This window comes from Scyliorhinus torazame, chromosome 14 (genome assembly GCF_047496885.1).
Source record: "Scyliorhinus torazame isolate Kashiwa2021f chromosome 14, sScyTor2.1, whole genome shotgun sequence".
Taxonomy (NCBI): domain Eukaryota; kingdom Metazoa; phylum Chordata; class Chondrichthyes; order Carcharhiniformes; family Scyliorhinidae; genus Scyliorhinus; species Scyliorhinus torazame.
The window spans coordinates 24,247,014-24,318,491 of NC_092720.1; the positions used below are offsets into that span (position 1 = coordinate 24,247,014).

Below are 71,478 nucleotides of genomic sequence, written 5' to 3' on the forward strand. Positions count from 1 at the left end.
ATTTAACCATCTGCCGTAGTGGGATTCGAACCCAGGTCCCCAGAGCATTATTTCTGGATAAAAGCTTTGATAAAGGGTCATCTGGACTCGAAACGTTGGCTCTTTTCTCTCCTGACAGATGCTGCCAGACCTGCTGAGATTTTCTCGCATTTTCTCTTTTGGATCCTGGGTTTCTGGTTTACCATTCCAGTGACAATATCACTTCCCCACCGCCTCCCCGAATGAATGCTCCGTGCATAAAGGTACAAAACCTTAAAGTCCTTTTAAAGTTCCTTTGCATCACAGGCAAAGCCCCCTGACAGTGCAGCACTCCCTCAGTGCTGCTCTGGAGTTTTCACCTCGCTTTGTGAATTCAGGTCCGCCTGCAATGGGACTTGAGCCCACAACCTTGTCACTCAGGGCGGCACGGTAGCATAGTGGTTAGCACAGTTACCTCACAGCTCCAGGGTCCCAGGTTCGATTCCCGCATGGGTCACTGTCTGTGCGGAGTCTGCACGTTCTCCCCGTTGTAGCCATCTGGGATGGCCACTTACAACAAGAAACATGGACGTTCGCAAAGCCTAAAGGGAAATGTGGACAATGTAAGATTCAGGCAGGCACAGAGCCTGAATGTATATTCATGAGCAGAGAATCCAGACAGCATCGAAACCCCCAACCGATTAGCATTTTAATGGCCCATCTCCGTAAGACAAAAGATTGATACTCAGGTAACCGATACAAGTCCAGATATTTCGGCGCCACTCCCTTTACTCAGGAAGCATAAACAGCAAGGTCAATGACCACTTAGGACACGCCCAGCCATCAAGGCACCCGCCCCTTTATTGGCTCAGATCGAAGGCAGTGATCAAGAACTGCCCAAATAATTGGGTCCAAATCTAAGGACCGCCCAAAAGAGCGCGAAACTCCTCAAGGATAAAGAGAGACACTGCCATGTGTTCGATCTCTTTTGGACCTGGACTCCAGCAACGTCCACCTCCAACTGCTGCACCACCAGAAGCAAGTTCAAGTTCAACGCTCGCGACCAGACGGATGAGCCCAGCTGAGCAGCAGTTACTTCCCCAGACCCAGTAGATCCAGATTTGAACAAAGGCCACTGTTATTCTGACCTAAGCCGGGTGCCTGAAGTTAAGTACAGGTTGTCATAGTTGTTAGGTGTAGTTTAACTAGTAGTGTTTATGTTGAATGTGTAAGTTAATCTTGTGTGTAAAGAGACTTCCGGTTGCGGCTATGCGGAGCTAAGTCGCACATTCGGCGACTCCCGCAAAAACTGACTTTTGGGCTCTTTTCAGGGCCCACAAGGGCACCTTTTCGACGTGTCCCGCTGTGGGAAGGAGTTAATAATAGCTCCCCGCCAGTGTATAGCTTTAACTAGGAGCGGGGCGACACAAAAGGTGGTGGTGGACCAGAAGAAGGGAGGGAAGAAGGACAAAATGGCGGCGGGCGGAGACCAGGCAGCGTGGAGGCAGTGTGCGGAGGAACAACAGGAGAGTATCCAGCGCTGCATCAGAGAGATTTAAAGGGACCTGCTAGAGCCGATGAAGGCTTCTATTGATAAGCTGCTGGAGACACAGACGGCCCAGGGGGTGGCGATCCGAGAGGCTCGACAAAAGATCTCTGACAATGAGGACGAGATCTTAGGCCTGGCGATAAAGGTGGAGGCGCACTAGGCGCTCCACAAGAAATGGCAGGAGCGGTTCGAGGAGATGGAGAATCGGTCGAGGCGGAGGAATCTGCGGATTCTGGGCCTCCCGGAGGGGCCAGACGTGGGGGCCTATGTGGTCACCATGTTGAACTCGCTGATGGGAGCGGGGTCCTTCCAGGGGCCCCTGGAGCTGGAAGGGGCCCATAGAGTGTTGGCGAGGACGCCCAAGGCTAACGTGCCTCCGCGGGCGGTGCTGGTGCGGTTACGTCGGTTCGTCGATCAGGAGTGTGTGCTCAGGTGGGCCAAGAAGGAGAGGAGCAGCAGGTGGGAGAACGCGGAGGTTCGGATATATCAGGACTGGAGTGCGGAGGTGGCGAAGAGGAGGGCCGGGTACAATCGAGCGAAGGTGGTGCTGCACAGGAAGGGGGTTAAGTTTGGCATGTTGCAGCCGGCGCGACTGTGGGTTACCTACAAGGACCGGCACCATTATTTTGAGTCTCCGGAGGAGGCGTGGGCCTTTGTTCAGGCCGAGAAGCTGGACACAGACTGAGGGTCGGGATAGGCGATTGGGGACTGCGGTGGATATGTTATGCCTATTTTTGGTTCCGGGGGGGTGGGGGGGGGGGGGGTGTCTTTGCATTGTTTTGGGTTTCATTTTCTCTGTGTTTTTCTCTTTCGGGTTGGGCACTGTTTTGGTTGGTAGCGGGGCCTGGTAGGTGGAGAGCGCGGGCTTTTTTCCCGCGCCAAAGACTGGGGTGGGCGGGGCCAGGGCGGGGAAGCGAGGATTGTTTCCCGCGCTTAGAACGGAGGGGTGAGGGGGAGGGCCTGTGGATGGGGAGCGGGAGAGAAGGGTGTGCCACACAATGGGAGGAGCCGAAGGGGAGGCGGGAGTGGCCGGGGTCAGCAGGAGTCAGCTGACTTGCGGAAGTGCAATGGGGGGAGTAAACCAGCTAGGATGGGTCCGAGCCGGGGTGGGGGGTTGGGGGGTGGGGTGGGGGGGGGGTGGTGGGGGGAAATCGAGTTGCTGCTGCTAAGGTCAAGGAGGAGCTGGAGCGAGTGGGGGGGGGGGGGTCGAGACAGGGGTATGCCGCTGTGGGGAACGGGCCAGGTGTGCGGTGCGGGCGCGTGGGTGGCCAATGAGGGGCTATGGCTAGTCGGTGGGGGAGGGGGGCGGGTAGCCCCCTGATCCGGCTGATAACCTGGAATGTAAGGGGACTAAATGGGCTGGTTAAGCGGGCCCGCGTGTTCGCGCACCTGAAGGGGCTCAAGGTGAATGTGGTTATGCTCCAGGAGATACATCTGAAGGTGGCAGACCAGGTAAGACTGAGGAAAGGGTGGGTAGGTCAGGTGTTTCACTCAGGGCTAGATGCCAAAATCGAGGGGTGGCGATCTTGGTGGGAAAGAAGGTGTCATTCGAGGCGTCGAGCATTGTGGCAGATATTGGCGGTAGGTACATAATGGTGAGTGGTAAGTTGCAGGGAGAGAGGGTGGTACTGGTCAATGTGTATGCTCCGAACTGGGACAATGCTGGTTTTATGCGGCGTATGTTGGGTCGGATCCCAGACTTGGAAGTGGGGGGCCTGATAATGGGGGGAGACTTTAACATGGTGCTGGACCCGGCACTGGATCGCTCCAGGTCTAGGACGGGTAGGAAGCCGGCGGCGGCTAGAGGGGATTTATGGACCAAATGGGAGGGGTGGACACTTGGAGGTTTGCAAGGCCGGGGGCTAGGGAATTTTCATTCTTCTGACATGTCCATAAGACTTATTCTTGAATCGACTTTTTCATTTTGAGTAGGGCGCTGATAGCAAGAGTAGAGGATACCGAGTATTCAGCAATAGCCATTTCGGACCACGCCCCGCTTGGGTGGACTTGGAGATGGGGGAGGAGAGGGACCAGCGCCCGCTGTGGCGCTTGGAGGTGGGGCTGTTGGCGGACGAGGAGGTGAGCGAGCGGGTCCGAGGAAGTATAGAGAGGTACTTGGAGACCAACGACAACGGGGAGGTCCGAGTGGGGATGGTATGGGAGGCACTGAAGGCGGTGGTGAGGGGAGAGCTGATCTCCATTAGGGCCCACAAGGAGCGGAGGGAGCGGGGGGAGAGTGAGAGGCTGGTGGGGGAGATGGTAAGGGTAGACAGGAGGTATGCGGAAGAGCCTGAGGAAGGATTGTTGAGGAAGAGGCGCAGCCTCCAAGCCGAATTCAACCTGGTGACCACCAGGAAGGCGGAGGTGCAGTGGAGGAAGGCCCAGGGGGCGGTCTACGAGTATGGGGAAAAGGCAAGCCGGATGCTGGCGCATCAGCTTCGGAAGCGGGACGCAGCTAGGGAGATCGGGGGAGTTAAGGACAGGGGAGGGCGCGTGCTGCGGAGTGGGGTTGGCATCAATGGGGTCTTCAGGGACTTCTACGAGGAATTGTACCGATCCGAGCCCCCACGGGAGGGAGGGATGGGCCGTTTCCTGGACCAATTGAGGTTTCCAAAGGTGGAAGAGGGACTGGTGGCGGGACTGGGGGCCCCGATTGGGCTGGAGGAGTTGATTAAAGGGATAGGAAGCATGCAGGCGGGGAAGGCACCGGGGCTGGACGGTTTCCCGGTCGAGTTCTATGAAAAATATATGGACCTGTTGGGCCCGTTGTTAGTTAGGACCTTTAATGAGGCAAGGGAGGGGGGGCTTTACCCCCGATGATGTTCCGGGCACTGATCTCCTTGATCCTGAAGCGGGACAAGGATCCCCTGCTGTGTGGGTCTTACAGACCGATTTCCTTGCTAAATGTAGATGCCAAGGTGCTGACGAAGGTCTTAGCCACGAGGATTGAGGATTGTGTGCCGCAGGTCATCCATGAAGACCAGACGGGGTTTGTGAAGGGGAGACAGTTGAACGCGAATGTGCGGAGGATTTTGAACGTTATCATGATGCCGGCGAGGGAGGGGAGGCGGAGATAGTGGTGGCGATGGACGCTGAGAAAGCCTTCGATAGGGTAGAGTGGGGGTACCTGTCGGAGGTGCTGAAGAGATTCGGGTTTGGGGAGGGATTTGTCAGGTGGGTTAGGCTGTTGTATGAGGTCCCGATGGCCAGTGTGGCCACAAATAGGAGGAGGTCCGAGTACTTTCGGTTGCACCGAGGGACGAGACAGGGGTGTCCCCTGTCCCCCCTGCACTTCGCACTGGCGATTGAACCCCTGGCTATGGCACTGAGAGAGTCGAGGAACTGGAGGGGTTTGGTGCGGGGTGGGGAGGAGCATAGGGTGTCGCTTTATGCGGATGACCTGCTGCTGTATGTGGCGGACCCGGTGGGAGGAATGCCAGAGGTAATGAGGATTCTTAGGGAATTTGGGGACTTTTCGGGGTACAAGCTCAATATGGGGAAGAGCGAGCTGTTCGTAGTTCAGCTAGGGGACCAGGAGAGGGGGATTGGCGAGCTCCCACTAAAAAGGGCGGAGAGGAGCTTCAGATATTTGGGGGTCCAGGTGGCCAGGAGCTGGGGGGCCCTGCATAGGCTTAACTTTACTAGGCTGGTGGAGCAAATGGAGGAGGAGTTCAAGAGGTGGGACACGTTGCCGCTGTCCTTGGTGGGTAGGGTGCAGTCAATCAAAATGACGGTGCTCCCAAGGTTTTTGTTCCTGTTCCAGTGCCTCCCCGTGTTTATCCCGAAGTCTTTTTTCAGGCGGGTTAACAGGAGTATAACGGGGTTTGTGTGGCCGCGAGGGACTCCGAGGGTGAGAAGGGTGTTCCTGGAGCAGAGTAGAGATAGGGGGGGCTGGCGCTGCCCAACCTCTGTGGGTACTACTGGGCCGCCAATGCGACGATGGCGCGCAAGTGGGTGATGGAGGGGGAGGGGGCTGCATGGAAGAGGCTGGAGACGGCGTCCTCTGTGGGTACGAATCTGGGGGCGCTGGCAATGGTGCCGCTGCCGCTCCCTCCAAGGAGGTATACCACGAGCCCGGTGGTGGTGGCGGCCTTCAAAATTTGGGGGCAGTGGAGGCGGCATAGGGGGGAAGTTGGGGCCTTGGCGTGGACCCCATTACGGGGGAACCACCGGTTCGCCCCAGGAAGAACAGGTGGAGGGTTTGCGGGGTGGCACAGGGCAGGGATACGAAAGTTGGGGGACCTGTTTGTGGACGGGAAGTTTGCGAGCTTGGGTGAGCTGGAGGAGAAGTACGGGCTCCCCCCGGGGAACACCCTCAGGTACTTACAGGTAAGGGCGTTTGCCAGACGGCAGGTGGTGGAATTCCCGCGGCTACTGCCACACACAGTACAGGACAGGGTGCTCTCGGGGGGGTGGGTGGAAGTGGGGAAGATCTCGGAAACTTACCAGGTGATGCAGGAGGAGGAGGAGGCCTTGGTGGTGGAGTTGAAAGGTAAGTGGGAGGAGGAGTTGGGAGAGGAGATCGAAGAGGGGACGTGGGCAGATGCCCTAGGGAGGGTGAACTCTTCCTCTTCATGCGCGAGGCTCAGCCTCATACAGTTTAAGGTGCTGCACAGGGCACACATGACCGGGACAAGGATGAGCAGGTTCTTTGGGGGTGAGGACAGGTGTGTTAGGTGCTCAGGGAGCCCAGCAAATCACACCCATATGTTCTGGGCATGCCCAGCGCTGGAGGAATTTTGGAAGGGCATAGCGAGGACGGTGTCGAGGGTCATATGATCCAGGGTCAGACCGGGCTGGGGGCTCGCAATATTTGGGGTGGCAGAGGAGCCGGGAGTGCAGGAGGCCAAAGAGGCCGGAATTCTGGCATTTGCGTCCCTGGTAGCCCGGCGAAGGATTCTCCTTCAGTGGAAAGATGCGAGGCCCCCAAGCGTGGAATCCTGGATCATCGATATGGCAGGGTTCATTAAATTGGAGAGGGTGAAATTCGCCTTGAGAGGGTCGGTACAAGGGTTCTTTAGGCGGTGGCAACCGTTCTTAGACTTCCTGGCAGAACGATAGACATTGGTCAATGGCAGCAGGAGCTCGGGTGGGGGGGTTACTTTATTTTTGTTTATGTTATTTACACTGGAGGGTTTGAGGGGGTATCCACACCTGTTGTGTTAAGACCATAAAACCATAAGACATAGGAGCGGAAGTAAGGCCATTCGGCCCATCGAGTCCACTCCACCATTCAATCATGGCTGATTTCAACTCCATTTACCCGCTCTCTCTCCATAGCCCTTAATTCCTCGAGAAATCAAGAATTTATCAACTTCTGTCTTAAAGACACTCAACGTCCCGGCCTCCACTGCCCTCTGTGGCAATGAATTCCACAGACCCACCACTCTCTGGCTGAAGAAATTTCTCCTCATCTCTGTTCTAAAGTGACTCCCTTTTATTCTAAGGCTGTGCCCCCGGGTCCTAGTCTCCCCTGCTAATGGAAACAACTTCCCTACATCTACCCTATCTAAGCCATTCATTATCTTGTAAGTTTCTATTAGATCTCCCCTCAACCTCCTAAACTCCAATGAATATAATCCCAGGATCCTCAGACGTTCATCATATGTTAGGCCTACCATTCCTGGGATCATCCGTGTGAATCTCCGCTGGACCCGCTCCAGTGCCAGTATGTCCTTCCTGAGGTGTGGGGCCCAAAATTGCTCACAGTATTCTAAATGGGACCTAACTAATGCTTTATAAAGCTTCAGAAGTACATCCCTGCTTTTATATTCCAAGCCTCTTGAGATGAATGACAACATTGCATTTGCTTTCTTAATTACGGACTCAACCTGCAAGTTTACCTTTAGAGAATCCTGGACTAGGACTCCCAAGTCCCTTTGCACTTCAGCATTATGAATTTTGTCACCGTTTAGAAAATAGTCCACGCCTCTATTCTTTTTTCCAAAGTGCAAGACCTCGCACTTGCCCACGTTGAATTTCATCAGCCATTTCTTGGACCACTTGGGTGTTAATGTTAATTTATTATTTATGTAGAGGGGGGAGGGGTTTGGGGGGTTGCTTTTTTAGATTGTTTTGTACTTAACCCTGTTGAGTTCTTTTTTCTTTCTCATTTTGTTATTGATATTTTATGGAAACCTTTAATAAAAATTATTTTTTTAAAGAAAATTTGAAAATCTTGTGTGTAAATAAAGTACCATTGATCTTGAACTAACTAACTGGTTGTTTGGCTCTTTGATCGATATCCGGTTGAACCTTGTGGTGGTATCATTTGATACCTAGGGATTCTGAAAGCAATATAGTATCGGTATCTAAAGAAAGAAGGGCAACCTTATTGACTGCCATATTTATAGCAGGTAAAAAAGGCAACACCATGTCTGTGTGAGTTTCCTCCGGGTGCTCTGGTTTCCTCCCACAGTCCAAAGATGTGCAGGTTAGGTGGATTGGCCCTTTGTGCCCAAAAAAAAGGTTAGGCGGGGTTACTGGGTTACGGGGATAGGGATGTGTGGGCTCTTTCCAAGGGGTGGAGCAGACTCGATGGGCCGAATGGCCTCCTTCTGCACTGTAAATTCTATGATTCTAGGTGAGAGTGCTGCCCATTGAGCCATGTGGAGTGTGTGTGTGTGTGAAGGGGTGTGTGGAGTAGACCTTAACAATGGTGCCAAGAATAAAGGTTGAAGTAGTTAACGTGGAGACACTATAACGGGGAGAGGCGTGGTTACAGGTTAGAAACATCGCCCATGAGAAACGGGGAGGAATAGGGTGCTCAGAGGTGAGACCTTCCCGGAAAATTAAATCCGAAACGAACTTCAGCAACCCTCGGAAGTTGCCCAAATATTGTGAGGGAGAGTTAGTGTAAAGGTTACAGTTCACCGGGCCAGATCAGGAAGAGAGGTTTGGCACCTATTATTGAAAGACAGACATTTGGTTGGATGTTCATTTGTGGAAAAGCAGGAATTCCCTCCCCATTCCCGGCAGCATGGACTCAGAGCTGCTTCTGGAAGGGGAGGAACCTGTGCTCTCTGGAAAACTCGGCGCTGCACCAGATATGTCTAATCCAATTTAAAAGCCTGAAGCAAAACCTGAACCGAGTCCTTCCTCTGGACATGAGCAAGGGCTTGGAGACAGCAGGTGGATGCTGCTGTGAATTGCCCAGTGCTGGAATATCCCCTCAGGTACTGGGTCCCAAGGAGGTGTAAGTGGAGTCGATCCCTCGGATTCCTGTTTTTTGTTGCGTTTTGTTCGTGTGCTATTTTACAATCAGTGTCACTGCTCTTTGGGTCTGCTCAAAGGAATAGAAAGCATGTTTGAGGCGTTTCAAGATATCCTTGCTGTCAATTCGGTAATTGTCAAAAAGCCAACCACATGTAATTGACACGCAGTGGATATGTGCATTTCTGACCTGGGGCTACATTCCACATCGATCTGCAATGACCCACCCCTGGTAAACAGGTCCAGCATCTACCTGGGAAGCCACAGAGGGCTCCAACTGTCTGCATAGAAACTGTGGGGATACTAATCCCCCCCAAATCCCACCCACAGCGGGCCAGAGTCTCTGACGACCCCCTCTCTTCACTGTAAAACCAACCTTTTTTTTCATTTTGGAGGTGTTTAATTCTGAAGAAAATGCCTCGTCGATGAACTGTGTATGAAGAAACGGCTGCGTTGTTGAACAAAAGCTGTTGGAGCAATGGGCTGTGTTGGAGGGGAGGGGGGTGCTGTTTTGGAGGGGGTGGGGGTAGATTAATTGCAAATTCCCATCCAGTGTTGACAAAGCTATTAATTAATTGGTCGTAAACTCGACACTGGGGAGAACTGCTCCAGCGGGCACTTCTGCTGTGGAAAGTCTGCCGTGTGAGCTGACAGGGTGAGGAATTTGCGCGTGTGTGTGAGAGAAAGGGGTGACCTTGTGTGTGTGTGTGTGAGAGAGAGAGAGGAACTTGTGTGTGAGAAAGGAACGTGTGTGTGTAAGAGAGAGAGAGGAACTTGTGTGCGTGTGTGTGAGAGAGAGAACCTCGTGTGTGTGAGAGAGGAACTTGTGTGTGTGAGAGAGAGAACCTCGTGTGTGTGAGAGAGGAACTTGTGTGTGTGAGAGAGAGAACCTCGTGTGTGTGTGAGAGAGAGAGGAACTTGTGTGTGTGAGAGAGAGAACCTCGTGTGTATGAGAGAAACTTGTGTGTGTGAGAGAGGAACTTTGTGTGAGAGAGGAACTTTGTGTGAGAGAGGAACTTGTGTGTGTGTGTGAGAGGAACCTGTGTGTGTGTGTGAGAGGAACTTTGTGTGAGAGAGGAACTTGTGTGTGTGTGTGAGAGGAACCTGTGTGTGTGTGAGAGAGAGGAACTTGTGTGTGTGTGTGTGAGAGAGAGAGAGAGGAACTTGTGTGTGTGAGAGAGAGAGGAACTTGTGTGTGTGAGAGAGGAACTTGTGTGTGTGAGAGAGGAACTTGTGTGTGTGTGAGAGAGAGAACCTCGTGTGTATGAGAGGAACTTGTGTGTGTGAGAGAGAGAACCTCGTGTGTATGAGAGGAACGTGTGTGTGTGAGAGAGGAACTTGCGTGTGTGTGTGTGTGTGAGAGAGAGAGGAACTTGTGTGTGTGAGAGAGGAACTTGTGTGTGTGAGAGAGAGAACCTCGTGTGTATGAGAGGAACTTGTGTGTGAGAGAGAGGAACTTGCGTGTGTGTGTGTGTGTGAGAGAGAGAGGAACTTGTGTGTGTGAGAGAGGAACTTGTGTGTGTGAGAGAGGAACTTGTGTGTGTGAGAGAGAGAACCTCGTGTGTATGAGAGGAACTTGTGTGTGTGAGAGAGGAACTTGTGTGTGTGAGAGGAACTTGTGTGTGTGAGAGAGAGAACCTCGTGTGTATGAGAGGAACTTGTGTGTGTGTGAGAGAGGAACTTGTGTGTGTGTATGAGAGGAACCTGTGTGTGTGTGTGAGAGGAACTTTGTGTGAGAGAGGAACTTGTGTGTGTGTGTGAGAGGAACCTGTGTGTGTGTGTGAGAGAGGAACCTGTGTGTGTGTGTGAGAGAGGAACTTGTGTGTGTGTGTGTGTGTGAGAGGAACTTGTGTATGTGAGAGGAACTTGTGTGTGTGAGAGAGGAACTTGTGTGTGTGTGAGAGAGAGAACCTCGTGCGTATGAGAGGAACTTGTGTGTGTGTGAGAGGAACTTGTGTATGTGAGAGGAACTTGTGTGTGTGAGAGAGGAACTTGTGTGTGTGAGAGAGGAACTTGTGTGTGTGTGAGAGAGAGGAACTTGTGTGTATGAGAGGAACTTGTGTGTGTGTGAGAGAGGAACTTGTGTGTGTGAGAGGAACTTGTGTGTGTGAGAGAGAGAACCTCGTGTGTATGAGAGGAACTTGTGTGTGTGAGAGAGAGAACCTCGTGTGTATGAGAGGAACCTGTGTGTGTGTGTGTGTGTGAGAGAGGAACCTGTGTGTGTGTGTGAGAGAGGAACTTGTGTGTGTGTGTGTGTGTGTGTGAGAGAGAGAGGAACTTGTGTGTGTGAGAGAGGAACTTGTGTGTGTGAGAGAGGAACTTGTGTGTGTGTGAGAGAGAGAACCTCGTGTGTATGAGAGGAACTTGTGTGTGTGAGAGAGGAACTTGTGTGTGTGAGAGAGGAACTTCTGTATGTGTGTATGTGAGAGGAACTTCTGTATGTGTGTATGTGAGAGGAACTTGTGTATGTGAGAGGAACTTGTGTGTGTGAGAGAGGAACTTGTGTGTATGAGAGGAACTTGTGTGTGTGGGAGAGGAACTTGTGTGTGAGAGTGAGGAACGTGTGTGTGTGTGAGAGGAACTTGTGTGTGTGAGAGGAACTTGTGTGTGTGAGAAAGGAACTTGTGTGTGAGAGAGAGGAACTTGTGTGTATGAGAGGAACTTGTGTGTGAGAGAGAGGAACTTGTGTGTGTGTGAGAGGAACTTGTGTGTGTGTGTGAGAGGAACTTTGTGTGAGAGAGGAACTTGTGTGTGTGTGTGAGAGGAACTTGTGTGTGTGAGAGAGGAACTTGTGTGTGTGTGTGTGAGAGAGGAACTTGTGTGCGTGAGAGAGGAACTTGTGTATGTGTGTATGTGAGAGGAACTTGTGTGTGTGAGAGAGGAACTTGTGTGTATGAGAGGAACTTGTGTGTGTGAGAGAGGAACTTGTGTGTGTGTGAGAGGAACCTGTGTGTGTGTGTGAGAGGAACTTGTGTGTGTGTGAGAGGAACCTGTGTGTGTGTGTGAGAGGAACTTTGTGTGAGAGAGGAACTTGTGTGTGTGTGTGAGAGGAACCTGTGTGTGTGTGTGAGAGGAACTTTGTGTGAGAGAGGAACTTGTGTGTGTGTGTGAGAGGAACCTGTGTGTGTGTGTGAGAGAGGAACTTGTGTGTGTGTGTGTGCGTGAGAGAGAGAGGAACTTGTGTGTGTGAGAGAGGAACTTGTGTGTGTGAGAGAGGAACTTCTGTATGTGTGTATGTGAGAGGAACTTGTGTATGTGAGAGGAACTTGTGTGTGTGAGAGAGGAACTTGTGTGTGAGAGTGAGGAACGTGTGTGTGTGTGAGAGGAACTTGTGTGTGTGAGAGGAACTTGTGTGTGTGAGAAAGGAACTTGTGTGTGAGAGAGGAACTTGTGTGTGTGGGAGAGGAACTTGTGTGTGTGTGAGAGGAACCTGTGTGTGTGTGTGAGAGGAACTTGTGTGTGTGTGAGAGGAACCTGTGTGTGTGTGTGAGAGGAACTTTGTGTGAGAGAGGAACTTGTGTGTGTGTGTGAGAGGAACCTGTGTGTGTGTGTGAGAGGAACTTTGTGTGAGAGAGGAACTTGTGTGTGTGTGTGAGAGGAACCGGTGTGTGTGTGTGAGAGAGGAACTTGTGTGTGTGTGTGTGCGTGAGAGAGAGAGGAACTTGTGTGTGTGAGAGAGGAACTTGTGTGTGTGAGAGAGGAACTTCTGTATGTGTGTATGTGAGAGGAACTTGTGTATGTGAGAGGAACTTGTGTGTGTGAGAGAGGAACTTGTGTGTGAGAGTGAGGAACGTGTGTGTGTGTGAGAGGAACTTGTGTGTGTGAGAGGAACTTGTGTGTGTGAGAAAGGAACTTGTGTGTGAGAGAGGAACTTGTGTGTGTGGGAGAGGAACTTGTGTGTGAGAGTGAGGAACGTGTGTGTGTGTGAGAGGAACTTCTGTGTGTGAGAGGAACTTGTGTGTGTGAGAGGAACTTGTGTGTGTGAGAAAGGAACTTGTGTGTGTGTGAGAGGAACTTGTGTGTGTGAGAGGAACTTGTGTGTGAGAGAGAGGAACTTGTGTGTGTGTGAGAGGAACTTGTGTGCGTGAGAGAGGAACTTGTGTATGTGTGTATGTGAGAGGAACTTGTGTGTGTGAGAGAGGAACTTGTGTGTATGAGAGGAACTTGTGTGTGAGAGAGAGGAACTTGTGTGTGTGTGAGAGGAACTTGTGTGTGTGTGTGAGAGGAACTTTGTGTGAGAGAGGAACTTGTGTGTGTGTGTGTGAGAGAGGAACTTGTGTGTGTGTGTGTGAGAGAGGAACTTGTGTGCGTGAGAGAGGAACTTGTGTATGTGTGTATGTGAGAGGAACTTGCGTATGTGAGAGAGGAACTTGTGTGTGTGTGAGAGAGAGAACCTTGTGTGTATGAGAGGAACTTGTGTGTGTGTGTGTGTGCGTGAGAGAGGAACGTGTGTGTGTGAGAGGAACTTGTGTATGTGTGCTTGTGAGAGAGGAACTTGTGTGTGTGAGAGAGGAACGTGTGTGTGTGAGAGAGGAACGTGTGTGTGTGAGAGAGGAACTTGTGTGTGTGAGAGAGGAACTTGTGTGTGTGAGAAAGGAACTTGTGTGTGTGAGAAAGGAACTTGTGTGTGTGTGTGAGAGAGGAACTTGTGTGTGTGAGAGAGGAACTTGCGTGTGTGTGTGAGAGAGGAACTTGTGTGTGTGAGAGAGGAACTTGCGTGTGTGAGAGAGGAACTTGCGTGTGTGAGAGAGGAACTTGCGTGTGTGAGAGAGGAACGTGTGTGTGTGAGAGAGGAACTTGCGTGTGTGTGTGAGAGAGGAACTTGTGTGTGTGAGAGAGGAACTTGCGTGTGTGAGAGAGGAACTTGTGTGTGTGAGAAAGGAACTTGTGTGTGTGAGAAAGGAACTTGTGTGTGTGTGTGTGAGAGAGGAACTTGCGTGTGTGAGAGAGGAACTTGCGTGTGTGTGTGAGAGAGGAACTTGCGTGTGTGAGAGAGGAACTTGCGTGTGTGAGAGAGGAACTTGCGTGTGTGAGAGAGGAACTTGCGTGTGTGAGAGAGGAACGTGTGTGTGTGTGTGAGAGAGAGGAATGTGTGTGTGTGAGAGAGAGAACCTCGTGTGTGTGAGAGGAACTTGTGTGTGTGAGAGAGGAACTTGTGTATGTGTGTGTGAGAGAGGAACTTGTGTGTATGAGAGAGAGAACCTCGTGTGTATGAGAGGAACTTGTGTGTGTGTGAGAGAGAGGAACTTGTGTGTGTGAGAGAGAGGAACTTGTGTGTGTGAGAGAGGAACTTTGTGTGAGAGAGGAACTTGTGTGTGTGTGTGTGAGAGGAACTTTGTGTGAGGGAGGAACTTGTGTGTGTGTGCGCGTGTGTGTGAGAGGAACTTGTGTGTGTGTGTGAGAGGAACTTGTGTGTGTGTGTGTGTGAGAGAGGAACTTGTGTGTGTGAGAGAGGAACTTGTGTGTGTGAGAGGAACTTGTGTGTGTGTGAGAGAGGAACTTGTGTGTGTGTGAGAGAGGAACTTGTGTGTGTGTGAGAGAGGAACTTGTGTGTGTGAGAGAGGAACTTGTGTGTATGAGAGGAACTTGTGTGTGTGAGAGAGGAACTTGTGTGTGTGTGAGAGGAACATGTGTGTGTGTGAGAGGAACTTGTGTGTGTGTGTGAGAGGAACTTTGTGTGAGAGAGGAACTTGTGTGTGTGTGTGAGAGGAACTTGTGTGTGTGTGTGTATGTGAGAGGAACTTGCGTATGTGAGAGAGGAACTTGTGTGTGTGAGAGAGAGAACCTCGTGTGTATGAGAGGAACTTGTGTGTGTGTGTGAGAGAGAGGAACTTGCGTGTGTGAGAGAGGAACTTGTGTGTGTGTGTGAGAGAGGAACTTGTGTGTGTGAGAGAGGAACTTGTGTATGTGTGTATGTGAGAGGAACTTGCGTATGTGAGAGAGGAACTTGTGTGTGTGAGAGAGAGAACCTCGTGTGTATGAGAGGAACGTGTGTGTGTGTGTGTGTGAGAGAGAGAGGAACTTGTGTGTGTGAGAGAGGAACTTGCGTGTGTGAGAGAGGAACTTGCGTGTGTGAGAGAGGAACTTGTGTGTGTGAGAGAGGAACTTGTGTGTGTGAGAGAGAGGAACTTGCGTGTGTGTGTGTGTGTGAGAGAGAGAGGAACTTGTGTGTGTGAGAGAGGAACTTGTGTGTGTGAGAGAGGAACTTGTGTGTGTGTGAGAGAGAGAACCTCGTGTGTATGAGAGGAACTTGTGTGTGTGAGAGAGGAACTTGTGTGTGTGAGAGGAACTTGTGTGTGTGAGAGAGGAACTTGTGTGTGTGAGAGAGGAACTTGTGTGTGTGAGAGGAACTTGTGTGTGTGAGAGAGGAACTTGTGTGTGTGAGAGAGGAACTTCTGTATGTGTGTATGTGAGAGGAACTTCTGTATGTGTGTATGTGAGAGGAACTTGTGTATGTGAGAGGAACTTGTGTGTGTGAGAGAGGAACTTGTGTGTATGAGAGGAACTTGTGTGTGTGTGTGTGTGAGAGGAACCTGTGTGTGTGTGTGTGAGAGAGGAACTTGTGTGTGTGTGTGTGTGTGTGTGTGAGAGAGAGAGAGGAACTTGTGAGTGTGAGAGAGGAACTTGTGTGTGTGAGAGAGGAACTTTGTGTGAGAGAGGAACTTTGTCTGTGTGAGAGGAACCTGTGTGTATGTGTGTGTGTGTGAGAGGAACTTGTGTGTGTGTGTGAGAGAGAACCTCGTGTGTATGAGAGGAACTTGTGTGTGTGAGAGAGGAACTTGTGTGTGTGAGAGAGGAACTTCTGTATGTGTGTATGTGAGAGGAACTTGTGTATGTGAGAGGAACTTGTGTGTGTGAGAGAGGAACTTGTGTGTGTGTGTGTGAGAGGAACCTGTGTGTGTGTGTGAGAGAGGAACTTGTGTGTGTGTGTGTGTGTGAGAGAGAGAGGAACTTGTGTGTGTGAGAGAGGAACTTGTGTGTGTGAGAGAGGAACTTGTGTGTGTGTGAGAGAGAGAACCTCGTGTGTATGAGAGGAACTTGTGTGTGTGAGAGAGGAACTTGTGTGTGTGAGAGAGGAACTTCTGTATGTGTGTATGTGAGAGGAACTTGTGTATGTGAGAGGAACTTGTGTGTGTGAGAGAGGAACTTGTGTGTATGAGAGGAACTTGTGTGTGTGGGAGAGGAACTTGTGTGTGAGAGTGAGGAACGTGTGTGTGTGTGAGAGGAACTTGTGTGTGTGAGAGGAACTTGTGTGTGTTAGAAAGGAACTTGTGTGTGAGAGAGGAACTTGTGTATGTGTGTATGTGAGAGGAACTTGTGTGTGTGAGAGAGGAACTTGTGTGTATGAGAGGAACTTGTGTGTGAGAGAGAGGAACTTGTGTGTGTGTGAGAGGAACTTGTGTGTGTGTGTGAGAGGAACTTGTGTGTGAGTGTGAGAGAGGAACTTTGTGTGAGAGAGGAACTTTGTGTGTGTGTGAGAGAGGAACTTGTGTGTGAGTGTGAGAGAGGAACTTGTGTGCGTGAGAGAGGAACTTGTGTATGTGTGTATGTGAGAGGAACTTGCGTATGTGAGAGAGGAACTTGTGTGTGTGTGAGAGAGAGAACCTCGTGTGTATGAGAGGAACTTGTGTGTGTGTGTGTGTGTGTGAGAGAGGAACGTGTGTGTGTGAGAGAGGAACTTGTGTATGTGTGCTTGTGAGAGAGGAACTTGTGTGTGTGAGAGAGGAACGTGTGTGTCTGTGAGAGAGAACCTCGTGTGTATGAGAGGAACTTGTGTGTGTGAGAGAGGAACTTGTGTGTGTGAGAAAGGAACTTGTGTGTGTGTGTGAGAGTGGAACTTGTGTGTGTGAGAGAGGAACTTGCGTGTGTGAGAGAGGAACTTGCGTGTGTGAGAGAGGAACTTGCGTGTGTGAGAGAGGAACGTGTGTGTGTGAGAGAGAGAACCTCGTGTGTGTGAGAGGAACTTGCGTGTGTGAGAGAGGAACTTGTGTGTGTGAGAGAGAGAACCTCGTGTGTATGAGAGGAACTTGTGTGTGTGTGAGAGAGGAACTTTGTGTGAGAGAGGAACTTGTGTGTTGTGTGTGTGTGAGAGGAACTTGTGTGTGTGTGTGTGTGTGAGAGGAACTTGTGTGTGTGTGTGTGGGAGAGGAACGTGTGTGTGTGTGAGAGAGGAACTTGTGTGTGTGAGAGAGGAACTTGTGTATGTGTGTTTGTGAGAGGAACTTGCGTGTGTGAGAGAGAGAACCTTGTGTGTATGAGAGGAACTTGTGTGTGTGTGTGTGTGTGTGTGTGTGTGTGTGAGAGAGAGAGAGAGGAACTTGTGTGTGTGAGAGGGGAACTTGTGTGTGTGAGAGAGGAACTTGCGTGTGTGAGAGAGGAACTTGTGTATGTGTGTGTGTGAGAGAGGAACTTGTGTGTGTGAGAGAGGAACTTGTGTGTGTGAGAGAGAGAACCTCGTGTGTATGAAAGGAACTTGTGTGTGTGAGAGAGGAACTTGTGTGTGTGAGAGAGGAACTTGTGTGTGTGAGAGAGGAACTTGCGTGTGTGAGAGAGGAACGTGTGTGTGTGAGAGAGAGAACCTCGTGTGTATGAGAGGAACTTGTGTGTGTGTGAGAGAGGAACTTGTGCATGTGTGTGTGAGAGAGGAACTTGTGTGTGTGAGAGAGAGAACCTCGTGTGTATGAGAGGAACTTGTGTGTGTGTGTGAGAGAGAGGAACTTGTGTGTGAGAGAGGAACTTGTGTGTGTGAGCGAGGAACTTGTGTGTGTGAGAGAGGAACTTGTGTGTGTGAGAGAGAACCTTGTGTGTGTGAGAGAGAAGAGCTTATGTGTGTGTGAGAGAACCTTTTGTGTGAGAGAGCAAGGAGCTTGTGTGTATGAGAGAGAGAAAATGTGCATGTGTGCGTGAGAGGAATTTGTGAGTGTGTGTGCTTGTGTGTGTGAGGGAAACCTGGCTATGTGAGAGAGAGGGGTGACCTTTTGTGTGTGTGTGTATGTGAGAGAGAGAGGGGGGAACTTGTGTGTGGTGTATGCGAGACAGAGGAACCTGTGTGTAAGAGAGAGGGGTGACTTTCTGTGTGTGTGATAGAGAGAGAGGGGGGATCTTGTGTGGTGTATATGAGAGAGAGAGAGAAATATGTGTGTGGGAAAGGAACCAGTATGTGTGAGGGAGAGGAACTTGTGTGTGCGAGAGAAGGGTGACTGTGTATATGTGAGAGAGATGAGCATGTGTGTGAGAGTGATAGACCTGTGTGAGTGTGAGGCACTTGTGTGAGCATGTATGTGTGTGAGGGGAGGCTGTGTGCATGTGCATTTGTGAGATACCTGTGTGTGTGTGCGTTGGGACTCGGTATCAAGGCAGAACGCAATAAAGATGCCCCTGCACAGAGTCTTCGTCGAGTTAGTGGCGAGACAGCTTAAATCCAACGGAGACAAATAGTGGAAGGAACAATCTCTCATTAATGGATCTTTTGGAACCTGATTTGGGTTTTAATCTCCAAAGGCACAAAAACAGTGGATAACTTTACAACTCCACAGATCATAAAGCCGACCGTGCACCGTGTATCTTACTGTGTGGACATGAATGATATTATAGAGCAGCTTTACTGACCTATTATAAAATAGCATTGTACATATGCAACAATGCTACACCTAAACTGAATGTTTAGTTCTTAGTTCTGAACACTATTACTCACAAAAACTTTGTTTCTGTTTAATTCCCCCCGATAGGTTCTTTCCAGTCTCTGGTCTGTTTGCCGGGAATTTGACCTTGCGGAATGTAAGACTCTCCCTGAAGGCTGATCTGCCAAGGTGGTAAAAGGAGGGATGGAGGCTGGGAGCAGAGGCTGGCAGTGCCGCTTCCCTGGGCATTGGGGTCTGCTGGTCAGCTTAGCTGCTTTAACCTGGAGCTGGAGGATCTGCTCTGCCTGCCCCAAGCAATGTGCCTGCTACCTGCCCACCGAGGTCCACTGCACCTTCCGGTATCTCAGCACCATCCCGGAAAACATCCAAGATCAAGTGGAACGGATAAACCTGGGGTTAGTGCAGTCACCTTGCCCTTTCTGTAACTCTTCGGACTGAGCTGCCCCCCCCGATGCTAACAAGGCTGCCTTTCCTTTGCAGTTACAATAACCTGATGGAATTAACGCGCCACAACTTCGCTGGGCTCAAAAGTCTCGAACTGTTGATGCTTCACAGTAATAAAATCCAAGAGATACCAGACAAAGCGTTTCAGGATTTACGTTCCCTGCAGGTAATCAGCCGGAAGGATGGCTTTCCCCCCCTCCAATTCATTCTCAGGGTGTGGGCAAAGCTGGTAAAACTGGCATCCACTGCCCATCCCTCGTTGTGCTGAGCAGGTAGTGGCGGGCCTTGAGGTTAAGTCGGGTGTTGGTGACAATGAAAGAACAATGGAGGTGTAAGTCAGAATGATATGTTACTGGCAGGCATGGCATTTATTCCCATGTAACTGCCCTTGTCCTTCTAGAAAGTGGGTGCTGTGGGGTTGGGTGGTGCTGTGTTCAGAGGCTTTGGCGAATTGTCACAGAGCATCGCGTGCTAGATCTGTTTCTCATCTGTCACCACCTAGCATGATGGCACAGACAGCACGGAAGGTGTCGTCAGTGGCAAGACAGAGGTTGAACTCCACTTGTTTTTTCTTTCTACTGGGTGATACAAGTGACGTGCATGGTAACTTCAGAGGACAATAAGAAATATGCATGTGGGTGTAGTACACAAACCACTAGACCATTTCAACCTTCATGGTGGCACAGTGGTCAACACTGATGCCTCACAGCGTTAGGGGCCAGGGTTCAATTCCAGCCTCGGGTGACTGTCTGTGTGCAGTTTGTGCATGCTCCTCGTGTCTGCGGGAGTTTCCTCCGGGTGCTCCGGTTTCCTCCCGCAGTCCAAAGAGGTTAGATGGATTGGTCATGATAAATTTCCCCTTAGTGTCCAAAGAGGTGCAGGTTAGGCAGGGTTACGAGGATAGGACAGAGGAGTGGCCCTAGCTCTTTTGGAGGGTCGGTATAGTTTTGATGGGCCAAATGGCCTTCTGTGCACTATAGAGATTCGATGATCTCAAAGATTAGGTGTTTCGAAAGAAACAGATGTAGGGATATGCAGAGTGGATGAATGGGATTAGCATTGCTCCGAGCGTGAGGGGTGAACACTAACCTGGCCCAGTAGCCTGTTTCTGTGCCATGATTCTATTAACGTGAGTATTGGTCAGTTACCACCTCAACTTAAAACAGAAGTGGCCAGTGCAGTCAGCATCTTTTCACTCCAGTCAATCACCCAAGCCAGCCATATCTTCTGCACGTGATCTCAATGTGTCAGAGACCTCCAGGCAACTTATTTCTCTGCTCCATTGTACTGCCCATTCAATGTAGTGATCACCCACAGCAGAAACTAACTAGTAACTCTGGGTGGATTGTCCCTAAGCTTTATGACTTTAAGGAGTTGATTGTGACAACATTGCTAAGTGGTTTGTTCATCCTTTGGAATGGGCTAAAAAGAGTTTTATCTGTTGGCTTGTTAAAGGTTCTAAAGATGAGCTATAACAAGGTTAAAGCATTGAATCGTGAGACTTTCCATGGTCTACACAACATAGTACGCTTACACATGGACCACAACAGCATTGAATTCATCAATCCTGAAACATTCTACGGGCTCACTTCACTGAAACTGCTCCACCTAGAAGGAAACATGCTTCAGGAACTACACAGAGATACGTTTGTCACTTTCCGCTACAGCCACATCTTCAAAATGTCTTCGCTAAAGCACATTTATCTGTCGGATAACGCTCTAACATCCATTCCCAGTGACCTACTGTCATCTATCCCAGAAATCGAAAGCATCTACCTGCATGGAAACCAATGGTTTTGTGACTGCAACTTGAAGTGGTTATCTGAACTCAATGAAAGACAACCAGGTCAGTCATTTAACTACCCTGTTATCATTTCCAATAGTTAGCAGGTGATCAGCACTTTGTGGCTCACTCAGAGGTTACCTGTTCATAAAACCCACAGTCTAGATACTACCCAGACACAATGGGATGGAAATTCACCTTGGTTAATAGTACAAAGCAGTGGTCTCATATCAACTGCTTTGTCAAAACCCAGAATATTCATTTTCACTAACTTCATCTGTGCTGCATACCAGCTCCTGAAATACCACCTACTGTTCACCACTGTTCAAGAGGAATTTCTCCTTCAATGTCCAACAACATAGGTAGGAAAAGGGATAGGGATGTAAGGCAGGAATTCAGGGAGCTAGGGTGGAAACTTAGATCTCGGACAAACAGAGTTATTATCTCTGGGTTGTTACCCGTGCCACGTGCTGGCGAGACGAGGAATAGGGAGAGAGAAGAGTTGAACACGTGGCTACAGGGATGGTGCAGGAGGGAGGGTTTCAGATTTCTGGATAATTGGGGCTCCTTCTGGGGTCGATGGGACCTCTACAAACGGGATGGTCTACACCTGGACTAGAGGGGTACCAATATCCTGGGGGGGAAATTTGCTAATGCTCTTCGGGAGGGTTTAAACTAGTTCAGCAGGGGCTTGGGAACCTGAATTGTAGCTCCAGTATACAGGGGGTTGAGAGTAGTGAGGTCATGAGTAAGGTTTCAAAGTTGCAGGAGTGTAGCAGCAGGCAGGAAGGTGGTTTAAAGTGTGTCTTCTTCAATGCCAGGGACAGGAATGGTTGTTGCAGGTGCCGGGGTTTAGATATTTCAGTAAGCTCAGGGAAGGTGGTAAAAGAGGGGGAGGGGTGGCATTGTTAGTCAAGGACAGTATTACGGTGGCAGAAAGGACGTTTGATGAGGACTCGTCTACTGAGGTAGTATGGGCTGAGGCTAGAAACAGGAAAGGAGAGGTCACCCTGTTAGGGGTTTTCTATAGGCCTCCGAAAAGTTTCAGAGATGTTGAGGAAAGGATTGCAAAGATGATTCTGGATAGGAGCGAAAGCAACAGGGTAGTTGTTATGGGGGACTTTTAACTTTCCAAATATTGACTGGAAACGCTAGAGTTTGAGTACTTTAGATGGGTCTGTTTTTGTCCAATGTGTACAGGAGGGTTTCCTGACACAGTATGTAGATGGGCCAACGAGAGGCGAGGCCATATTGGATTTGGTACTGGGTAATGAACCAGGTGTTAGATTTGGAGGTAGGTAAGCACTTTGGTGATAGTGACCACAATTCGATTACGTTTACTTTAGTGATGGAAAGTTATAGGTATATACCGCAGGGCAAAAGATATATCTGGGGGAAAGGCAATTATGATGCGATGAGGCAAGACTTAGGATGCATCGGATGGAGAGGAAAACTGCAGGGGATGGGCACAATGGAAATGTGGAGCTTGTTCAAGGAACAGCTACTGCGTGTCCTTGATAAGTATGTACCTGTCAGGCAGGGAGGAAGTGGTCGAGCAAGGGAACCATGGTTTACTAAAGCAGTCAAAACACTTGTCAAGAGGAAGAAGGAGGCTTATGTAAAGATGAGACATGAAGGTTCAGTTAGGGCGCTCGAGAGTTACAAGTTAGCTAGGAAGGATCTAAAGAGAGAGCTAAGAAGAGCCAGGAGGGGACATGAGAAGTCTTTGGCAGGTAGGATCAAGCATAACCCTAAAGCTTTCTATAGATATGTCAGGAATAAAAGAATGACTAGGGTTAGAGTAGGGTCAGTCAAGGACAGTCGTGGGAAGTTGTGCGTGGAGTCCGAGGAGCTAGGAGAGGTGCTAAATGAATATTTTTCGTCAGTATTCACACAAGAAAAAGACAATGTTTCGAGGAGAATACTGAGATTCAGGCTACTAGACTAGAAGAGCTTGAAGTTCATAAGGAGGAGGTGTTAGCAATTCTGGAAAGTGTGAAAATAGATAAGTCCCCTGGGCCGGATGGGATTTATCCTAGGATTCTCTGGGAAGCTTGGGAGGAGATTGCTGAGCCTTTGACTTTGATCTTTAAGTCATCTTTGTCTACAGGAATAGTGCCAGATGATTGGAGGATAGCAAATGTTGTCCCCTTGTTCAAGAAGGGGAGTAGAGACATCCCTGGTAACTATAGACCAGTGAGCCTTACTTCGGTTGTGGGCAAAATCTTGGAAGGTTTATAAGAGATAGGATGTATAATCATCTGGAAAGGAATAATTTGATTAGAGATAGTCAACACGGTTTTGTAAAGGATAGGTCATGCCTCACAAACCTTATTGAGTTCTTTGAGAAGGTGACCAAACAGGTGGATGAGGGTAAAGCAGTTGACGTGGTGTATATGGATTTCAGTAAAGCATTTGATAAGGTTCCCCACGGTAGGCTACTGCAGAAAATACGGAGGCATGGGATTCAGGGTGATTTAGCAGTTTGGATCAGAAATTGGCTAGCTGAAAGAAGGCAAAGGGTGGTGGTTGATGTGAAATGTTCAGACTGGAGTCCAGTTACAAGGATCTGTTTTGGGGCCACTGCTGTTTGTCATTTTTATAAATGACCTGGAGGAGGGCGTAGAAGGATGGGTGAGTAAATTTGCGGATGACATTAAAGTCGGTGGAGTTGTGGACAGTGCGGAAGGATGTTACAAGTTACAGAGGGACATAGATAAGCTGCAGCGCTGGGCTGAGAGGTGGCAAATGGAGTTTAATGCAGAAAAGTGTGAGGTGATTCATTTTGGAAGGAATAACAGGAAGACAGAGTACTGGGCTAATGGTAAGATTCTTGGCAGTGTGGATGAGCAGAGAGATCTCGGTGTCCATGTACATAGATCCCTGAAAGTTGCCACCCAGGTTGAGAGGGTTGTTAAGAAGGCGTACGGTGTGTTAGCTTTTATTGGTAGAGGGATTGAGTTTCGGACCATGAGGTCATGTTGCAGCTGTACAAAACTCTGGTGAGGCCGCATTTGGGAGTATTGCGTGCAATTCTGGTCGCCGCATTATAGGAAGGATGTGGAAGCATTGGAAAGGGTGCAGAGGAGATTTACCAGAATGTTGCCTGGTATGGAGGGAAGATCTTATGAGGAAAGGCTGAGGGACTTGAGGCTGTTTTCATTAGAGAGAAGAAGGTTAAGAGGTGACTTAATTGAGGCATACAAGATAATCAGAGGATTGGATAGGGTGGACAGTGAGAGCCTTTTTCCTCGAATGGTGATATCTAGCACGAGGGGACATAGCTTTAAATTGAGGGGAGATAGATATAAGACAGATGTGAGAGGTAGGTTCTTTACTCAGAGAGTAGTAAGGGCGTGGAATGCCCTGCCTGCAACAGTAGTGGACTCGCCAACACTAAGGGCATTCAAATGGTCATTGGATAGACATATGGACGATAAGGGAATAGTGTAGCTGGGCTTTAGAGTGGTTTCACAGGTCGGCGCAACATCGAGGGCCGAAGGGCCTGTACTGCGCTGTAATGTTCTATGTTCTATGTATTACTTTATACTGAAGTGGAGCAGTGCTTACTTGCTCTGTCATGTAACGCCACAAGACCTCAATTATCCTAAGTAACTACAGGTTAAGGTTAATCAGCGTTCAGTTGCTGTCGAAACTCAAACGCATTGTGAGCTGTGAGAAGGATGGGCAAGAACTTTAAAAGGATGCAGACAAGTTGGGGAATCGGCAGAAGGCTCGCAGATAAAATTCAATGCGGAGAAATGTGAGGTGATTCATTTTGATAGAGAGAATATGGAGAGGCAAAATAAAATAAAGGTACAACTCTAAAGGGGGGTAGCATGGTGGCACAGTGGTTAGTACTGCTGCTCCACAGCTCCAGGGTCGCGGGTTCAATTCCGGCCTCAGGTGACTGTGCGGAGTTTGCACGTTCTCCCCGCGTCTGCGTGGGTTTCCTCCGGGTGCTCCGCTTTCCTCCAACAGTCCAAAGATGTGCAGGTGAGGTGGATTGGCCATGCTAAATTACCCCTTAGTGTCCAAAAGGTTAGGTGGGGTTACTGGGTTACGGGGATAGGGTGGAGGCTTGGGCCTAAGTAGGATGATCTTTCCAAGGGCCAGTGCAGACTCGATGGGCCAAATGGCCTCCTTCTGCACTGTAAATTCTATGATTTTATGAGCAGAGGGACATGGCTATGTATGTGCATACGTGATTGAAGTTAGCAAGGCAGGTTGAGAAAGCGGTCAATAAAGCATACAGTATCCTGGGCTTTGTTGAGAGGGGCGTGGAGCACAAGAGCAAGGGGCTGATGTTGAACCCGTATAAAAAACTAATTTGCCTTCAGCTGGAGTGTTACATCCAATTCTGGGCACCGCACTTTAGACGAGATCTGAAGGGTATTGAAGAGAGAGCGGAAAAAATTCACGAGAATGATTCCAGGGATCAAGAACCTGAGTAATGAAGATAGGTTGGAGAAGGTAGGAGTGTTTTCCTTTTGAGAAAAGAAGACTGAGAGGAAGTTGGATAGAGGTAATGAAAATCATGAGGGATCTGGACAGAGTACATAGGGAGAAACTGTCCCCATTCGTGAAAGAAACGAGAACGAGAGTGAACAGCTTTAAAGTAATTGCAATAAAAAAAAACCCAAAAATAACCACACTGTTGAGTGGTTAAAATCTGGAATAGAATCACAATTGGAACTTAGCCAACCCCCACACATACAAACACCTTTGTCCAGCATGAATCTAACTACAGGTTTTATCCTCCCAGGCACAGAAACATTAAGTTTAACTCACTTAAAACTATACCTATACCCAAAAAAGTTTAATGTATCACACACGGATAGATTATGTTGTATTGAATTTCAAGCATTATGTGTGAAAGTTCAGTGACGAGATGCCTTTTTTTCGAGTGAAGTATGCTCCTTACCTGTTTTCCCAACTATATTTTTCAGTATATCATCACATTTGTAAAACAAGAGACATTTTTAACATGAATATAATTAATAAATGTCTGGTTTAGAGGAAGCTTCCAACTTATTCCTAGTGATAGTTGCTCTATCAACTATTGAGCGGCACGCTAGCATGGAGGGACATGGCTATGTATGTGCATACGTCATTGAAGTTAGCAAGACAGGTTGAGAAAGCGGTCAATAAAGCATACAGTATCCTGGGCTTTGTTGATAGGGGCGTGGAGCACAAGAGCAAGGGGCTGATGTTGAACTCATATAAAATCGCTGCTGCCTCACAGAGACCCCGGTTCCATTCCAGCCTTGGGTGACTGTGTGGAGTTTGTACATTCTCCCCATGTCCACGTGGGTTTCCTCTGGGTTTCCTCCCACAGTCCAAAGACGTGGAGGATAGGTGGATTGGCCACTTGAAATTGCCCGTTAGTGTCCAAAAGGTTAGGTGGAGTTACTGGGTTACGGGGATAGGGTGAGGGAGTGGGCCTGGAAACGGACGGTGCCGATTCGATGGGCTGAATGGTGTCCTTCTGCACCGTAGTCATTCTACGTTTCTCTGTCTTGTACTTGACAGTATCACTTAATTTTGGAATGCCCAAACTTGTCTTTGCATTTTTCCACAAGATGACTATACTGCCAATTTCTCATTTAAAGCAAAGTAGGTTTGTAAGTGCTTTGATCCAAGAGTTGCAATTTAACTTGGCAACTGGGAGACTCCCTCCCATATTGTTTTAAGTGGAAATCAGTTGAACTCCAGTTTTCGATGTGCGTGTTTTCTGAGTGAGCTTCCAGTTAAACAGCAGGCTAAATAAATGTCAACATGATGACTTGGCAGAAAACACAGTCAATTAGGCAAGAATGTATGGAAGATGTGAAATGGAATCTGAAAGACAATTGATCTTGCTTTCTTATTATACATCTGAATCCAATGCATTCCCAATTCATTGAACTTTGGCTCCCAATAAAATGTATGAGAACATGCACTTAACAGATAATTAATTTCTCTTTCTTGGCTCAATAATGCTTGTAAACCGAAACAGACGAAATCTGAGTTTCCCAGAATAATACTGCTGACTTTTTTTCCCCCCAGGAGCAATCAAGTGCAAACGGGACCGGAACTACCCAAGTGGTCAAATTTGCCCCCTGTGCACGACCCCAAGTGTCTCGAGGGGCAAGGATATCTTGCAGCTGCCGCCCTCTGTGTTTGCTTGCGTGCCACCAAAAATCCATTCCCCGCTGAAAATCAGAAACAGCACTTTGCAGGAAGAGGGGGACTACGCTGCCATTAATGCCAAGGACTTTGTGGCACCGTTAGGTCAAATGAGCTTGAACATGAGCGATCAATCTGGGAATGGTTGTGAAATAACCTGCAATGTTCACAGACCGTTGAGAACGCCACAGACGGCCCTGGATCAAAAAGAAGGTTATGTGCTGTTAAACGCTTCTTTTTCCACCTTCCTAGTCTGCCATGTTGACTACGAGCAGATCCAGCAGCTCTGGGGCATCTTGGCGCTGTACACTGACTCGCCTCTAAAGCTTGAGAGGGACGCACTGCTCAGCAAGACGCCTTACATGAGCTATCTTTACAAACAGTCAGCGGCCATGGCCCTGCACCAGTTTACTGACATAGAAATGCAGATCAGGGCAGATCCTGCTTGGCTGATGCAGGAAGAAATCACCCTGCAGATGGACAGGACCCGGACAACACTAAATGTTTTGCAAATCAAGTACCACCTGGATGTCCAGGTTAGGTTGAAAAACCTGGACGTCAAACCTGGGAAAAATAGCTGGGTGATGATAAAAAAAGCAAACGGTGCAAGAACGGAACGCTTTGTGGTGGTAGGTGGGACAGTGGAGCTCGAATGCCAAGCCATTGGTGACCCCAAGCCCGTCATTGAATGGATACTTCCCGATGGCAGCAAAGTCCGAGCTCCCTACAACAGCGAGGACAGTCGGATTTCAATCAGTGCAGGTGGCAAATTCCTTTTAAAGATGGCTGACCTCTATGACACTGGCATTTATCACTGTGTGGGAACCAATTACCAGGATGCAGATGTTCTCAGCTTCAGGGTGACCATTCTGGACCCCAGTGTTGCAGAGAATTACATCAATGGGCCTTACATTTCTAAATCTGGTGGCGACTCAATACATTTCCCCTGCCAAGCAACTGGAATCCCAAATGCATCTATTAGTTGGGTTCTTCCTGACCATAGAGTATTACAGCAAACAACGGGGAATAAGGAGATAACCCCAAACGGGACTTTAAAGATACAAAGGCTAACAGCCAGGGACAGTGGCTATTACAGGTGTTTGGCTGCAAACCGTTACGGGATTGATCTCTTGGCGTTACAGTTAACGGTCACTGGCTCCAGAATTTCTTCTTCAGAGGAAAACGCAGAACGTAACGATGCAGCAGAAGAAGACTTTGGTTCCGGGGAGAGCGAGGAAGACTTGCTGGAGTCAGAAGATTGGAAAGAGGAGCCTAGTCAGTTACCTTATCAGAAGTCATCAGAAGATGAGGCATACTATTCCACTACCAGCAGTACACTGCTCACATCTCAACCAAGAACAAGCACGGCAGTCTTAATAACACCCAGGAGAAGAATTAACGGCAGTGGTTCGAAAATGCGGTGGCGGTCCAAACGTAGAAGATTGAAGCAGCCTGGAATGAGAGTAGACCCCCAGCATTGGGCCGAGTATCTGAAGAAGGTTAGGAAGAATGTTGCAACAAAAACCGCAACACGGAAGATCACGGTTAAACCTCATGTAAAAGATTTGTCTTCTGACTCATCCGTCAATGAGGGCGAAACATCAGGGGATGACCTGAAAGATGCAGAAGAAGAAGAACTGCTGGTGGTAACAACCAAACAGCCTACGGCAGTTTCAAGTACTCGGCTATTCCCGGTCGATGAGAGGTCGACAGCAATGGTTCCTCTGTCAAAGTCACTTCCTGCAACGCCATTTCACACAACAGAACCAGACACAAAAGCTGCAGTGCCCCCAATTCTGAAAGCAGTGACAGAGGCCAATCTGTTCCCAAAGGCACCAAAGCACATTTACAAAACGGAACCTATCAGAGTCACATCCCCGAGGACAACTTCAACTCCCCATGAATCTAAATCGACCGAGACAAATGATGAATTGCAGGTGATGGCTTCCGGTAATATCATGGACACCCGTTACATTCCAACTACGACACCCACTGCATTATCCACAGACATCTCAAGGGAAGATACGTCATCAGTAGCATACGCAACAGAAAAGACGGACCCTGCAGTGATCCCTCAGAGTGAGACTGCAAGTGTACGTGACTATCACACTCATATTACCACAATCACCATGGCCAAAGAGGATGGGAACCAAATTTTACTTAAGACCACTCAGAAAATCACATCCCCACTGTCCTCGTCTCTGTCCACCATCCTTACTCAGCAGATTCACATTATAAGAGAAGCCACTACTGGTGCTCCAGTTTCCAAACCACGGCGGTTTGGTTGGCGAGGAAAGTTCCCCTCTAGGCGTCGCTTTGGTAGGCCAGGCTTACGGAGACACAAGTACAGGATTGTGAGGCCCGGGCTGAGGAGGCCAGCTCAGGGGAGAATGGCAGCACCCACGCTGGCACATTCAGAAGCTACCAGCCCAAATCACATGCCCTCTGTCACCGCGGTCCCAGCAAGACCTCCAGTTCCACAACCGGCCCCAGTGCTAAATGGAGCAAGTACCAAAGTCATGCAAATACACAGCCATAAATCTGGAGATCCAGGTGCTGGTGAAACCGCAACCAAACACACCAGAACTTCTCATAAGCAGGGCACGCAAAGAGTGGTTGTTACCACCATCAGTTCTTCTTCTGCATCTCTCAAGTCATTTGAGCCACAGTGGGTGGCCTGGACTGATACTGGGACACAAACCCCTGACTCGAAAACCACTACACAGCTCCCCAAGACAATTTCCAGAACAACATATGCTACCGAGCCTCTGCCAAAAAGACCATTTCATGTTGGCTTTCCCTTTACAACTGCCGTGACTACTGCTGAGCCAACAACAAGATCCTCCAAGATTGTTCGTGGAAAAATCCCTTGGAATAGGCTTTTTGGAGTAAGCAATCAGAAGGATGTTCTTCGAAGGCTTCGTAAACCCATCCAGAGTTCCACCACCACAACCGCTGGTCCCAATGTAGCCATCATTTTAACAAGTACCCCTCGCAGTGTGATGACCCCACAGGCAGCAGGAGACTCGAATGAGCCCCTGTTCTCCACACCCAACCTCAAGAGCTACACAGTTAAGCCAACCACAAAGCCCCCTATTGCTTCCACACACCCTCCTTCAACCACAAGTCTCCCAATAACAGTTACTACCATTCCCTTCATAACAGAGACTGTATCCACCACAGCAACCACTGCCCAGGCAACCCGTGCGACTCGTAGAATGGGATTCCGCCGAAGGAGACCCAGCAAGATTAGCAGAACAAGGCACCGTGCATGGCAAACCATGATTCGTAATCGCTTGGTAGTGTCAGCAGCTGAAAGTATGAAGACTCACACGACAAAACCTAGGATCCCATCACCTCCCACTATCACAACCACCACCAGTGCACCTCTTCGTGTTGCTATTTCAACTGGCACCACCACCGATGGTGTACAATCAAACAAGCAGCTTCTGAGCACGGCTGGGGTAAATCCAGCTACGCTCACAAATCAGTATATCTCTAGGATTCTACATCTACCCAGCAACAGCCTTACCAGCCAGCCAACTGTAAGCACACTAGCAACAACCAATCCACTAATCCCAACCTCGCCTATTTCCAAAACAACATCACGGGGAATCATAACTACAATGCTTCAAGCAACGATCACCACAAAGGCAACTAGACTGTCTACCATCAGAAAGAAAATTCCTCCCACCAAAATGGCAATGGCGCCCCCAGCTACCGAAACAGCCAGTGCCACCCCAACCGCCGCGCCATCCACGGAATCAAATGTGCATTCTGCAACTGTGACTGCCACCTCCACCCAGTCACTGACCACTGCCAAGGTACCCGCCAGGAGTGTGCCCAGATTCCGCATCACCTTGCACAAGTTTACCACGCCTGCGCCTCCAAGACGCATGCAAACTCTGCCCCCAACATCCAGGATAGATCAGTCATTTCGGCAAAACGCCCACACCAGAGTCATAAGCACCTTGCAAACAACTGGTGGGATCCAATGGCAGACATCTCCGAGTTCTGCAGAGGGGCAAAATAAAGATAGGGCCGCATCTCCCAATTTAGACATAGATCTTGAAAACACCATAGAGAACAAAGATGACTTTCCCAACAAGTCCAAACCTTCATCATCTAACGCCATCGCAGTGGGCCCCATGGCTGGAAACCTTCCCTCCAAACCCAGGCTGATCAGTGGAAACACAGCCAGTTTCACCGTCCTTGCAGATTCTGATGCATTGATACCATGTGAGGCAACTGGAAATCCAACCCCCTTCATAAGCTGGACGAAAATCTCAACAGGTAAGCGTTATTGAATCATTGGTGACTTTGGGATTGAGAGATGCTTCCTTATTGGGTTTCCATATTTGAATAGTCAAAGCACTCCTTCATTCATTTACTCATTTATTTACTCATTCACTTACTCGTTCATTCACTCAATTATTCATTTGTGCATGCAAGCTTCAATCATGTCTTAGGGCAGTTATACGTTATGATGCCACTTGTGGGAAGTTGTTTCAATGAAAGAGATGCAAAAATGACATTGTGAGTCCAATCAGGCGTGATTCATAATCCAATGGCTTGAGATCTCTTGGAAAAGGTCCTGTCACATCCCTTGGGACTACAAAAAGTCTTCCTTCAGTGATCCACTAAACTGAGTTTAAATAGTGCGCAGTGTCTTGTTTTGTACCTTCTAGCCCACTGATACTTAAAAGGAGCTTCCCTCAGGTTTTTGAGAAACTATGCACCTCTGCTTGTTCTCTCAAAGTTTCCTACAAGAGTGGAGCTTGTAAAACTGAACAAAGCTTTCTTGTGATCTTGCCAACTCTGTGCATGGGCATTGCTAGCTACCAACTATTCTCTCCATCTATTGGTTTCATACGTGTGATATGATGTATAGCAGCCTTAACAAGCTTGCAACTGATATATTTGAATATGTGACCAGGTATCAACAGTTCAATCAACATGTTTTACTGTTAAGCCACATATATACCCATCTGGAAACAGTGGAAGATTTCACCAATCTCATAGTGTCTTGGTATATGGAAGCACATGAAGGCAATCTTTACTGGTTACTCTTGGTTATTCTGAGGGATTAAACAGTCAATCATGTAGTGTGGGATTGGAGTCTCATGTAGGCCTGACTGGCAAGGGCGATGGATCACATCCTTAAGGGCACCTATGAACCACTTGGAGTTTTACGAGATTTATTGAACTCATTTGCCCCAATTTGTTGGATGGGATTATGAGCTCACAACATCTCGTTTGCTCAAATGATAAATTAGCCACAGGTCTACCTTACCTCTTATTGCCTGGATGTATGAAATAAACCTCTACATGGTTCCACGATTCGCCAGGGTACAATGATTCTATCGGATTCCATGATTCTATGTCTATAGGGTGGGATGATTCTATAGGGCTTCATGATTCTATAGGGTTCCATGTTTCTGTATCTATAGGGTGCCATGATTCAATAGGGATCCAGGGTGCTTTGAATCACTTTGATATTTCACCGCTATTATTTCATAGAATTTATAGTGCAGAAGGAGGCCATTCGGCCCATCGAGTCTGCACCAGCTCTTGGAAAGAGCACCCTACCCAAGCCCACATCTCCACCCTATCCCCATAACCCAGTAACCCCACCCAACACGAAGGGCAATTTTGAACACTAAGGGCAATTTAGCATGGCCAATCCACCTAACCTGCACATCTTTGGACTGTGGGAGGAAACCGGAGCACCTGGAGGAAACCCACGCAGACACGGGGAGAACATGCAGACTCCGCACAGACAGTGAACCAAGCCGGGAATCGAACCTGGGACCCTGGGGCTGTGAAGCAACTGTGGTAACCACTATGCTACCCAAACCACCATGCTGCCCACAATTTCACACAATGTTCAATTTTAAGTTTTAAATTTAAATCTTCACTCACCTCATCTTCTTCCTGTTTACTTTGTTGACATTTGAAGCAACACAAATAATTTCCAAAGAACCTGCAGGTTGTAATTATTGAATTACAATATGCTGCGAAGTTGAGCCTATTATAGACAGTAATGTCTTTTATATGGTGCGGTACTGAGTTATAGATTTTATGTAGTATAGTATTTCATTATTGTGATACCATATTAAATGTTTGTTTGTTTAATATAAATCTTTGTTTCTCGTTATAGGTGCAACAATCACAGCTAAAGCCAAACGTGGCAATAAATTTGAGGTGTTTCCAAATGGCACACTGTCCATTCAGAAAATAAAGGTTCAGGACCGCGGACAGTACCTTTGCACAGCCGCGAACCCGCACGGCTCAGAACAACTTCTTGTTACTCTGTCTGTGGTGTCTTACCCTTCCAAGATACTGGAGCCTCGAATGAAGGACATCACAGTCCATGCTGGTTACCCAGTGGAGATGAAGTGCCGATCTCAGGGAAGGCCAGCCCCAACAATCTCTTGGATCCTCTCCAACAGGACCATGGTGAGAAACAGCAGCCCATTTAACGGGAGAGTCTCGGTATCTGCTGATGGCGCCCTCAGGATTAAAGCAGTAACTGTGTACGATCGAGGGAATTACAGGTGTGTGGCCAGTAATCCTGCTGGGATTGATACAATCACGGTGAGGATGCAGGTGGTCGCTCAGCCCCCGGCTATCCTGGAAGCAAGACACCAGAGCATAAAAGGGCAAGTAGGGCAGAACATCAGGATGGCCTGCACTGCACTGGGGACACCTCCACCCACAGTCCACTGGACGCTCTTTGATGGCACCGAAATCAAACCTTTGCAGTTCGTCAACACAAAATTATTTGCCTTTACCAATGGAACTCTTTATGTCAAATCCTTAACTCCATCTGACAGCGGGAATTACGAATGTATAGCTACAAGTTCGACTGGATCAGAGAGGAGAGTTGTCAGCTTAGTGGTGGAACGTAAACAGGAGATCCCGAAGATTGTTTCCATTTCTGCGAGTAACACCAAAGTGAACTATGGAGATAAACTGCAGCTTCACTGTTCAGCTACAGGCAAACCAAAACCCAAAATCATCTGGAGATTACCTTCCAAGTTAGTCGTGGACCAATGGCACGGGTAAGATGTCCCTGTTTTCTTTCCTTTGTTGGCTGATTTCCTTTTAAGCTGCTCTTTGCAGCAATTTTAAACTAACTCACCATGTAGGGAACGCAAAGAATTGGATTACAGATTTTACACCTCTGGCAGTTTAACCCTCCGTTGAAATCCATAGGTGGCTGGAAAATAAACATTTCAGGTTCAAGATGGTGGGTGAACTTTAAAAAACCATCCTTAATTCCCGTTTACACTTTGTTATGATCACAGTTGGTGTTACTACTGGAGGGGGGGCAAATCCAGAATGGAACCCTAGCTCAACAGATCATGGGCTGGATTCTCCATCCCATGAAGCCTGGGTCGCATTCCCTGACGGGGTGGCAAATTGGGCGGCGGGAGGAAAATCAGGATCGATGGCGGGCGCCGACCGCGTGCTAATGGGGGGGGTGAAAATGAATGAAAATGGGTTTAGCGGGCCCGGTAACCTGTGCTCCGGCCCTCCGTGATTCTCCGGTCCCCTGGACCCAGAATCACTTCGGCATGGATCACTTGTGGTCTCTACCAGCATGGCCCTGGCGTGCAGGACATCGCAGTGGACCAAGGGAGCAACTCCCATAAGATGTTACCCCCCTTGGCAGACCCCAAGGTCCACCATGTCCGGGCCACGCTGATAGAGACAGTCTGAGCCCATCCAAGCCAATCTGAGGGCAACGCCAACCCCCACAATGCACTGCCTGCTCACCCCTCCCCTATCAGACTCCACCCCGCCCGCAGGGACCCCTGTAATTGGGAGAGGGTCCCTGAAATAGTGGCAGGGGGATGGGAACCGATGCAGGAAGTTGGAAGGTAGTAAAACAGGGACAGAAACAAAAGGCAGTAAGGGGGAAAGTGTAAGGCAGAGAAGCCATAGTCAAAAATCAAAAATGGCGACAGTACAAGCTACAGTGACTGAGGGGAGCTCAGTGAATAGGCCCAGTAATACTAAAAGGAATAAAACGGGAAGTAAAAACATAAATGGAAAGCAACGCGGCAGGTTGTTATATGAAGATATGGGTTCAACGACAAGGAAAATTAGGAGAATAGTTAAGCGAAAAAATAACTTAGGAGAGGTTACTGATCAAGGTGTTAAGATTCAAAACAGAGGTATAAAAGCCAACATAAGTGTACTTTACCTGAATGCTCACAGTGTTCGGAATAAGGTAAATGAGTTGATGGCGCAAATCATCGTGAATGATCATGATTTAGTGGCCATTACTGAAACATGGTTAAAGGATGGTCACGACTGGGAGTTATATTTACAAGGATATCAAACTATTCGGAAGGACAGAGTGGATGGTAAGGGAGGTGGTGTAGCTCTGTTATTTAAGGCAGACATTCGGGCAACAGTAAGGGATGACATCGGTGCTATGGAGGATAAGGTTGAATCCATTTGGGTGGAAATCAGGAATAATAAGGCAAAAAAGTCACTGATAGAAGTAGTGTATAGGCCACCAAATAGTAACATTATGGTGGGGCAGGCAATAAACAAAGAATTAACTGATGCATGTAGAAATGGTACAGCAGTCATCATGGGGGATTTTAATCTACATGTTGATTAGTTTAACCAGGTCGGTCAAGGCAGCCTTGAGGAAGGGTTTATAGAATGTATCCGCGATAGTTTCCCAGAACAGTATGTAATGGAACCTACGAGGGAACAAGCGGTCCTAGATCTGGTCCTGTGTAATGAGACAGGATTGATTAATGATCTCATAGTTAGGGATCCTCTCAGAAGGAGCGATCACAATATGGTGGAATTCAAAATACAGATAGAGGGTGAGAAGGTAAAATCAAACACAAGAGTTTTGTGCTTAAACAAAGGCGATTACAATGGGATGAGAGAAGAGCTAGCTAAGGTAGACTGGGAGCAAAGACTTTATGGTGAAACAGTTGAGGAACAGTGGAGAACCTTCCAAGCGATTTTTCACAGTGCTCAGCAAAGGTTTATACCAACAAAAAGGAAGGACGGTAGAAAAAGGGAAAATCGACCGTGGATATCAAAGGAAATAAGGGAGAGTATCAAATTGAAGGAAAGAGCATACAAAGTGGCAAAGATTAGTGGGAGACTAGAGGACTGGAAAATCTTTAGGGGGCAACAGAAAGCTACTAAAAAAACTATAAAGAAGAGTAAGATAGATTATGAGAGTAAACTTGCTCAGAATATGAAAACAGATAGTAAATGTTTCTACAAATATGTAAAACAAAAACAAGTGGGTAAGATAAATATTGGTCCTTTAGAGGATGAGAAGGGAGATTTAATAATGGGAGATGAGGAAATGACTGAGGAACTGAACAGGTTTTTTGGGTCGGTCTTCACAGTGGAAGACACAAATAACATGCCAGTGACTGATAGAAATGAGGCTATGACAGGTGATGACCTTGAGGTGATTGTTATCACTAAGGAGGTAGTGATGGGCAAGCTAATGGGGCTAAAGGTAGACAAGTCTCCTGGCCCTGATAGAATGCATCCCAGAGTGTAAAAAGAGATGGCTAGGGAAATTGCAAATGCACTAGTGATAATTTACCAAAATTCACTAGACTCTGGGGTGGTCCCGGCGGATTGGAAATTAGCAAACGTGACACCACTGTTTAAAAAGGAGGTCGGCAGAAAGCGGGTGAATATAAGGCAGTTAGCTTACCTTCGGTAGCAGGGAAGATGCTGGAACATATCATCAAGGAAGAAATAGCGAGGCATCTGGATGGAAATTGTCCCATTGGGCAGACGCAGCATGGGTTCATAAAGGGCAGGTTGCGCCTAACTAATTTAGTGGAATTTTTTGAGGACATTACCAGTGCGGGAGATAATGGGGAGCCAATGGATGTGGTATATCTGGGTTTGCAGAAAGCTTTTGACAAGGTGCCACACAAAAGGTTGCTGCATAAGATAAAGATGCATGGTGTTAAGAGTAAAGTAGTAGCATGGATAGAGGATTGGGTAATTAATAAAAAGCAAAGAGTGGGGATTAAGGGATGTTTTTCTGGTTGGCAATCAGTAGCTAGTGGTGTCCCTCAAGGATCAGTGTTGGGCCCACAATTGTACACAATTTACATAGATGATTTGGAGTTGGGGACCAAGTGCAATGTGTCCAAGTTTGCAGACGACACTAAGATGAGTGGTAAAGCAAAAAGTGCAGAGGATACCGGAAGTCTGCAGAGGGATTTGGACAGGTTAAGTGAATGGGCTAGGGTCTGGCAGATGGAATACATTGTTGACAAATGTGAGGTTATCCATTTTGGTAGGAATAACAGCAAAAGGAATTATTATCTAAATGATAAAATATTAAAACATGCTGCTGTGCAAAGAGACCTGGGTGTGTTGGTGCATGAGTTGCAAAAAGATGGTTTACAGGTGCAACAGGTGATTAAGAAGGCAAATGGAGTTTTGTCCTTCATTGCTAGAGGGATGGAGTTTAAGACTGGGGAGGTTATGCTGCAATTGTATAAGGTGTTAGTGAGGCCACACCTGGAGTAATGTGTTCAGTTTTGGTCTCCTTACCTGAGAAAGGACGTACTGGCGCTGGAGGGTGTGCAGAGGAGATTCACTAGATTAATCCCAGAGCTGAAGGGTTGGATTATGAGGAGAAGTTGAGTAGACTGGGACTGTACTCATTGGAATTTAGAAGGATGCGGGGGAGGAATCTTAGAGAAACATATAAAATTATGAAGGGAATAGATAGGATAGATGCGGGCAGGTTGTTTCCACTGGCAGGTGAAAGCAGAACTAGGGGGCATAGCCTCAAAATAAGATGAAGTAGATTTAGGACTGAGTTTAGGAGGAACTGCTTCACCCAAAGGGTTGTGAATCTATGGAATTCCTTGCCCAGTGAAGCAGTAGAGGGTCCTTCATTCAATGTTTTTACGATAAAGATAGATCGTTTTTTGAAGAATAAATGAATTAAGGGTTATGATGTTTGTGCCAGAAAGTGGAGCTGAGTCCGCAAAAGATCAGCCATGATCTCATTGAATGGCCGAGCAGGCTCGAGGGGCCGGATGGCCTACTCCTGCTCCTAGTCCTTATATTCTTTATGTTCTTATGACCCCCCACCAGGAACCCCTGTTATAGTTGTACCATCCCCCACCCCTCAGGGTCCCATGTAATAAGGGGACCCCGCAAGGAACCCCATGAATAGGAAGACCTGCCCCAGGATCCCCTAATGGAAGGAACGCCCCACATGGACCCCCTAACTAGAGGGACCCCCCCCCCACAGGGACCTCCTAACTAAATGGATCCCCACAGAGACCTCCTAACTGAAAGACCCAGCCCACAGAGACCCCTTGACTAAAGGAACCCCCAAAGGCCCCCCCGGATGAGAGGGCCCCCCACCCACAGCTTCCCCCCCCCCCCCCACAGCCCTTCCACCCCAGAAAAGAGACCCCTATCTGGAAGCTAGAGTGTTGTCTGGACAGGGGCAGTGCAAAGAATTACCATGCTAAATTGTTGCCTAGCGTCCAAAGGTTAGATGGGGGTTACCACAATAGGAGGGAATTGGGGGGGGTTAGCAGAGGGTCAGTGCAGACACCCAGGGCTAAATGACCACCTTCTATGTCGATATTCTATGATTCTATGGAGGAATAGAGTCACTGGATTGCTAATTAGTCTCAACAACAAGAAAAATAACATTTGTTTATGTGAAAAGTTTGATTATGATACATACTACTTTTTTTTAAAATTTAGAGCACCCAATTATTATTTTTTCCAGTTGAGAGGAAATTTAGCGTGGCCAATCCCCCCACCTGCACATCTTTTGGCTGTGGGGGTGAAACCCACGTAAACACAGGGAGAACGTGCAAACTCCACATGGACAGTGACCCAGAGCTGGGATTCAAACCCGGGTCCTCAGCGCTGCAGTCCCAATGCTAACCACTGTGCCACGTGCTGCCCCTATGTTACAATACTTCTTTACAAATGTACACAGTTTTCAAAGCTAACACCCCATTCTGAAATCAAATGGTTGATGCCAGACAACCGATCTTCTGTGGATTTCTCTGTCAATCCCCCCCAGAAGGTTGTCACATGAGGGCTTCCCAAGCTCCACTTCCAAAAAGGCACATTTTAAAATTTCAAACAATACTTCCTATCAGCTGTTTTGCATTAAAAAATCCACTCCAAGTTTTCCAACTATCCTTTCAAACAAAGCTTCCACGACACTTTTTAACAAGGAATCGATCTCCGTGTTTTCCACCTCTCCGTTCAGGTCTCCTTTGTCTTCATGTTTTTACGTAAACCTGGGTACTCAGTACCAACAGGCTAGTACTGCTTCAAACACTGCAAGTGAGGACACCAAACCCTAGGATTGCTTTAGATATGTGGCTTGTCTGTAGCCTGCCTCATCAGCTCTTCTCATCCAAGGCCTGACTTGGGCTGCCATGAGCAGTATCCTGCTCCAAAGGCAGTTCCTCTTTGATCCTTTTTACTTCGAAATTCCTGGAGCTCCATTTCCACTCCCTGGTTTCTAGAACTAACTGCCCTTTAGTTCCTCTGGAGCTTGTTTTCATACACCTTACTCCATTGTAAGGATTTTCCACTTCTAGCAGGCGGTGAGAGCTGCGTTCTCTGTCACTACCTCACCATCTGTTATAAATCCAGCTGAAACTAAATTTTAAAAGCCTTCCGACCCTAAAGGTAGGTTGCTGAGTAATTACGTTATACTTCTCCCAGCTTGTTTAGTTTTATGCCATAACCCTCTGTAAGGACAACGGAAGCAACAGTTATTCCTGAAATCAAAAGCCCCCCAGATTCCAACACCTTTGTATGGCATGAATCTAACTATAGGTTTGGCCTTCCTTACACAGAATCATTACATTAAACCACTTAAACCTATATCTTATTTCTAATATTTGACAATACAAATAAAGCTGATCTAAAACTACCTCTGTGTTCCCGACAACTTGCCCGCTGCCATTACCCCTGCCAAAAGCTTGCCTGACCAGGAGTGAACGGAATGGATACAATGCGGGATTGTCCGTCAGCGGGATCCTCCGCTTCACCAGCAGCACACACACACACCTCCGGGTTTCCCAACAGTGTGGATGGCCACAATGGGACGGAGGAACCTGCTGCCGGCAAGGGGGGGGGGGGGGGGGGGGGGGGAGGGGGGGGGAGCGGCGCCGGGAAGCGGGGCTGGCGGGACGTAAAATCTCGCCCAATAAGAATGATTTTGAAAGCTCTACGTCAAATAGTGACTCCATGAACTATAACAAGATGAATGTGCTTTTGCTGAGAAATACTTCGAGTCAATGACAAATTTTAGGCAAAGTTTCCTAAGATAATCGTATTAATTATTTTTTAATATAAATTTAGAGTACCCAATTATTTTTTTCCAATCAAGTGGCAATTTAGCGTGGCCAATCTTCCTGATCTTCACTTCTTTGGGTTGTGGGGGTGAAACCCACGCAGACACTGGGGGGAATGTGCAAACTCCACACCGACAGTGACCCAGGGCAGGGATTGAAACCCGGGTCCTCAGCGCCGCAAGCAACAGGGCTAACCACTGCACCACCGTGCTGCCCAATCGTAGTTATGATAGTATAGAAGAACAAGATAAGAAAAATGAAAAATGAAACCGCAAGTTCCCACAAACAGCAATGTGCTACATTTAACCTGTTTCATAATGTTGATTGAGAGATAAATATTGGCCAGGCATTAAGCAGTACTCTTTTTCAAAACATCCTACAAGATCTTTCACAGAAGACCAAAAGACGTAGGAGCAGGCCATTCAGCCCATCAAGTTAGCTCCGCCATTCAATGAGATCATGACTGACCTGAAATAATAATCCTCAACTCCACTTTCCCGCCTTGTCCCCATTGATTCCCTTACTGATTAAAAATCTGTCTATCTCAGCCTTGAAAATACCTAACAACCCAGCCTCTACAGCCCTCTGCGGTAAAGAATTCCACAGATTCACCAACTTCTGAAAGAAGAAATTCCTCCTCATCTCTGTCTTAAATGGGCGATCTCTTTCTCGGAGATTGTGCCCTCTTTTCCTAGATTCTCCCACAAGGAGAAACAACCAATCAGCATCAACCCTGTCAAGTCCCCTGAGAATCCTATATTTCACCATAAGGCCTCCTCTCTTCTTAACTCGAATAAGTGGAGTCCCAGCCTACTCAACCTCTCCTCATAAGACCCGAGATCAACTTAATGAACCTTCAGTGGGCTGCCTCCAATGTCAGTATCTCTTTCCTTCGATAAGGAGACCAAAACTGTTCACAGTATTCTTGGTGCGAGGACAAATGATGTTCCAGGTTGCCCTCTTACATGAAAGATGGCACCTTCAATAGTGCTGCATTTATTGGCAAACTTGTAAATAGGGCGAGAGCCAATTGCTCACCATGAAATCCTGAGGCTGAAATAGAATGCATCAAAGACATCCTGTGGGATAAAGGCGACCCCTGATCAGATCATCACTCACTGTACATCATGAATGTGCCTAAGACTGTCTCTTTCAGCTCTGAAAAGAGTCCAGTCTGCCTCATATTATAATAATAATAATCTTTATTATCGTCACAAGTAGGCTTACATTAACATTGCAATGAAGTTACTGTGACAATTCCCTTGTCGCCACATGACCGGCGCCTGTTCGGGTACACCGAGGGAGAATTCAAAATGTCTAATTCACCTAACACCACGTCTTTCTGGACTTGTGGGAGGAAACTGGAGCGCCCGGAGGAAACCCACGCAGACACGGGGAGAACGTGCAGACTCCGCACAGACAGTGACCCAAGTGGGAATCGAACCCGGGACCCTGGCACTATGAAGCAACAGTGCTAACCACTTTGCTACCGTGCCACCCAGAAAAAACGCTTCATCCGTTGGTGGGACCGTACTTTGTCCCTGGGTGGGATCGAACCACCAACTTTTCGGTTAACAGCCGAACGCACTAACCGATTACGCCACAGAAATGACAACTGTTACCAATCAGAGTCCACTTGCCCACAAATCAGCACCCTCTTCTCATGTAGTATAAACGTTGTTCCCCCTGACATTGGTATTCTTGCGTATGTCCTGATGAGTGCAAGATGAAAAGCTTAGACAAACTGTCTTTTTCCAGCAATACGACTGAATGAACATTTGGTAAACTTAAACTCTGTGAGAATCTGCCTGTCACAGATGTTTTAATACTTACAAGTGAATACCATCAGAGCACTCTCCTGAGCTGCAGTCAGATCTAACACAGTGTCAAAGGTCTTGGCCGTTCACTGTCTGTGCTTTGCAAAGGAGAGGAGACAGAACTGTTACTGCTGTGGGGAATTTCGGGAAATGGCTCATGGAGTGGATCCGGAGACAAACCAACAATGTTGGATATTAAGTTTGAATTCAGTGATAATTAACAAATAACGGGACAATATTTATTTCAAATATATAGGCAATAGTTTCAAAGGTCCCACGATCTGGTTTTCAATTCAAAAAAATTACTGTTGCCAGAATGTGTTGGTGAACATTTAAGATGTTCGTATATCATCCCTTGACTGCCAGTTTAATGTGAGTGTTTTTTTAAGCAGGTTAAGGTCACCAGTAAAATATCAGACAGAGCAGAGCCACGCAAGCATGTTGTGTGTCTGCCTGTTAATAAAGTCCAGAGGAATTCCTAGGTTCTGATGTAAATATACTGTCCACTTGGCAGCAGTTACAAGTCTATTACAATCCTTTCAAAACTACCACTTTTGAGTTTTAACTGTGATCGAAACACCCGCCGAGAAATGAATTAATTTTCATTGATCGGTGCGACACCTTAGTGTTCCCAGGCGGTGTGCCAAGGTGTGCCAGTTTGCAGGTTGATCGCCGTGATGCCCTACAAAGTATTATGGCCCCTGACCAGACCCCAATGGTGGCTGGGATACTGAACCAATACCCCAATATTTTAATTCATTTGAATGTCTGTGCAGAAAGAATGATTCGCTGCAGGAGTGATTGCATAAAGAAATAGGGCTTTGGTATTTTTAAAACAAAATTTTATTATGCATGCAACATTAAACTTTTTAACTTCACATCTGAAAAGAACAGCTTACAATTAAACCTTAAACATCACAACTCAATTACCCATTAACAACAAAAAAAAGAAACAGACAGCTTTCAATCTATCTTACTCTGGAAGAATTGTGGACTCAGCATCAGGCACATCAGAATGCAACTCCTCTCTCCAAAGTTTCTCCACAAACCAAAACTGCCCCTCAAGCTTGTCACAATGTCTCTCTGCACTCCTTGGCTCCACCCACAATGACCTCATCTCCCCAAGCTGAAAAACAAATGATCTTTGTAGGCTGCAAAGCGCCGGGGACTTTCCCATTCAAATCACAGTCCATTAGCCCAGACTGAAAATCATATTCCTTTGTCAATTTCACCTTCTGGCTGCTAAAAGCACCCAGGCCCTGCAAACTAGAATTATTTTAAACAAACATGACCACTGCAGTCAAACACACTTTAACCCCAGGCTTTTAACCCTTAAATTCCCCAATACTTAGAATCCAATACTCCTAAAGTCGTCTCATCGTCACAAAAGCGAGTTTTTAATTGTCACTAGGCCATTCTCCCCTGCAGACATAGAATAGACATAGAATCCCGACAGTGCAGAAGGAGGCCATTTGGCCCATCAAGTCTGCACTGACCCTCTAAAAGAGCACCCCACCTCGGCCCACTCCCCACCCGATCCCCGGAACCCCACCTACCCTGCCACCTTTGGACACTAAGCGGCAATTTTAACATCGCCTATCCACATATCCTGCACATCTTTGGACAGTGGGAGGAATCCGGAAAACACGCAGACACGGGGAGAAAGTGCAACCTCAACACAGACAGTCACGCAGGGTCAGAATTGAACCCGAGTCCCTGATGCTGTGAGGCAGCAGTGCTAACAACCAAACAAAAAACAAAGAACAAAGAAATGTACAGCACAGGAACAGGCCCTTCGGCCCTCCAAGCCCGTGCCGACCATGCTGCCCAACTAATCTACAATCTTCTACACTTCCTGGGTCCGTATTCTTCTATTTCCATCCTATTCATATATTTGTCAAGATGCCTCTTAAATGTCCCTATCATCCCTGCTTCCACTACCTCCTCCGGTAGCGAGTTCCAGGCACCCACTACCCTCTACGTAGAAAACTTGCCTCGTACATCTACTCTAAACCTTGCCCCTCTCACCTTAAACCAAGCCCCCTAGTAATTGACCCCTCTACCCTGGGGAAAAGCCTCTGACTATCCAAAACTGATATCGACAAGTTGACCACGAGCCAGGAGTCGAACCTGAAATCTTCTAATCTGTAGGCAGGCGCGTTATCCATTGCGCCACTGGCTCACAGCAACCGTGCCACTGTGCTGCCCCGTAAGCTGGATATTTCTTCCGAAAGAGAGCGAGAGAGATCAGAAAACACCCAAAAAATGTCAAGCTCAGCCTGAACTTCAGCACATCTAACAGCTGGATCAGAAATGACTGCCCACTCAAAGCCGTGAATAGGTTGCCTATTTTCCATCACATACCCCCACCTGCATTCACTGTGCATGTCTGAGAGGGGCGGGGAGCAGCCGTGTCTCTAAAAGCAGGAAAGAAACATCGCAGTAAAGCTGTTCACATCTCCTTTCTCCAGCGTCAGGTTCATACAACGTCGCAGAGCTTCTTTGCCAAAGGCCTCCGAGTGTTAATGATTCTTGCAATGAATGTCGAAATGAATTAAATCGACAATGTCATAAAGTGTTAACTGCAGAATGTACTTTTCTGCAATTAATCAGCAACAGCAGCAAATGACTTTATTGTTCGAGGGCCTGTGAAAGACTTTGTAAAATATATGTGGCAGCATTAGTCTTATGACTGCCAGCTATGGAATGGAGATGGCTACCACAGTGACTCATTCCAGCAATAGAAGTACTGAAGTTTGCAAGTCGTAATGTATGTGACAGGTTTGGCTCATTGGACTTAGGCTTATATATCTCCCCAGAGCACCATGTTCACCCCAGAACAACCCTAGAACACATTTTAAAACAAAGCTTAAGTGTGCCTCTAGTTGACTAACCATGGCATTAAAGTGAAACAGTGCTTTCTGAATTTAGTGCAGTGTGATACTGAAACTTTGTTTAGTCGCCTACTGAAACTTTGTTTAGTCTCCTTCACTGGTTTAGGAGCTCCACTGAGAATATTGGCGAAATTAGGATGGCTAACCCAAATATTTTCATTTGATCCCTCCACCAAAGCACTAGATGGCCCATCCATCTCATTTAGTAGTTTCAGAACTACTCCATGTATTCACACATGGCAGTGCAATTTAATCCAAGTAAGTGTGATATGATGCGCTTGGAGGAATTGACGTAGAGAGGCAGTATAATCAATGTTTTAAAATATTTTTATTCAACATTTTCAATTTTATACATAACTGTAGAACAATAGCGAACACCCCAAAATCATACCCCAAATGCCCACCCCCCACCCAACTCCCTCCTCCCCCATGCCCCTCCCTAGCAACCAACGGTGACCAGCTCTTTAAAGTACAGAATAAACGGCTGCCATCTCCGCTAGAAACCCCCCCCCCCCCCCTCACGGTGTACTTTCTCGAAGTATAAAGACTCCATATGAACCCCCAACCACACCGAAGCACTGGGCGGAGAAGCTGACCCCCCATCCCATCAGCTCCCGCCTTCGAGCAGGAAGCGAGGCAAAAGCCAGAACATCAGCCCCCAACCCCATCTGCAATTCCGGCAGGTCTGTCAAGAGGCAGTAGAATCTAAATGGTACATTTTGAAGAGCAGAGGGATCGAATGGTGGGTATTTACAGGTCGCTGAAGGATCTGCTGTAATATGCCTTTAAGGGATAGCAGGATGGCATCGTGAGAAGGAAAATGTGTCAAGTTGCCCAGAATTAGTTTCACTTTTGCTTTTGAGAAGAGCACAGCACAGCATGTACAGTTCTGCTGTTGTCTTCAATCTTCCTATCCATTTATAAATGTTCCCCCGAGACTCGAGTTCATAAATTAATTCACAATGTGTTTACCCAATCCCTTATGAGTGACGGGTGCCTTTCTATCATTTTAAAAACACAACATGGTTAGCAGCAGTGGTCAAACAGCCTGGCAGTAATATTAATTACACGTACAGCATGGCAAAAAGCCTTAGAACATGCCACACGACATGACGCAACTCTTAACGGCCTTGTCAAAGTGTAACAAGTTTGCACCGTCGGAGATTATTGAAATCAAAGTGTGGAGACTGCACAGAAGAGCTTTGAAGACCAGGATAGTTCTCAAGTAGAGAGCTGGCGAGCAGATGGATCTCTCGTGTTGAGATTTTAGTGCACGGCCTGTTGGTTCCGTGAGTGGGACAGCGTGTTGAGAGGATCAGCTTCGAGTAAGCTCAGGCAGGAAAGGCGAGCGACCAGGGCGTGGGTCGGGTCGGTGACAAGTGAGGGAGAGTGAAAAAAAAATCAAGACATCATGAAATTGGGCTAGAGAATGTTGTGATTATAACAGGTAGTTTCGGGAGATGCTGAGCAATAATGTAAATAAAACAAGCAAGAAGGCCAAAGATTCATTGTCAAAATGTCCATAAAATTCCCCAACCTGAACTGAGGTGCAGCTGACCCACTATCCAAATGCAGATTGTTTAGACAGGGTACAGATTTATGATTTCTTGATTCAGAAGTGTCTGAACCAGACAAACGAGCGATAAAAATTTTGCAATCAATTGGGAATGAAGGTCGAAACAGGCGCAACATGTCATGGATTAACAGTAGAAGAGCAAATGGATTCCAGAAAGAGATGGATGACATTGGAAGACTTGTTCAGAATCAGGTTAAACTTCTGTATTCATTGACGAGAGTTGATGGCACTTCGACAACAACCTGCAGAATCCAGAGACCACTTCACCATCAGATGCAGAGAAAAGGGTACATATTGTGATTTCAAATGAAGAACTAGCATTGAGTTGGTCATTGTATCCACTCCCATGGAAGTATTTCAGAAAGGTCTGCTCGACAAGCCCAAATATGTAGCATCGAAGAGCTTCACAAGGGTGAACGTATGTCATCATAATAATGTTTATTGTCACAAGCAGGCTTACATTAACACTGCATACTGTGTTACTGTGAAAAGTCCCGAGTCGCCACATTCCGGCATCTGTTCGGGTACACGGAGGGAGAATTCAGAATGTCCAAATTTCAGGACTTGTGGGAGGAAACAGGAGCACCTGGAGGAAACCCACGCAGACACAGGGAGAACATGCAGATTCCGCACAGAGACCCAAGCCGGGAATTGAACCCGGGACCCTGGCGCTGTGAAGCAACAGTGCTAACCACTGTGCTACCATGCCGCCCTACAAAGTAATCCACGCAGGTCCAGCCAAATTCTTGATGTACTCACCAGAGCACCTCAACCTAACTAGACATGTGGCAGGTGTGGACTTCTGAATGACCAAGGAAATGTTCGGCTTTCAAGCAATTGTGCAAAGCATGTGGCAGAAAGGGCCACTGGCAACAACAGTGCACTAGAGCAAAGGCTGACGCAGTTACAAAGAGCTGTGCACTGATCCAAACAGACCGCACACAACAAGTGTCTTCAAGCAGCAAGGACATCCATCTGGTATCCTGTCAGAAATATATGCATGAGGTGATCGACAAACCAAAACATGACGGTGATGTGCACGATGAGACGAAGAGTGGTGGACACATGTTTCACACTGTTGATCTTGTGGAAAACATATAGGTGCAGTTACACCATCCAAGGCGTTTGCCAAGTTCAAATAATCTGTCCTAAGAAAGCTGGTAACCATTCGTTATTGACCAAGATTAACACAGGGGCCTATTTCAACTTCTACCCCAGCGATTTCTAAAAGACATGTATCCACAGACATGGAGGACTGTGGTAAGCCTATTACTGAGCAAGTTTCAGCATACAATGATTCACTAATTCCTTACACAGGATCCTTGGTCCTGGAGTGCAAATACAATCAATTCTGCTGGGTGCCAGAGATGTTCTACAGCATGGAGACTAAAGGCCCAGCAAGTGCAGGTCTACCGTACATGCTGTGAACCCGCATATGTGACAATCCACAGAATCAGTCAGGTACCACAAGGTAGATCAATCTCAGAAATAACCCCTATCACATCAGTTCACGACCTAACGTCAAGTATCCAGACTTTTTTGCGAAACTGGTAATTTCAAGGGAGCTGCAACGTTACGTTTGCAGAAGAGTCAACTGATCTGGTAAATTTTGCACAATAAAACAGACAGCAGCTTCAAGAAGAAACACAGATTCTACACTACAAAAATTGTGGAAAACCATCATTGAAGGATGGCCTGATTCAATTCAATATGTCCACAAACACATGAGACCATTTTAGCCTTATCAGGATGAACTAGGCATCTCCTAGTCATTTGTAACAGCACTCAGGTCATCGTACCGGAATCTTTGTGACATGATATCCTTCAATAACTTCATCACTCACACTTGGGCATAAACCGGATGAAAAGACTCACAAGGGAGACAATCTATTGACCGGATATGAACAATGACACGGAGGTTGTTGTTGAGAAGTATGAGGCATGTCAAGAGCAAATGTGAAGTCAACACAAAGAACCACTGATTCCACATGAAGTTCCTGCCCATTCATGGTCCGAAATCATATTCAACCTCTTTCATGTCCCTGGCACTGACTTTATCGTCGACTACTTTCCCAAGTACTCCATTTTTCAACAATCGCATAATACAAAGAAACATAGAAAATAGGAGCAGGAGGAGGCCATTCGGCCCTTTGAGCCTTCTCTGCCATTCATTACGATCATAGCTAATCATCCAACTTGATCGTCTGATCCTGCCTGTTGTGCTGTTTATTCTTTTCAGCAAGCACAATTGTCGCACACACTCTGTGTAATATTTTCAGTTTATTTGGTGTGCCTGGGGAGATCATTAAGAAACAGTCAGCAATTTATTGGTATGCCATGTTAGGCTATGTGTGAGAGGTGTAATATCGATCACACTACTTCTTCTCCTCAATACCATAGATTTAATGACCTAATTGAACAAATTACTCTCATGGCGGAATCCTTAATTCCCAAATGTAGACAGACGAAGCAGGATCTAAACATTGCAATGTTACATCTGAGAAGGACACCTTTAAGTGCCACTATTCCATCATCAGTGGAGCACATGTCTGGCAGAGCAGAGCTAAAAGTTTGCCTGTTCTTACCCATTCTTACCCATTCTACTCTCTCAGAAACTACACAACAACCGTTAAAACTGAGGGAGAAAAGATGGTCAATGTGCACGATAAAAACGCGGGTACCAGATTGCCAAGTTGGGACAGCAAGTTTGCATCCCGGATCCCACAGAAGGTACATGACAGCCAGCTGAGGTGAGAAGGATTTGTTCAGACCCAAGGTCCTATGAACACAAAAAGGTGTACCAGGGAGCAGTAAACAAGGACCAATCAGGTCCATTCCAACTCCTCAACCACTGTACAGTCCAAGTGCATCTGGGACGAAATCCCAAATGCAACCAGAAACAGCATCCAAGAATAAGACTCACAGAGATCACCCTGAGCAAATCGAGAAACCTCCAGACAAGGTCACCATCACAAGACAGAAACAGGGGAATTTATAATGGGGAACAAAGAAATGGCTGGCCAATTAAATACATACTTTGGTTCTGTCTTCATAAAGGAGGTCAAAAATGACACACCAGGAATGTTGAGGAACACAGGGTTTAGTGAGAGAGAGGAACTGAAGGAAATCAATATTAATAGGGAAATGATGTTGGGAAATTAATGGGATTGAAGGCCATTAAATGCCCAAGGCTTGATAATCTACATCTCAGAGTACTTAAGGAAGTGGCCCTAGAAACAGTGGATGCATTGGTGGTCATCTTCCAGGATTCTAGAGACTCTGGAACAGTTCATGCAGATTTGAGGTAGTTAATGTAACACCACTATTTTAAAAATGAAGTAGAGGGAAAACTGGGAATTATAGATCAGTCAGTCCAATGTTGGTAGTGGGGAAAATTGTAGAGTCCATTATAAAAGATTTAATAGCAGAGCACTTGGAAAACAATATCAGGATCGGTCAGAGTCAGCATGGATTGATGAAAAGGGAATCATGCTTGACAAATATACTGGAATTATTTGAGGCTGTAACTAGTGGAGTTAATGAGGGGGAACCAGTGGATGTGGTATATTCGAACAAGGTCCCACACAAGAGGCATGTAAAATTAAAGCATGTGGGATTGGGGTAGCGTATCAATTGGAAAGAAGACTGGTTTACAGACAGAAAACAAAGAGTAGGAATAAAGGGGTATTTTTCCAAATGGCAGCCAGTGACTGCAGGGGTACCACAGCGATAAGTGCGGGGATCCCAGCTTTTCACAATATATGTTAATAATTTTGTTGAGGCAACTAAAATGTAATATCTCCAAATTGTCAGATGACACAAAGCTGGGTGGGAGGGTGAGCTGTGAGGAGGATGCAGAGATGCTTGAGTGAGTGGGCAAATGTATGGCAGATTCAGTGTAATGTGGATAAATGTGAGATTTTCCACTTTAGTAGCAAAAACAGGAAGGCAGATTGTCAGAATGGCTATGGATTGAGAGTGGAATGTGCAATGAGACCTGGGTGTCCTCATACACCAGTCGCTAAAAGTAAGCATTGTAACCCACAAGTACCCTACGAGGTGGAAACAAAAAACTTTCCGTGAAACTTGCAGAACATGAACATTAAGGGGCGGGAGACCTGTAAACAATGTTGTGTGGTTTATGAAGCCAGGTAGTTAGGCACTGGGGAGGCAGACCCATTTCGGATCTGCTGTGTAATGTATATAATAGTTATTGTGTATAAATTCTTCTTCTTGGCCAGTCCCTCAGCATCGAGGTTACCTTGCTTCCATTCCGGGGAGGTGGGTTCTGCGGTGGCTGAATAGTCCGGTCCTGCATCCGCAGATCTGCTTCGGGTTGGGCAGCTGGTGCTTGATGAGGTGGGTGGGTGGGACGCTCTGGATTCTGCGCTCTCTATCGCTTGGCCTCCGCGTGCTCCATCCTACGATGCTCGGGGTGATTGACGCATTCGCGGATGCTTTTTCTCCAGCTTGTGAGTTCTAAGGGAAGCGATTCTCACTTGACGATGGGGATGCTGCATTTATTTAGGGAGCCTTTCAGAGTGTCCTTGTAGCCTTTCCTCTACCCTCCGAGTGATCACTTCCCGTTGTGGATCTCGGAGTAGATCACTTGTTTGGGGGATCTTGTGCCGGGTGTGCGGGCAATGTGACCTGCCCATCGCAGCTTTGGTCTCCTTTTCTGAGGAAGGATGTTCTTGCTATGGAGGGAGTGCAGCGAAGGTTTACCAGGCTGATTCCTGGGATGGCAGGACTGACAGATGAGGAGAGTTTGAGTCAGACAGGAGGTTCTACCACCTCCCCAAAATTCACAAATAGGCGTGTCAGTCTCCTGAGTCTCAATCGCGGATCTGGCCCCGTTCCTCTTTCGAATCGATCGTGTTCCATGCGGCGCCAGTGCCAGTCCCCCAACGGTCTCCCTCCTGTACTCTGATTCTTCGTTGTTTGAGATCTGATCCACTACAGTCCCATCATGAGCAAACTTGAAGATGGAGTTGCAGCCAGGTTTTGCCACACGGTCGTGCCCCCTTAGTAGGGGGCTAAGTACGCAGCCTTGCGGGGTCCCGGTATTGAGGACTACTGTGGAGGGGGTGTTGTTTATCCTCACTGATTGTTTTACTACCTGTAATTTAATGGCGCTATGTAAATGCACCAGGTTTTTAATTTAAAGTTTATTTTCCTTTCACAATTTCATCCCTTCCCTCTTTGCTTGTTAGACTTTGATTGTGTCGTCTTCTTTTCAGGATGGCAAGCCGTGTGCTGGTGTTACCCAACGGGACCTTGTCGATTGAATCGATGATGGGGAGAGACGCCGGGGACTACCTGTGCATCGCCCGAAACGCGGCTGGAGGAGACGCGATGTCGCTGCGGATCGATGTGTCCATGAGGCCGGCACTGATCGAGCACAAGCGGTCCACCCACCACCGGTACGTGTCGTACGGGGCGGATCTTCGGGTGGACTGCAAGGCCTCCGGCTCCCCCGAGCCCCGGGTTTCCTGGATCCTGCCCGACGGGACGCTGGTGGGCAAGGCGCTGCAGGCCACCGGCGGCAGGACTCGCAGGTACGTCGTGTTTGGCAACGGGACCCTCTACTACAGCAAAGTGGGAATGGCCGAGGAGGGGGATTACACCTGTCACGCACAGAACACTCTGGGCAAGGACCAGATGAAAGTACACGTGACGATAGTGACAGCGGCGCCGCGCATTGAGGGACCCCGCCAGAGATCCCTGAGGGTGGAGAGCGGAGACAGCGGTATGTTTCACTGCCGGGCCACGGGGCAGCCGCCACCAAGGATACTGTGGATGCTGCCAACAAATGAAATCCTCTCCTTCTCCAAAAACAGGTACAGCCTGCATCCCAATGGCTCGCTGGCCATCCGGAACGCCCGCCTCTCCGACGCCGGCGAGTACAGGTGCATCGCCCGCAACCCGGGCGGGGACGATACCGACCTCTTCCACCTGGACGTAGTCGCGAAGCCGCCCCTCATCAACGGCCGGCGCGGGAACAGGACGGTGGTGCGGGACACCGCCATGAGGCACAGCAGGAAGCTGATCGACTGCCTGGCTGAGGGTACCCCCAGGCCGCGGGTGGCGTGGATCACGCCGGACAACAGCGTGTTGGACGCCCCCTACCACGGCAGCAGGATCGCGGTCCACCCGAATGGCACGCTGGAGATCCGCAACGTCAGAGCGTCCGACGGGGCCCAGTTCACCTGCATAGCCCGCAACCGAGGCGGGGAGGCCACCCTGGTGGTCATCCTGGAGGTGACCCGGAGGCCGAGGAGGCCCGTGTTTGCCAACCCGCTCAACGAGAAAGTCATCGCTGGCGCAGCGGCCGCCGTTGCCACCCTGAACTGCTCGGCCGATGGCCACCCGCCCCCGGAAATGTTATGGACTCTTCCCAATGGCACACGGCTGACGGGCGCGCTCAGGGTTGGCCGTTACCAAATAAGCAATGACGGCACCTTTCGGATTCACAGCCCAACCGCGCAGGATGCAGGAAAATACCGATGTGCAGCTAAAAATGAAATGGGATACATAGAGAAACTCATCATCGTGGACATTGGAGAGAAGCCCACCATAGGCAACCGGCCACTTGGGTTAATACGAAGTATGAGCGGGGATACTTTGTACCTTCCTTGCTCCGCCAGTGGCAGTCCGACGCCAAAAATCACATGGACTGCACCGAGCGGTAAGGTGCTCGACCGACCTCAAATAAACACAAAGTATATCCTCTTTGAAAATGGGACTTTGAACATTCGGGAAACAGGCTTACAGGACAGGGGCAACTACGTTTGCAAAGCGCACAACGTTGCCGGCGTGGCCTCGGTGTCGGTATCGGTGGCGGTCATTGCCTACCCGCCTCGGATAACCAACGGACCCCCCAAATCCGTGTACGCCATGGCCGGCTCTCCCGTCCAGCTCAACTGCATGGCAATCGGAATTCCCAGGCCGGAGATTGTGTGGGAGCTGCCCAACCACACGTTGCTTTCCACTTACAGCAAGGGGCGCCCCACCGGAAGTGAACTCTTGCACCCGCAGGGAACACTGGTGATCCAAAGGCTATCGGCAAAGGATTCAGGGACATTCAAGTGCACAGCCAAGAACAAGCTTGGCAGTGACTCCCGAATAACATATATTCAGGTCATATGAAGTGACTGCTCTTCATAAGATGAAGTCTTGTATTTGTCTATTCTTATATTCATTTTTGAATATATATATATAATATATATATCTATATATTTTTTACAGAGACTAATATTATACTTTGCGTTGAAGATATCTGTGGACTGATTTATTTCAGACAAGAAGAAGATATTTTATTTCCCTGATGTTAAAAAGATCTCTGGGACTATGCTTCTATGATGGTTGGGGCAAGGGTATGTCTTGGTTTTATCTCACTTTGCTTTCAGGAAACTGATGAGATTTGAAGAAATGCTGGTTTTACAGCCTTTCCACTTCCAATCTCCCTTGAAATCAGGTGAGAGCAATTCCATTTCCAAATGTATTCTTTCACAGGATCTGGATGCCGCTCCTCCTGCCGGATATGTTGCCTCGGACCGATTGGTAAGCTCAGCCATTTTGGTGCGCGGTTCAGAGTTAACCACATGGCTGTGGGATCCAGCATCACTGAGATTAGCTCAATCATCAAATTTAAATTCCGCTCCATCTGCCGAGGTGAGATTTGAAACTAGATCCCCAAAACTTTGTGGGCCTCTGAATGACGAGTCCATGACGGCGCCATCATCTTCCACCGAAATAATATTGGATGGGGTGCAAAACCAATGATACATGTGATCCCATTTGATTCTCAACAGAGAACTTAGATTAAAATTCACCCCCACCGAGACCGCACAGAAGTGGGAACTCCCCACACTCTTAAATGTAATAATGATAATTTTTATTGTCACAAGTAGGCTTACATTAACACTGCAATGAAGTTACTGTGAAAATCCCCTAGTCACCACATTCAGGCGCCTGTTCGGGTACACTGAGGGAGAATTCAGAATGTCCAATTCACCTAACAAGCACGTCTTTCGGAATTTGTGGGAGGAAACCGGAGCATCCGAAAGAAACCCGTGCAGACACGGGGAAACGTGCACAGGCCGCAGACAGTGACCCAATCCGGGAATCGAACCCGGGTCCCTGGTGCTGTTAAGCAACAGTGCTAACCACTTTGCAACCGTGCCGTCCTTGTGCTACCTCTAATTAATTTTGTGAAGTTAATTCCTCTGACAAACACAGGGGGCGGAATCGCCCGGGCGCCACGCAAGTCCTGCCACGCCACCCCGATGCCCGCACGCGATTCTCCCACCCCCCCCAAACCGGCGCGGCGCGAATCACGGCTGGCTGCTGGGAGAATCGCCGTTCGCAATGGGCGAGTGGCGATTCTCCGGCCCGAATGGGCCGAGCGGCTTGCCCAACACGACAGGTTCCCGCCAGCGCCATCCACACCTGGTCGCTGCCGGCGGGAACAGCGTGGGAACACTGGGGGGGGGGGGGGGGGAGGACTGTGGGGGTGAGGGGGGTTCCTGCACCGAGGGAGGGGCTCAAAAGGGGTCTGGCCCGCGATCGATGCCCACCGATCGGCGGGCCGGCCTCTCTGAAGGAGGACCTCCTTTCCTCCGCTGCCCCACAAGATCCATCCGACACATTCTTGCGGGGCAGCCGCGGGGAGGACGGCGAGCGCGCATGCGCGGGTGACATCATTTACAGGGTGCCGGTCGCGTCATTTACGCGGTGCCGCTTTTACGCGGTGCCAAGGCCCGGCGCGCGTAAATGACGCGGCGCCGCTCCTAGCCCCCCCCCGGGGGTGGGAGAATAGGGGGCTGGGAACGGCCTCCAACGCCGGAGTGAAACACTCCGGTTTTCACTCCGGGGTCGGGACTTAGTCTCCCGATGGGAGAATTGCGCCCAGGGGGCGGTATTCTCCGATCCCCGCGCCGGGCCGGAGAATCGCCGCAACCGTGCCATGCCGCCCCGACGCCGGCACGAGATTCTCAAAGGAGTGGAGAATCGCCGCCATTTGCGCCGGTGCGTTTGGGGCGCCGCCGGTCGCGGGCCGCTGTCCACAGCCGGGCCGTCGATTCTCCGGCCTTGATGGGCCGAGCGGCCGTGCAGAAACGGCAGAGTCCCGCCGGCGCCGTCCACACCTGCTCGCAACCGGCGGGAACTCTGCGCGCAGGGTCAGGGGGTGGCCTGTGTGTGTGGGGGGGGGGGGCTGCTCCTACACCGGCGAGGACCTCCGATGGGGTCTGGCCCTCAATTGGTGCCCATCAATCGGCGGGCCGACCTCTCCAGCCCTATTTTGTTACGCGGCTGGTCCCTCAACCCCCGCGTCATGTTGCGTCGGGGCCGGCGCGTTGAGGAAGTCCCCTGCGCATGCGCGGGTTGGCGCGACGGCCAGTTGGTGCCGGGAAGGGAGGCTGGAGCGGCGTGAACCGCTCCAGCGCCGTGCTGGCCACCTGTGGGGGCCAGAGTCGGTAGTGCCTGCGCACGTTTTGCGCCGTTGTAAAAACATTCACAACGGAGCGGACACTCTGCCTCCATTTCGTAGAATCCCACCCCAGGTTTTCAGGTTGCAGAGAGTGGTAATTTTGAATATACTGAAATATTTCATATAATAATTTATTCTGTGCTTCTTTGACATTTGACCCTGAATTCTCGCCCTGTGATAAAGGCTTTGTCCCGTCGGTTTAAACGATAGGGCAAAGTTCGACATCAAGAGAATCTGTGAAATATTAACATCCTTCTCACATCTCACACAGGAAGGCAAAAATTCTCGCCGTGACACGCTGCCGCAGTATTCAACTGCTTTTATTTCTTGCTGAGTTAATTTGCTTTTCTCCCACCATTTATCACACAACATGACAAATCAAGAATTGCCAAAGGTTGGGTGTAATATAATTGCTCTTCTCTTGCTGCTTTTGAAAAACGGATAATAAAATATTTTGTAAGGAAAACATAGGTGACATTATCTGGTGCTGTGATTAAATGTCAGATACATTCTTCACTGACTTTGAGCATGTGTTAACTGGTGAGCACCCTCTCCCTCTCTGGATTCTCTACAAATGTGCCCAATCTCAAAAGGTTTCTATAAAGCAGACAGCTTTGCCATCAAGGACAGATGACAGATCAAGTCTATCACAAGTGATTTTTAAAACATTGTTTTGGAGCTTCTAGCACTGTGAGCAAGTGCTAACACGTTTTAGTTGTTGGGTTAAGTGGTAGTTGGTGTCCCAAGTCACACCACAGTGCCCTGAGTTACAGCAAAGTGTGAAATATATTGTTGTTCTGGTGGTTTCAAAATGGCAAAGCAAATCAAACTGATGGTACGCTCATGTTTTGATATTGGAGAGAAAGATTTATGGAGTGTATATTAATTGATGCTATTCCCCCAAGCAATATTCAGGAGATTAGGTGGATTGGCCACACTAAATTGACCCTTAATTGGAAAAAAAGTCATTGGATACTCTAAATTTATTTAAAAAAAACAAGAAGTAACATGTATATTTAAAGGTGGAAAATACATCATCCAATATATTTTCTGCTCCTTGACCCATAGCAATGCTGACAAAAGTGACACATGTTTGTCCATGGTATTGAGTGTTGCTGGAGCAGCATATGATACAATATTACAGCATAGAAGACCATTCAGCCCATTGTGCCTCTGCTAGCTCTTTGAGAAAGCAGTCGTGCTTAGGCCCACACAACACCTTTTGTCCATAACCCTATAAATTCCTAATCCCGGCATTCCTGTCCAACTGTGTTTAAAATCATCCATGGAATCACTGGCACACATTGAGTTGGTCGAATGGTCTGTTTTTATGTTGTCCTCTGGAAAAGCTTCCACCAGCTTTTCAAGTAGGGTATTCCAGATCTCAACAATTCTCGGAGGGGGAAAAAAAAAATCCTGGTAAGTTTTTTGACGATGACTTTGAAATCTGTGACGTTTAGTTCTCACCTGTCACTGATCTCACAGGGTTGCAGTTTCTCAGGCACGGGCTCGCATTGCCGACAGTGGGGAATATTAAAACATCTCAACTAAAGAGCACTCGAATACAGAGTGATCAATTGCACTTGAACTATTTATCAATAGCTTCCCTGTTATTGGTGGGGCTCTTTAGGACAGGACCAAAGAAAATGCCCAAAATATTTTGAATGCGTAGAAATTGGGCGAGTAACTCTGTCAGCTGTTTTTACCTGAAGTCCATCCTGTGCAATGGACTTTGTTTGCATTGTGTATGAATGTTCGATACTGCTGCTTTTTCTTTAGTAGTCACTGCTTGGTCCATACCTGGGGAATTTTCCCTCCAGGTCACTCACCATCCTGACGTGAAAATATTTTGGCCGCTCGTTCAGTCGCTGGGGCAACATCCTGGAACTCCCTTCCAAACAGCACTATGGTGTACCTACACCTCAGGGTCTGCAGCGGTTCAAGAAGGCAACTCACCACCACCTTCCGAAGGGCAACTAGGGATGGGCAATAAATGCTGGCCTAACCAGCGACGCCCACATCCCGTAAATGAATTAAAAGTTATAAATATTTTTCAATTCATTGGTATCATTTTGTTTCTGATTTTAGATCACTGGGATGGATGGTGTTAATATTAATACAATAAGACATGTATTAGACCTTATTAATGTACCAGGAATTATATCAGAATGTACAAAACAACACTGCAACCCATCTGGATACTAAGTGGTAACTTGTGAAATCACAGATTGAAACAGCACACAAGGAGGCCATTTTTCCACCATGCTGAAGCCAAATCTTTGGAAGAGCTATCCAATTAGTTATTTCCCCCCAAGCGCTACACATGTTTCTCCTGCAAGTATTTCGTCAAATCCCTTCTGAAAGTTATTATTAAATTTGCTTCTACCACCCTTACAAGCAGTGCCGTCCAGATCATAAAAAACCTCTTTGCCTCTGTTTCTTCATTATTTTTGAACACCCCTTTCAAACCTACCCTGAGCCTTCTCTGCTCGAAGGAGAACAATCCCAGCCTCCCTGGTCTCTCCACATAGCTGAAGTGCTGCGTCACTGGTAGCATTTTGATAAATCTCCTCTGCACCGTCTCAAATTCCTTGACACCTTTCCTGAAGCCTGGTGCTCAGAATTAGACAATAATCCAGCTCTGTCGTAATGACTGATTCATACAGGTTTGGCATAGCGTCTGAACTTTTGTATCCTATGTACAAGCCAAGGATCCCAGAAGCTTTTTTTCACAGACTCCTCACCTTGTCATCTTCGAAGATTTGTGAAAGAGCATAAACTCAGAAATTTGAGTTGAAGTACCATAGCCGGAAATTTCCGCCTCTTCATGCCAGCGGGATGTTCCGTTCCCGCCGAAGGTGCATGCCCATCACTGGCTTCCTTGTGGCAAGGGGTGCATAATAATAATAATGATAATAAACAATAATCTTTATTGCCACAAATAGGCTGCAATGAAGTTACTGTGAAAAGCCCCTAGTCGCCACATTCTGGCGCCTGTTAGGGTACACTGAGGGAGAATTCAGAATGTCCAAATTACCTAACAGCACGTCTTTCGGGACTTGTGGGAGGAAACCGGAGCACCCGGAGGAAATCCACGCAGACACAGGGAGAACGTGCAGACTCCACACAGACAGAGACCCAAGCAGGAATCGAACCTGGAACCCTGGAGCTGTGAAGCAACATTGCTAACCACTGTGCTACCATGCTGCCCACGTATATAGATTTAATACTGAATTTTCCAGGTCAACTGCTCTTTAAGGAACATTGACGGAGCCACATGCTATTTGACCATTCTCAGGGAGGTGTTTGCCACTTACCAATGCACTGACACCGTCATGTAGGCATCACCAACCATGGTGTCAGCGGACCTCTGGTGATATTGTGCAAGAGCAAGACAGATGAGAGGTGGCTTTGGAAGGGTCTCTATTTTTGATCCCTTTTACCCGTTTTCCCGGGGGATTTTGGTGTCCAAACCCAGTTAGTTGATTTGATGGACGGAGGCTTGTCAAAAACATGGAGGAAGAAGCCCAATGTCAAAAAAGCCCAGAAGGGTAGCCCGTCAAAAAAACCTGAAGGAGGGAAGGTGGCGGCCGCACCCATTACGTTAGACACACTGGCTGCGGTGCTGGCACAGGATTTGGAAACATTCGGCAAACAGATGGACAGGCAGTTGAGTGGCAGGGCAGGAAGATAAAGTAATGATTTAAAGTTAGTGTTGAGGAGGTTTTGCGCCCGATTTGTGAACAGCTCGGAAAGGCCTCGAATGTGGAGAAAGCACAAGGTGAGACGTTGAAGGGTGTGTGGAGGAGGCCTTGTCGCAGCCGGAGAGTGATTTGCCTGGTTGGAAACAGAGTTGCTGCTCAAGGCGGAGAGCAATAAAGGTCTGAGGTTAAATGTGGAAGATATTGAGCACAGGTCGAGGTGGTTGAACCTCCGGTTGGTTGGGTTGCCGGAGGGAGCTGAGGGCTCGAAGCTGGCCGAGTGTTTCTCGGTGATGTTCTCACGGCCGGTGGGAGGGGATGATATCCGCAGTTGGATAAAGCTGATCAGGCCCTCCGGCAGAAACCAAGGCCGAATGAGACACCGCGGGCGGTGATCATCCGCTTGCACAGCTACCAAAGGAAAGAGAGGGTCTTGGAGTGGGCGGAAAGGAACTGTAATATTGACTGGTACAGGCACATGGTGCAGATATATCAGGGCTTTGGGACTGAGCTAGCGAAGAGGCTTGCAGCCTTCCACAAGGCGATCGTGTTTTATAGCAAGAGTGTGTGATTCGGGGCGGTGTACCCTGCACAACCGTGGGTTACAATGGACTCAAAAGTTTAATTTTTCGACATGCCAGAGCTGGAGGAGGCCTTTATCAGAAAGAAGAAACTGGGACCAGCCTGGGAACTGTTTTGGACTCTGTGTATGAAGGGTGTTGTTTTCTACAGTGTAATTATGCTTCTTTTTATTCCGTTTTGTTCTCTTGGAGGATGGGCTATAAAAAGGGGGGATTGACGTGTTTCTTGGAGGGGAGAGAAGCTTGTTAATGGAGTTTGGGCACGTTAGCGCGTGGGGTGCGGGGAGAGTGGGTCAGGAGGGATTGGGTGGTTTTTAGAGCGGTATCGAAGCGTGCCCCTGGATGGGGGGGCCACCGTTGCTCACAGGAAGGAGAAGGGGTGGCTAGTGAACGGGTGTGGAGTGGAGGGAGAGGCTGTGTCTCGTTGGGTCAGATTAGGTGGGGTATAATGGTTTAGTTTGTTGGGTGGGGAGATGGGGTTGGTTGTGGTGGCAGGGTGTCTGGGAGCCTGGGAGGGGAGGGAGAGGACAAGGGACAGGGGAGGGAAGGGTGATGGGAGAACTAGCAGTGACCAGGAAATTCTCTTTGTCTCACCCTAAAGGTGGGTCTGAAAGCTATCAGGTGGGTCTGGGACCCAGGAATTTGTTTTGGTGTATTGCATCTTGGTGGGGATGGCTGAAACGAGAAGGAGGGGTGAGAGACCCCCGACAAGGTTAGTCACTTGGAACGTGCGGGGCCTGGGGGTGGGGCCTGTGATGGGGGCCGGTGTGTTGCTCCGACAAGAACCCCACCTGCGGGCGTGGGACCGGACCAGGTTGCGCAAGGCCTGGGTGAGCCAGGTCTTTCACTCAGGGTTTGCCAGGAGGCCCTAGGGGGGGGGGGGGGGGTGGCGATTCTAGTTAGCAAAAGGGCTCATTTCCCGGCAGGGACGAGTTCTAGCCGATCAGTGAGATTGTTACATGATGATTACAGGTATACTGGAGGGGAAGGCCGTGGTCTTAGCGTGTACGCCCCGATTTGGGACAATTTCAAGTTTATGGGGTGGTTGCTGTCTGCAATATCAGAGTTAGATACACACCAATTGATTTTAAGGGGGGATTTTAACTATGTGTTGGATCCGAAGTTGGACTGACCCAGGCCAAGGTCGCTGGCTCCTTCAGAGAAATGGTGAAGGTGTTAGCCGCATTCATGGAGGAGATAGGAAGGGCGTACCCATGGCGGTTCACACACCGGGGGGGGGGGGTTCACACTTTGCCCTGGTACAGAAGGTGTATTCGAGGATTAACTTTTCTTGTCAAGGGTAGGACCCTACTCCCTTGGATAAAAAGAGCGGAGTATTCGGCAGTGGTTATTTCTGACCATTGGCCAGCCTGGATCCTCCTGGACACCCTCCTCATCCTGCTTGCCAGATGAGGTCTACTCGTCTTCCACCTCCTCCAGAACGCCGGCCCTCTGTTGCACAATACTGTGCATGATGCAGCACCACGATGCTCGAAACCCTCCTGGGGCTACATAAGCGGTCTAATCATCGGAAGCATATTTTTAGGATGCCGATGCATTGTTCGATGAGGCTCCAGGTTGCTGAGTGAGCTTCTGTATAACCCGTCTCTATCTCAGTCTGGGCCCTCTGCACAGATATCATTGCCATGACTTCAGTGGTAACCCTTATCAGGAGCCAAGCCCTCTCCCGAGGGAACACCTTGAAAGTGCCGGGAACCTCAGAATGCGCAGACGTGTATGATGCGCAGCTGGTGGTCGCACAGCAACTGCACATTTAGGAATTGGTTAATGGCATCCCCTGATGAACCGGTACTCAAGAGAGTGACATGCCAACCATCAATCACCCCCTGGACTTGGGATATGCTAGGGATGGCAAGCGAATCCTGCTTCCCAGGCATCCTGGTGGGCCTGGTCCAGATTGAAGCTGATATAGACCGCTACCCGGGCTCATGGGGCATCTGTTACAATACAGATGCAGCTGTGTGCAGACATTTGCAAAATCCCAGATAGGTCCTCCTTCACATCTCCTCCTCGGCCTATTGAACAGCCAGCACTTGAGCCTCCACAGCTGGCCCCTGCTCTTCTGGGGCAGGCTCTTCTTGTGTAGGGTCCTCGCTGAGCTGGCCTTGCTCCACCAGCATCCGTGCGCCCACAACGGCAGCAGCGACCAGGTAGATAGCGAGCATAGCCGGCTATACTCCAAAACCCATGTCTCTGTGGAGGCGTGTGGGGAGAGGTTCTGAGAGACAGGGATTGTTAGCAATTCCCTTGACCATCCAAAGTCATCAGGTTACATGGTGACCCTAGGTTGTACTGCTGCGCCACTCTCAACATGTCCATTCTTCACCCGGCCCTTTCGATATGACCCCATCAGCGAGTGGCACCAGGCCTGTGATGTGGGAATTCTCTATCCTCAGTATCATGGCTGGGAGATTTGCTAGTATGATTCGGGTGGGTTTAAACTAATTTGGCAGGGGGGTGGGAATCAGGACAGTAAGCCAGCAAGTGTAGAGACTGGGGATGAGCATGGTACCAGGGCCAGGCTATCTAAAAGGAAGGGCAGGCTGGGGGAGGTCGAACGCAGTGGGACTTGAGGTCTGGAGCGTATCTGCTTCAATGCACTGAGTATAACAGGTAACACAGATGAACTTAAGAGCCTTGATTCACGTGTGGAACTTGGGTGTGGTTGCTATAATGGAGACTTGGTTAAAAAAGGGACAGGACTGGCAGCTGAATATTCCAGGATATAGGTGTTTTAGGTGAGTCAGGGAGAAAGGTAAAAGAGGTGGGAGTGTTGCAATACTGGTTAGAGAACATATTACAGAGGGACAGAGGGAGGACACCATGGAAGAATCAAGTAACGAGGCACTGTGGGTAGAACTCAGAAACAGGAAGGGGGCAGTCACTATGATGGGGGTGGACTGCAGGCCTCCCAACAGCCCACGGGAAGTTGAAGAACAGGTATGCAAGCAGATTCTGGGTAGATGTAGAAATAATAGGGTTATTGTCGTGGGAGATGTTAATTTTCCTCATAGTGACTGGAAAGCCCATAGGTCTAGATGGTGAGGAATTTGTTAAATGTATCCAAGAAGGTTTTTTAGAACAATATGTGGATAGTCCGACTAGAGAGGGGGATATATTGGACCTAGTACTAAGGAACGAGCCCGGCCAGCTCATCAAAGTTGCAGTGTGAGAACATGTGGCGAACAGTGACCACAATTCCGTAAGCTTTCGGATACTCATGGAAAAGGACGAGTGTTGTCCTAGGGTGAAGGTGCTAAATTGGGGGAAGGCTAACTACAACCAGATTAGACCGGATTTGGAGGCTGGTGTGTGGGAGAGGCTGTTTGAGGGTAAATCCACATTTGGCATGTGGGCATGTCTTTTAAGGAGCAGTTGATGGGAGTGCAGGACAGGCATGTGCCAGTAAAAAGGAAAGACAGGAAAGTCAGGGAATCATGGATGACCAGGGAAATTACGAATCTTGTCAAAAAGAAAAAAGATGAACATGTTAGGTACAGGCAACGAAAAACAGATAAAGCACTTGAGGAATACAAGGAAAGTCGAAAAGAGCTCAAGCAGGGAGCTAGGAGGGCAAAAAGGGGACACAAAATGTCCTTGGCATTCAGGATTAAGAAAAATCCCAAGGCATTTTATGCGTATATTAGGAACAAGAGGGTAACTAGAGAAAGAGTTGGTCCACTCAAGCTCAAAGGAGGTAAATTATGTGTAGTACCAAAGGAAATAGGTGAGATCCTTAATGAGTATTTTGCATTGGTATTCACAAAGGAAAGGGACACGTTGATTGGTGGTGTCTCAGAGGGATGAGTAAACACTTCAGAACAGGTCGTTGTTATGAGGGAGGAAGTGTTAGGTGTGTTAAAAAGCATTAAGGTAGACAAATCCCAAGGGCCAGATGGCATCAATCCCAGATTACTGAGGGAGCCAAGAGATTAAATATTTGTGTCCTCATTGGCCACAGGTGAGATCCCAGAGGATTGGAGGATAGCCAATGTTGTCCTGTTATTTAAGAATGGCTGCAAGGATAATCCTGTTAATTATAGGCCAGTGAGCTTGACGTCAGTGATAGTGAAATTGTTGGAAGATTCTCAGAGATAGAGGGCTGGATTCTCTGATTCTGAGCTATTTTCACACGACGACTTGGGAACGGTGGCGTTTTACAACCAAAAATTCTGCGTAAAACAGCCACCGATCCTCCGTTTGGCTGGGGGCTAGCAGCCGAGCAACGTGGACCACCCAGCTCTAGGTGCCCGGAGAATTGCAGTGGCCGTGCATGCGCATGGCGGCGGCCTGCAGTGGCCGCCCCGTGCAACATGGCGTGACACTCGCGGACCCAGCCTGCAAAATAGTGCCCCCCCCCCCCCCTTTGGCCAGCTCGCGCGCCCCGGACCACCCCCCAAACAGTGCCCCCAGCCCTGGATAAAGTCCCCCCTGCCCGCGGATCGGCCCTCCCCCGACTGTGGCGGTGCTGGACTGAGTCCGCAGCTGCCACACCGAATTGCTGACAGATGAGTCCACACGCAGCCGACGCCGTCGGGAACTCAGCCGGTCGGTGGCGGAAAATCAGCGGGTGGGCCTTAGGCAACGTCCTGAAGCCATCAGTACGGCGCGCAGTGAAATCTCCGAGTACGCCACTTTGGAGGGGGCGGAGCATCGCAAAAGTGGCGCCGCCCCCGATTTGGTTGGAAACAGATATTCTCTGGCCGATCGCCAAACGCGATTTCCGCATCGCCGACCAGAGAATCCCGCCCAGGACCAATGCACATTTGGAAGTGAATGGTCTTATTAGCGACCGACAGCACGGTTTTGTACTAATTTAATTGAGTTTTTAGAGGAGGTTACAAAAATGATTGATGAGGGAAGGTTTGTGGATGTTGCCTACATGGAATTTAGTAAAATATTTGATAAGGTCCTTCATGGCAGATTGGTGCAATAATTAAATCACATGGGGTCAGGGGTGAACTAGCTGGGTGGATTCTGAACTGGCTTGGCCATAGAAGACAGAGGGTAGCAGTGGAAGGGTGTTTTTCCGAATGGAGGTCTGTAACTAGTGGTGTTCCGCAGGGACCTCTGCTCTTTGTAATGTATATAAATGACTTGGAAGAAAATGTAGCGGGTCTTATTAGCAAGTTTGCAGGTGATACTAAGATTGCAGGAGTTGCGGATAGTGATGAAGATTGTCATCTGGCCCTTGGGATTTGGCTTGATACTTATTAACACACCTAACACTTCATTCCTCGTAATAACGACCTGTTCTAAAGTGTTTACACATCCCCCTGAGGCACCACAGGTGGCAATAGTGGTGAAGAAAGCATTACGGCATGCTTGCCTTCATAGGCCGAGGTATCGAGTATAAAAGCTGGAAAATTATGTTAGTTATATAGAACGTTGGTTAGGCCACATTTGGAATACTGTGTCCTATTCTGGTCACCGCACTACCAGAAGGATGTGGAGAGAGTACAGAAACGGTTTACCAGGATGTTGCCTGGTATGGAGGGTATTGGGTATGAGGAGAGAAGAGATGGAGGCTGAGGGGCGACCTGATAGAAGTTTATAAAATTATTCGGGGTACAGATAGGGTGAACAGTTGGAGGCTTTTCCCCAGGGCAGAATTGAAAACCACAAGGGGGAACAAGTTCAAGGTGAGGGGGGAAAGTTCAGTGGAGATGTGCGGGGTAAGTTTTTTTACACAGAGGGTGGTGGTGGCCTGGAATGCGTGGCCAAGTGAGGTGTTGAGGCAGATATGTTAGCGACCTTTAAGACTTATCTGGATAGGCACATGAACAGATGGGGTATAGAAGGATACAGGTGGTTGGTCTAGATAGGACACGTGACCGGTGGAGGGCCGAAGGGCTTGTTCCTGTGCTGTATTGTTCTTTGTTTGTTCTTTGTATCACCTGTCCCAGTCAACAGGGATACCATTGGCTGCCACAACCCGTGTCAGTGTTAAGCTCGGTGGCCCCTGTCCTATTTCGCCCAGTGGGGTTTACTGTGGGTCTCCTCACTGGGTGGGCCGTGTGTTATCCTACCAGCAAGGTGGCAACTGGTGTGCGGTAGAGAGGGTCAACGTGTGCTGCCAGCCACCTCAATGCTTCGAGGCTTGTGTGCGGACAGGTCCTACAGATGGGGGCGAGCGAGGGAAGTGGACGTTTGCTGGGAGCTCAGCTGCATTGTGCTTTGGAGCCTGGGTTTTACACACAGGTTGTGGCAGGGAGCAGGTCAGAATTCCTGGCCAGGGGCAGGATTGATGGGAGACTTGCTCCCACCTCCCAAATGACTTTATTTTTCTTCTTATTATTTTGATGGGATGTGGACATCCCTGGCAAGATCGACATTTGTTGCCCATCACTAATTACCCTTGAGCCGAGTGGTACGCTGGACCATTTCAGAGGGCAATTAAGAGTCAACCACATTGCTGTCGGTCTGGAGTCACATGTAGGCCAGACTGGGGAAGGACGACAGATTTCCTTCCCTGAAGGACATTAATGAACCATATGTTTTTAAAAAATTATCTTTTCATGGTCACCGTTACTGAGACTAGTTTTAAGTTCCAGATTTTATTTACTGAGTTCGAATTCCACCATCTGCCATTTGAACCGAAGCTCCTCAAGCATTTGTCCTGGGTCGCTGATTTACTAGTCCAGCAACATTACCATCCACCACCGTCCCTCCTGAACGTTAGGACCAGAAGTTAGAAGAATAACGGTAAGTAAAATATGCTTTTTGTTCGGGGCGGGAAGAAACAAAGATAGACATTGGACTGTAAAATTAAACTTTCAAAAATCGAATTGATAGAGATTGGAAGGAAAATAGAGACAATGGCACAGGTTGAATTAACGTTTACTGTATTTATATTGAGTTAAAATGGCATATTTAGTGTTTCTGCCTATAGTGTTATTATTGCAGTAATAGCTGCTCCAAATGTTGAAGCCATCTTGTTACCATAACATTATTGTTACAATATGTTAACTACAAACAAACAGTTCAAGGAGCCAAGAATTTCCCCGGGGCTTTTTGAAGATAGGGTGCCTAAAACAATGCATGGGAAAAACGCTTATTAAATGGGCGGGTGCCTGAGGGAATGCTGTTACATGGACTATGAGTAATCTTCCATTGCACTAAATAGGTTAAGAAATTAATTGCTTCCAGACAAAAGTCATTTCCCTGGCTCTCAATGCTTTTGAGAAATTTGACAGTTCCCCAATAGGTGACCAACCTTCACGAAGAGCTGGCTGTGAGTGAGAAAAGGTAGTGTGAGTGAGAACAGATCATAGTTATTGTATTAGTGTAGAGATTAGTGGTAGGTGAGTGTAGATTGTACAGTTATTGTCAATTGTTTATTATATAGAAGTAAAAGGTCGAAATCAATTAAGTAGTGTAAACAAATCTTCAGCTTTGTTTCACACAAAAGCTTGTTGTGGTCTTTGTGAACATTATGCCAACCATCCTAGAATCTGAACCACAAAGCGCACCACATGGTACCAGGAGTCTGTTCCTAAAAAGTAAGCAATTAGTATAGATAGTATAGCTTTAAGAAAATTCAGAAAAACTGTCACGCCGCTACACCGATTGAAAAATCTGCACAAACAATGGATCGTAAGATGGAAGGTCAGAAAAAACCAGAACAATTCAGGACGACCGGTAAACTATGTCAAAATTGGAAATTTTTCAAACAACAGTTTAAAGATTTTTTATCTGCCTCCATGCTAGAAAATGCTTCTGATCAGAGCAAAATCGTGCTTCTTCTTAATTTGGCTGGACCTCAGGCATTAGAGCTGTTCAACTCATTTGAATTTGCAGAAGGTCAGGATAAAAAAAAAGTATAATATGGCGCTGGAAAAATTTGATGCTCACTACAAAAAGCAAGTGAACAAGACATACGAGCGCTGTATATTTAGAAAAAGGCTGCAGCTGAAAGGGGAGTCGGTAGATTCTTTTATTACTGCTTTAGAATTAAGAGCGCAGTCGTCTAACTTCTCCATTGCTGATTCAACGCTTCACGATCAAATTGTCTTTGGAATTAACGAACATTTGCGAGAATAAATGCTGAGACGATCGATTTTGCTGCTAGATGAAGCAATTAACATGTGTAAAGCCAGTGAACAAGCAACCTTTTAATATGCGGAGTTCAGGGCAAACGAAAAGGCGCAAAGTCGGGAAACATGGCCAACACCATTAATGCTGTGGCGCAGCACAGAAAACTGCGCATAACGGTTGGTGGCCATTTTGAAAGTGACGCACGAGCGTGATGATGTGCAGATGCTGCGGCCACACCCACAGTAAAAAACAAACTGTCCGGCAAAAGGCAAACGATGTTCCAAAAGTTGCAAATACAATCACTTTGCAGCACAATGCCGTTCCACAACAGCCTGAACAGCTAATAAATTTAAAAGATCGTACAATAATTAAAGGACGATTCAGAGTATACAGAGTGAAGGAAAAGAAGAAAAAGTCTTACCTGATAATGATAATTCCTCCCAATATGCACTGAAAGATACGTTCATGTTCGATGCGATTACTAGGGTTAATGCACTGAACTTTGATAACAATCCAATATATCAGCTTTCCAAAAGTATTCAAGAGTGGATTGTACTACTCGACATTAATGGGTCTGAGGTTCGATTTAAATTAGATACAGGTGCACATGCAAATTCAATAATGGAACAGGATCTCAGACAAGTGCACAGCAAACCACAGCTAAATAAATCAACTTGTAGATTGACTGACTATAATAGCAATGCCATAACATCAGCATGCCACTAGACTTCGAAATAGTAGAAAATGACATATCATCACTATTTGGGGTGGATGCTTGCAACAAACTCAACTTGGTTCAAAAGATACAGGCAACCAATAATTCAAATGTCACACTTAAAGATGAGATTAAACAAATTTTGGGTAAATTTGATGATGTATTCTCTGGAATGGGCATCCTACCATTTACAAACAGTATCCAACTGAAAAAAGATGCCAAACCTGTGATACATGCACCCTGAAGAGTGCCAGCTCCATTGAGAGATCGTCTCAAGACTGAGCTTGACCGAATGAAACAGTCGGACATCATTTCCAAGGTGAATAAACCAACGGACTGGGTCAATTCAATGGTATGCGTACGCAAACCTAATGGAGAACTAAGAGTATGCATAGATCCAAAAGATCTGAATAATAATAATAATAAGAGGGAACACTATCGCATAGCCAAGAGAGAAGACATCACGTTGGAGAAGGCTATTGTCAAGTTTTTCACAAAATTAGATACCTCTCAAGGGATCTCACAGTGGGATATGAACTTGCTCAGTGGGATATAAACTCTCACAGTTGGATATGAGTTTGCACTGTTGGATATGAACTCTCACAATGGGATATGAAATTACGCAGTGGGATATCCCTCCATAATAGCACAGTTGGTGTATCTCCACCACATGGACGGCAGTGATTCAAGAAGGCAGCTCAACACCACGTTCTCGAGGGCAATTGAGATGGGCACTAGCCAGTGAAACCCACATCCCGTAAAAAATATATTTTTTTAAATCAATAGGATGTTAACACGCACAGTGGGATATAAGTTTGCAGAATGGTATATGAACCTGCATAGTTCAATATGAATTTGTGTATTGCATATGACCTCACACAGGGGGATAGGAGCTCACACAGAGCAATATAATCTCACACAGGAATATAAGGTCACAAGGGGGATATGTGCTTGCACAGTGGGATATGAGCTCACACACGGGGATATTTTTTCATGCAGTGGAATATGAGCTCATACGGAGATATAAGCTCACATAGGAGATATATGCTCGCACAGTGGGATATGAGCCCATACATTGGAATATGAGCTCGCACAGTGTGATACGAGCATGCACATTGGGATACGAGCTTGGACATTGGGATACAAGCTCACACATTGGGATACAAGCTCACAAAGTGCAATTTGAGTTTGTACATTGGGATGTGTGGAAAGGAGCTGGCAATTCAAATTAATAGATTGAATTTGATAATAAATTAAGTTGAGGGAAAAGTGACGGATGGTATTTAGTGCAGCATACATAAACAATGCACGTGGATAGAAAATACATAAACATGAATTAGGATGAAATATTAAAGATGACAGTAAAAGAGCTCAAGGACTCTGAATCGTTTATACACTAGATTGGTTATAAGTGAATATATGTGAAAGGGGGAGATAGCACACTGCACACAGCTCACCAGCACCTCAGCAAATAGTTCTGGTGGCCCCTTGTGACTATTACCAAGGAGACTTATTTGTGGGCCAGCCATACCCTTATAGGTAGATCAGCAGTCCCAGGAGTTAATAATAGATTGTTAATAATAATAATCTTTATTGTCACAAGTAGGCATACATTAACACTGCAATGAAGTTGCTGTGAAAAGCCTCTAGTCGCCATACTCCGGCGCCTGTTCAGGTACACAGAGGGAGAATTCAGAATGTCCAATTCACCTAACAGCACGTCTTTTGGGACTTGTGGGAGAAAACCGGAGCACCCTCACGGCGCCGAGGTCCCAGGTTCAATCGCGGCTTTGGGTCACTGTCCATGTGGAGTTTGCACATTCTCCCCGTGTCTGTGTGGGTTTCACCCCCACAACCCAAAGATGTGCAGGCTTGGTGGATTGGCCACGCTAAATTGCCTCTTAATTGGAAAAAATGAATTGGGTACTCTAAATTTATATTAAGAAAAAATGCTTCTGTCTAAATATATCTAGTCTACAAAGCACAATTATATCTAGGCTACAGGGTGACAAGATGGTAGAGTGGTTAGGACTGCCACCTCAGAGCGCCAGGGACCCAGGTTTGATTCTGGCCTTGGGCAACTGCTTGAGTTTCCTCTGGTTCACTCCCACAGTCCAAAGACGTTCAGGTTAGGTGGATTGGCCATGATCAATGTGCAGCATTCCAGGTGTAGGGCGGGGTGCGGGCCTAGGTAAGTTGTTCGTTCATAAGGTTGGTATAGGTTCAATTGACCAAATGCCCTCCTTCATCAGTGTAAGAATTCTATGGATTCTATGGAATTGAAAGATATTTGGTGCAATCTGCTGGATGCATTGTGCTCGAGCGGGAGGACAGCACAGACGATCCTCAGAGAGGCCTCCGACAGCCTTTACTCCTCGCGGAATATACCCAGATCCCGCAGGGCATCGGAAGCACAACCCCACTCAAAATGGGCGTGACTAAATGGCGCGCAGCAAAGTAGGGTTTAAACCAACTTAGACAAGCTTACCAAGTATCTACTGGCCTCCTGGGTTCTACC

At 47.8% G+C, this 71,478-nt stretch overlaps 1 protein-coding gene and 1 non-coding gene across 5 annotated transcripts; one reads left to right on the plus strand and one right to left on the minus strand.

Annotated features, from left to right (window-relative positions):
• Positions 1-8,493: 8,493 nt before the first annotated feature.
• Positions 8,494-53,686, plus strand: igsf10 (immunoglobulin superfamily, member 10). 4 transcript variants are annotated; one of them, XM_072473826.1, is made up of 7 exons: positions 8,494-8,702; positions 18,448-18,755; positions 18,841-18,970; positions 20,260-20,650; positions 26,636-31,048; positions 32,916-33,819; positions 51,653-53,686. In XM_072473826.1, the coding sequence occupies exons 2-7, from the start codon at positions 18,544-18,546 to the stop codon at positions 53,559-53,561; spliced, it is 7,959 nt and encodes a 2,652-aa protein (XP_072329927.1). In that variant the 5' UTR covers positions 8,494-8,702; positions 18,448-18,543; the 3' UTR covers positions 53,562-53,686. The 4 variants fall into 4 exon arrangements, with proteins under 4 accessions (XP_072329927.1, XP_072329925.1, XP_072329928.1 ...); XM_072473824.1 differs by having other exon boundaries at positions 8,494-8,682; XM_072473827.1 differs by lacking the exon at positions 8,494-8,702 and adding an exon at positions 9,272-9,374.
• Positions 41,662-41,738, minus strand: trnan-guu (transfer RNA asparagine (anticodon GUU)). The gene has a single exon. It is a non-coding gene; the product is annotated as a tRNA-Asn (tRNA).
• Positions 53,687-71,478: the final 17,792 nt, after the last annotated feature.

Bases quoted from the DNA above. Each gene is read 5' to 3' on its own strand.
- igsf10 (XM_072473826.1), top strand. From the start codon at position 18,544: ATGGAGGCTGGGAGCAGAGGCTGGCAGTGCCGCTTCCCTGGGCATTGG. The intron at 20,651-26,635 runs GTCAGTCATTTA...TTTTCCCCCCAG, and splicing joins ACTCAATGAAAGACAACCAG to GAGCAATCAAGTGCAAACGG. The intron at 31,049-32,915 runs GTAAGCGTTATT...TTCTCGTTATAG, and splicing joins CTGGACGAAAATCTCAACAG to GTGCAACAATCACAGCTAAA.